A 72,089-nucleotide genomic window follows, 5' to 3' on the forward strand; every position below is an offset into this window, starting at 1 on the left:
GAATTCCCTGCGTGAATGTACGAAAGAAGTCAATTTTCCAAAATCACTCTCGTGGACCTCCTTGTTCATTGCGTAGCATAGAAGCAATCGAAAACATGCTACAAACTTTATAGGAACATCCATGCGCTGCTTAGAAGCAATCGGTAAGAAAAGTAGAAATGCTATGGATATTGAAGAGATCAAGATTAAGTCTATGGTCCTTGCAATTATGATGATTCTTGCACCCCATATTGGCAGTTCACAATCATCGGATGGTGGAGATACGCTTCTATTGGGGGCCTCGCTTACTGGAAATCAAACCATGATGTCAAAGAATGGTACGTTTTCACTTGGTATTTTCAGTCCCACGAGAACGAAGAATTGGTATATTGGCATCTGGTATGCAGGAAACACCCAGAAGATCATAGTTTGGGTGGCTAACAGAGAGAATCTGGTCACAAACATGCCCGACGTTCTAGAATTTTCAAGCGATGGGCATCTTAGATTGCTTGATAGAAATAGCCGGTCAGCTTGGTCGATGTCAGATATTGCCAGGAAAGGATTATTGAAAAATTAAAACTACAAAGAAACATGGTGACAGAAGATAACAAAATTATTTCATTGATCTGGCTGCACACAATGTGTAACAATTTCTCTCTATTTATAGAGACTTCCAACACCTATAGGTTTGTAGAGCTTCCCTGAATTCATGTTGAAAATAAACTAACTTCCTCATACATTATAGAGGATCTGGTATTATTTTGACAGCACTAACAGTCAATGGCTGGAAGTATGACAGACTGGCAGTTTTGTTGTAACTAACCAGCCACATGGGTTTGACTACTTCTAACATCCTCCCTTAATTTCTACCACTAAAGACTCTTTCAGTGGGAGAAATTACAATAAGAAATTTAAACATGATAGGTCTTGGCATTAAGCCTTTTGAGGTACCCATTTACAACATAGAAATTTTTAGTTTCCCCTATCACAATCACTATTTAAAATTCATTTTTCTTGTTAAGTGGTTTTAGCTTACCACAAACTCTTCGGAAAAAAATGCTTTAGGATCTTTCACCCAAACAAGTGGTTTTGGTTTACCACAAACCCTTCAAGACTTTTAAGTTTTTCACCTAAATAAGTGGTTTTGGCTTACCACAAACCGTTCAATAGATTTACTTAAACAAGTGGTTTTGGATTACCACAAACCCTTCAAACTTCACAAAACTATTGATCCAATGATAGGTAAACCAACTCTAAACTTTTCTCTAGCATACTAATATTGAGTCCATATGCAAAATAATCCATCTACCGAGTCACATGGGTACCCAGCCGCTGTGCTCGCTAGTTCTTTAAGAATATTTTTCAGATACATGGTTCATCAATATAGTAAAAACTTTTGAAGTGTCGGATACAACCGATAGTACACCTCTTGCTACAACCATCATTATTGTGATCTTCATATTGCAAACATTGACTTCAATGATCAGCCTTTCTTTTCATTTGACAACAACATATCTTCTCTAGCTTGCTCCAACTTGCATTTCCACAACTCCTTTTCTCTATCAGTTTGTTGAGGTTTCCCAATTTTTTTATTTACTAACTTCCATGAAGCCTTCTCTCTTAGAGCATTCTTGACTGCAATCTTCCAATCTACAAAACCACTTCCATCAAAGATAGGCAAAACTTCATTTGAAGAACCCATGTTAGCAAAAAAATCAGCCTTCAAACAAATCTAGCAATATCACTCCAAAAAAAAAAAATCCTAGTAACCAAATATCACTCCAAAAAAAAAAACAGCTCTGCAAACAAACCATTTCCAGCAATATATTTTCCTTCAACAAAACCCTTTAGCAATATTTCTAGCTGAACTTCTAAATGAATCTCCAGCTGAACCTGGCTAAACTAGGCTTTGATACCATATTGAAAAATTAAAACTACAAAGAAACATGGTGACAGCAGATAACAAAACACAATGTGTAACAATTTCTTTCTATTTATAGAAACTTCCAACACCTATAGGTTTGTAGAGCTTCCCTGAATTCATGTTGAAAATAAACTAACTTCCTCATACATTGCAGAGGATCTGGTATTATTTTGACAGCACTAACAGTCAATGGCTGGAAGTATGACAGACTGGCAGTTTTGTTGTAACTAACCAGCCACATGGGTTTGACTACTTCTAACAAGGATCACGAGCTGTGTTAATGGACTCTGGCAATTTCATCATGCTGGACGCCCTCAACGAGTCTGTGGTTGCCTGGCATGAAGATGTGGAAAGGAATGGAGCTAACATCGTGGAAGAGTTCTACGGATCCTTCAACTGGGTTCTTCTCTTACGGAATGGACACAGCTCCTGGAAAGACGCAGATGATGATGGTATATAACAACACTATTCCATATCGGTCCAGTGGAGAATGGACTTGGGACTATTTTGCTAAGGAGCCCGAAATGGAGCAAGGTTCGAAGAGACTTGAAACATCCTCTGTGACGCTTTCTCCCTCAAGAATCTACATCAAATTTGGTGTTAAACAGGAAGATCATATCCTCATGGGGCGGTTTCGGTTAGCTGAGACCGGCGAAGTACAAATCTACTTCTGGATGGACGATGGCACCTGGAGTCTGAGGTGGTCGACATACCGAGGTCAATGCAGTGACTTCGAAATCTGCGGGGCGAATGGACTCTACAATCCGAATGATGTGTGTAGTTGCGTTCAGGGCTTCACTCCCAACAACGGCTCTCAAGGTTGGTGGTCAAGCGGATGTGCTCGGCGAAGGCCCCTTCATTGCACGACCGACAGCTTCTTGGAAGCGAAGAAACAATACTTGTCTGAAAAAGAAGCTGTCTTGTACAACCCCGAGCAAACACAAGAAGGCTGCCAAACTGCTTGTGTCAATAATTGCTCCTGTACAGCCTTTGCTTTCTCAATTTCTGATCCAACCGTGTGCAGATTATGGTTTGGAGATCTATTCGGAAAGCACGTTTCATCGGAAGGCAGATCCATCTTCATCAGGTTGGCTGCTTCTGAGTTGCGGCGCTCGACATCGAACCAGAGAATCAAAGCCTCTGCACTTGCTATTTCGCTTTCTGGAACCGCATCGTTGTTTACAGTTTCAGGTCTCCTGTTGGCCTCTTTTATTCATTGGAAACGTCGAAGGCTATTGAAGAAGGACGCGGAAGAGGAGGTGCCAATGTCACTGAAAAAGTTCAGTTATAAAGAGCTGAGAACTGCTACAGAGAATTTCAAGCATAAGTTAGGTAGCGAAGCATTTGGCTCTGTGTTCAAGGGAACTCTGCCGGACAGCACGTTTGTTGCGGTTAAGAGATTAGAGGGTTCAAGGCAAGCTGAGAAATAATTCAGGGCGGAAATAATCACCACTGGCAGAATACAGCATGTGAATTTGGTCAGGCTGAGGGGATTCTGCGTAGAGAATTCGAAAAGGCTACTGGTGTACGCGTACATGCCCAACGGCTCCCTAAACTCCTTCCTCTTCTCTAAGTCAGAAAATTTAGAGAAATTGTTGGACTGGAAGACTCATTTTGAGATCGCACTAGGCACTGCACGAGGATTAGTTTATCTCCATGAGGAATGCAGAGACCGCATCATTCACTGTGATATTAAGCCTGAAAACATTCTCCTTGATAGTGACTTCAGCCCGAAGGTGGGAGATTTTGGGTTGGCGAAGCTGGTTGGTAGAGATTTCAGCCGCGTTCTGACGACGGCAAGAGGAACTCGTGGGTACGTGGCTCCCGAGTGGATCTCGGGCCTTCCAATCACTCCCTGTGAAAATTCAAACTATTGTAGTCACTAATTATTAATCTCCTATCATAAATGATTATCAAACTACTGAAAACAAATTCTCAGCTAATATTGAAAAATAACACAACTGCAATTTCACTTATAATACAGAAAAAAATGAACAACACAATGAACACAATATTTTCGGACAAATTGAAAGGGAATCTCTAAAATTAGTAAATAATAACCATTTACTAATTCTTGGAAAGTGGACAAACAGCTGTCCAAACCACCCATAAATACAACTGCTATTCATAGATAAGGACGAACAGCTGTCCAAGTTACCCATAAATACTACTGCTATTTTCGGGTCAGAAATAACAGCTGTTCAACTAACAATAATTAACACTCCCTCTTAGCGAGGAACTTGTTCTGCAAGACACCCATCTTATCTCTGAAGAAGATAAATTTGGCCTTTCCCGAAGCCTTCGTTAGAATGTCTGCTACCTGCTCATCTGTAGGTATGTATTGTAGTCAAACAACTCCCCTTTGTACACAATCTCTAATGAAATGATATCTAATATCTGTATGTTTAGACCTATCATGAAACAGTGGATTCTCAGACAACTTGATGCAACTCTGATTGTCACAATGTATCACAGTAGTCTCAACCTTCTGACCAAACAAGGCTACTAACAACTTCCGAAGCCATATAGCTTCACATGTCACCATGCTAGCTGCTAAGTATTCTGTTTCTACTGAACTTAGAGCCACAGACTTCTGCTTCTTGCTGAACCAAGATACAACTCCTGATCCCAAGCTAAAACAACACCCTGAAGTGCTCCTTTTGTCCATTGTACTTCCTGCCCAATCTGCATCAGTATAGCCTATCAACCTGATACCTTCACTTTGAACATATCTGATCCCATACTCGACTGTACCATGCAAGTAACGTAGCACATGCTTATCCGCTATCCAATGCATTCTCTTTGGTTCAACCATGAACTGACTAAGAGAGTTTACTACAAATGCTATATTTGGCCTAGTGTTAACCAAATACATAAGCGAACCAATCAACTATCTATATAAAGTGGGATCTACATCTTTCTCCTTAGATGTATCTACCTTCCTCCAATTCGTGATCATGGGTGTAGACATGGCTTTGCAATCCTCCATCCCAAGTTTCTTCAAGATTTCAATGCAATATTCCCTTGACCAAGAAAAATCTCCCCATCTGTCTGCCACACTTCCATGCCTAGAAAGTAGTGCATAAGTCCTAAATCCTTCATCTCGAACTCTTCTGCAAGGTACCTCTTGCAATCCACTATGAGCCCTAGTGAACTTGTAAGAAATAGGTCGTCCACATAAAGAACAATAATGAGAATCTCACCTCTAACCATCAAGTAGTAGAGATTAGCATCTACTTCACTCTTCACAAAGCCCATTTTCTACAAGTATGTATCAATGCGCTCATACCACGCTCTAAGAGCCTGCTTGACTCCGTACAATGCTTTTTTCAATCTGCATACGTGGGTCTCTTTGTTGTGTGCTACAAAGTCTTCTGGTTGTTCTATATATACCTCCTCCTTCAACTCACCATTGATGAATGTTGTCTTGACATTCATTTCATGGATTTGCCATGCCATCTGTGCTGCAAGTGAGATTGCAGCTCATATAGAAGTATACCTGGAAACTGGAGCAGATGTCTCCTCATAGTCTATTCCCTCCTTCTGAGAGAACCCCTTTGCCATGAACCTAGCCTTGTATTTCTCGATGCTACCATCTGCACCATGCTTTATCTTATAGATCCAGTGTGATCCAACTACAGCCCTATCTGTTGGTCTAGGTACTACCTCCCACACATCATTCTGCATTATTGAAGAATATTCCTCAACCATAGCATCTCGCCATACCTGAGGTTCTGTAGCTTCTTGATAGCTAGAAGGCTCACTATCTACCAACTGACTAACTAATGCCACATAGTCATTGAACTTGGCTGGTTGTCTTCGCTGTCTAGTACTCTTCCTAGGAGCTCCCACAAACTCTTGAGTATCCCTTTGTGTATTTGGAACTAGACGGTTCTTGCTGCCAACTATAGAGGATGAAATGTCAACCTCTAAGTCTTCTAGATGCATTTCCTGTTGCACCTATTGCTCCATACTCTGTGAATCTTCACTAACTGAGTCTACATTCATACTGGTAACTGTACTTGAGCTTTGCTCCCCTTGACTTGGTCTTGGAGCTTCTGTTGGCTGCTCACTCTGATCATCTGCTGGCAAATCTATGGATCTCCTGAATGCCTTTTCCTCCATGAACTTGACATCCCGTCTAACAATAATTCTTTTAGTCCCTGGAATGAAAATCATGTATGCCTTTGATGTCTCACTGTACCCAACAAAGTACCCCCTCTCTGCAGTCTGATCTAACTTCGTACGTGTATCTCCAGGAATACGACAATATGCCAAACTCTCGAATATCCTGAAGTGACTAACATCTGGCTTCTTCCCTGTGAAAGCCTCCTCTGGTGTCATCTTCCCTAGCACCTTGTGTGGAACTCTATTTTGAATGTAGACTGTTGTATTACACGTCTCTGCCCATAAGTAATGGGGCATGTCCTGGTCATGTAGCATAGCTCTTGCTACATCCGATATAGCACGGTTCTTCCTCTCAGCAACTCCATTATGCTGTGGATTGTAAGGAACAGTCCATTCTCTCTCGATTCCTTCTTTGGTGCAGAACTCCTGGAAGACATTTCCTTTGTACTCGCCTTCATTGTCTGACCGAAGAACCTTTATCTTCTTTCCTATCAAGTTCTCCATAAGAGCCTTGAACTCTTGGTATTGACTAAAAACCTCATCCTTAGTCTTCAAGAAGTATATCCAGGTCTTTCTAGAGAAATCATCAATAAAAGTAACATAGTACTCATATCCTCTGAGAGATTTCATCAACATTGGTCCACAAACATTTGAATGTACTAGATCAAGAACACCCTTAGATCTGGTGTCACTCCTTGGAAAAGATGCTTTCACAAACTTCTCCAACACACATCCCTTACATACATCATCATGCTCTGTGCTCACCTCTGGAACATCTGTCACGGTCTCACGAAGCAATCTAAGTGCTCCATGATGAATATGGCCCATCCTCCTATGCCATAGCTCTCCAAGATCTCTAGGATTATTGTTGCTCATAAGTGCCTTAGGAGTATCAAACTGCAATCTATAAAGGCGACCACTCCTAACTCCAATAGTTATGGGTGATTTCCAATCCTTGTGCTTAATCAACACATGTGTCCCTCTAAAGAGTACATTATACCCCCTATCCTGAAGAACAGATACAGAAATCAAATTCATACCTAAGCCTGGCACATATAACACATCATGAAGTGGAATTATCTTTCCATTCTCCCTCTGAAACTGAACAGTCCCTTTCCCAATAGGGTTGAGTTTGGACAAGTTTCCCATAGAAATCTAGATGTTGGTGTCCTCCTCCTTGTAACTGGAGAAGTACTCTCTAACTCCTGTCATATGAAATGACGCCCCACTATCTATATACCAAACACACTGTGAGGTTGAGCTAACCATACAAGCTATGAGTGCAAACTCATCTTCTATTCTACTGGAGAGTTCTTCTGCACTTGCTGAAGCTACCACCTGCTTCTTACCCTTCTTCCTCTTTGGGCAATCACTGACATAGTGGCCAAACTCGTGACATCCAAAGCACTTGACCTTAGAAAGGTCCTTCTTCTTTTCACTTTGTGAATTTGATCCTTTGCTAGATCCCTTCTTTTCTTTCCCTTTACCCACTAGGGCAACGTTCTCTTGTTCCACCTCATTTTTCTAACTCTTGTTGGCCCCATTGACAAGACTTAGTCTAAATTCCTCCTGAGTGAAATCCGTCCATAGTCGATCCCAACTCGGTAAAGTATCTCGTCCACTGACAAATTGAACAAAGACACTCCATTGTTTAGTAAACCCATTTAGGGCTATTCTCACTAGCTCATCATCATTAGGGCTATCTCCAACAGCTGCTAACTCATCCTTGACAAGTCTGAGCCTGGTGAGGTAACTTGTGACGTCTTCTCCCTGATTCATCCGGGTATTCTTTAGCTTCTCTCTGAGAATCAACTTCTTGTTGGTGGTAGCATTCTGGTACAAATTTAGAATGGCGTCCCACATCTTCTTCGCTATATCTAGCTTTAAGATATGTGGAACAATATGATCCTTGACACCATCAAGGATAATCCTCCTCTCTCTGGCATCATCCTTCCTATATGTTGCAAGTTGTGTTGCATCTGTTGATACATGTACACCACTGGTAGCATAATCCTTGATACCATTCTCTTCCAACAATAAAGAAATTCTAGCCTTCCAGACACCAAAATTTGAGGCACCATCCAATCTATCCTGATCTCTCAAACTAGCTGAAGCCATCTCACGGGTTTAAAGCAATAATAAATCTAAAGAGATGAAAATTTCTTTCCTAGGGAAAAACTCTTCTACCCTTAACAATGCTCTGATAGCATGTGAAAATTCAAACTATTGCAGTCATTAATTATTAATCTCCTATCATAAATGATTATGAAACTGCTGAAAACAAATTCCCAGCTAATATTGAAAAATAACACAACTGCAATAGTTTGAATTTTCACACTCCCAAGGCTGACGTATACAGCTATGGTATTACATTGTTGGAAATTATATCAGGACGAAGAAATATGGATTTAACAGTGGAGGAAAGTAGATTGTACTTTCCTATTTGGGCTTCAACTCAAATTCAGAGGGGAAACGTAGTAGATGTTGTGGATGCAAGGATAGCAAGTGAAGTGAATATTGATGAGGTGAGAAGAGCCGCTATGGGAGCAGGGATGTGCATTCAAGACAATGAGAGTGAGAGGCCGAGCACGAATGAAGTGGTGAAGATGTTGAAGGGCACAATGGACGTTACAGTGACACAAATTCCAAGGTCTCTACAGGTGCTAGTAGATCAATCAGACAACGACGACGGCAATGATAACTGTTGCAAACTTACTTCCATATCAAGTGGTTTATAGTAGATATCTACAACAGTGAGTTAATTCCATGTTTTTTGATTAGGCATATTTATGTAGGATTACCTTAGGGCTGATAAATATATGTGCACAAGTTTCTTCATTATTTATTGTACAACGTTTTGGAACATTTCTAATGATCTGTCATATAATACAAAAAAATATTATAAATTAGAACTTATATATATATGTTTATATGTGTGTGTGTGTGTGTGTGTGTGTGTGTGTGTATACATATGTATACATATATGTATATATATATACATATGTATATACATATATACATATATATACACATATATATAGATATATATATATATACATACATACATACATACATACATATATATATATATATATGTATGTACACATACATATATGTATATATCTATATATATGTATATATACATATGTATATACATATACATATTTGTATATATATATATATATATATATGTATATATATGTATATATGTATATACATATATATATATACATATATATATACATATGTGTGTGTGTGTGTGTGTGTGTGTGTGTGTGTGTGTGTGTGTATAGAGAGAGAGAGAGAGACGTACACACACACACACACATATAAGTTTGATATGAATAAAGAAATATAAGATTAGAAAGAGGGAGAGATGCATGGGTAGAATTTGTTAGTATCTAAGATCCATGAAAAGTATGGTAGTGTGCTTTTTAATTATTCAATATATTTCAAAATATCATATTATTCAAACTTAGGCTTTTGAATAAGATAGTGATTAATATATAAATTAGATGATAAAGAACCATTGAAAAAGGACTTAATCCCAACAAACGTAAAATATTTATATCTATGTTGAACTTTTAAATTAAGTTATTGGATGTCATCTTGTTGCACTGATTTGACATACTTACATGACAAAATAATTTCACCCTTTTTTCTTTACAAGAATTATTAAATACTTGAAAGAGGGAATAATTTAAAAATTCTCCAAGTAAAAAGTGTAGAGAAGATCAAAATGTGTAAATGAAATAACTAATAATGCTTATGTAACCAACTATACAATTATGATAGAACAACTTTATAGGTACTGTGATAACTCAAAAGTACAAGGAAAATGACAATACTAATATTTACAAATCCATTATTGTAATATGACTTAATAGGAATTAATAGATAATAAAGTAATCAAATCATAGTGTTTTTGTGTTAGTACGATTTAGTAATTCTTCCCATCAATGTTAATCTAATTCACTTTTTAAAAAAAACTAGAAAGTACTTGTTTGAAAGTAGTGGTGAAAGTTCTTCCTTTCTTAATGTGATCTAATAATTATATCAAATTATAAAAACTATTCAACAATATGAAGAAAAGTGTAATCTAGATTTAATTTTGAATTAATGAGTTTCTTATGTGAGATGGAGAGGGATATAAAGAGGACGGGAGAGAACTATTGAAAGGAGAGAGTGATGCATAGAAATATAATGTTTTAATTTGTCTCTTTAAGGCTTAGGTCCACTTCCTTGTTGAACCAATGAAAAAACAATGATGAAGGTTTCCTTAGTGTTGCACGCTTTTAGGACTACCCTTCAAAATTTAATTATGTAAAATTTGGTCATGGTTAGTTGGGCATCTTGAACCTTTGAAGTTGAATCTTAATGTTCAAGTTCAGTAATCAACTAGTCATATGTCGTAAGTAGTTGGTTGTCGATGTCTTTACATTCTTTAACTATAGTGTGTGTCTTCTAAGTTAAACCTTGAATCTCAAACCTGGTGGTTCAAAGTTCAAAATGTGTTACATCTTCATCTAGCTTTCACAATATGCCAAGGTATCTATTCCACACACTATAGGTATGTTCTCATCAAACCTTGAACTTGAAACTTAAAGAAATTTTGGTTCAAGCTTCAAAGCCCACACTTCATTGTGTTACCTGTGTGTCCTAGTCATATGTGGTCAGTCCCAGTTGTTACTGAACTTTGAACTTGAACTTTTACATTTCAAGTTTTGAGGTTTGAGCAAGTGATATGCCATATAAGAGTGACATGCACCAACCTCATGCAAAATCTTTTGATATAATGATTGAAAAGACAAGTGGCACACATATAGTTATAATGGTAATGCAATAATAAGGAAAGTACATATGAAATATTACTTTACATTCAATAAGGGTATGAGTGATATTTAATCTAGGCAAGTTTCAATAAATGATGGTACAACAACTGAAGTGAATAGCTTACACTTAAAACATTTATTTTTCATCAGTGTGCATGAGTTTTTAATTTCCATGAAGAAGACGAGTATTGAAAAAGATAAATTTGACTCTTTCAGAATTTAAGGGTCAAAGTAATGGTGAGTTTCCAGCAAACCCTCTTGGTATATTTCATTTTCAATACTTGACCATTCTGTAAATTAGATTTTTGGGTATATTACATTTTCCTTCTACTTTATCTTTGAAATCCCTGTATTTCGGTTGTGTCTTCATCTATATTGAAAACCCCCAAAGTAAATCATCCCTTGCTCATAACTAGTTGCCTCTTGGTTATGGGAGACACAATCTTCGTAGATGAAGATATTGAAGAATTAGTGAAAAGATTGAGTCAAGTAGAAGCAGGTGTCTGGATGCTATGATTGTTGAAAGTGGATGATTAGAGGCCATGGGGTTCCCAGAGGTAATACCATGGACCAAATTAGTGATGGAATGCCATAATAGTTATAATATAGAAAGTGGGTGCATTCTTACTTTCTTTGGTGATGTATTAGTGCATATTAATAGGCAGGTAGTAATGACAGCCTTAAGAATTCCTCACATAGAAACATTTTTGCGATTTTCAATCCAAGCGGTGGCATTTGAAGCATTATCCTCATTACAGCTATGACTGGCCTCGAAAGTTTGGGGATCAACTTCTAAATGAAGAACAAAATTTGGTATGGCTGAAATTATGAGAACATATACGAAAAGCCATGAGAGGTTGGTGTTTATATTTGGGCTTTCCATGATGAAACCTTGTTGTTAAACAATTCACTCTAGTTATCTTTAAATATAGGGAATTTTGTTTAAAAGACTTTGCAGTCTTCTGTGTTGAACGAAATTGAAGTCTAAAGTCTTCATGGTAGTGGGTAGATAGCAAACTAAAACATGATTGAAAATAAACCTCCTCTTAGAGTTGCCATGAATATTCGCCCTTCTATCGTGCTGTGAAGGTTAAATTACTGTTCACTGTCACCTCATGGATTGTTTTTCCAGCACGTTCTCACTAGTATTCTGAATTGAAACGTATTTGAATTTGATTTGTTCAATGGAGCTTAGCTTCAACGAACAGTTTGAAATAAACTTGAAAGCCCCTCTTACTATTCTCGAGTTTAAGATGGTTAAACATTACAATAAGTTCAAGTAAAATTACAGAATTGTCATTGGTCAAATGTAAAAACAACAGAGTTTTGGGGAGAATTAAATCGAGTGTCTTAATATGTAGGGAATATAGTAAGACAAAACTAGTTCACATCTTTCTAATACGGAGAAGATAGGTGAAGTTTACAGATAGAAAGGAAGAAGAGAATCTCTTCGTAGTCTACTATATGCCTCCAGACCAACTCGTGAAACTTTAGTGTAATTTCAATAAAATCGTTTTATTCGAGAGGTTGAAATCTGCAAAAATCCTTGTCGACGAATATTTTGAAAGTTCTTCCTTTCTTAATGTGATCTAAAAATTATATCAAATTATGCAAACTATTCAACAATATGAAGAAAAGTATAATCTAGACTTCATTTTAAATTAATGAGTTTCTTATGTGAGATGGAAAGGGATATAAAGAGAGGATGGGAGAGAAGTATTGAAAGGAGAGAGTGATGCATAGAAATATAATGTGTTAATTTGTCACTTTAAGGCTTAGGTCCATTTCCTTGCTGAACCAATGAAAAAACAATGATGAAAGTTTTCTTGGTGTTGCATGTTTTTAGGACTACCCTTCAAAAAATTACTTATGTAAAATTTGGTCATGGTCAAGTGGGCATCTTGAACCTTTGAAGTTGAATCTTAATGTTCAAAGTTCAATAATCAACTAGTCATATGTCCTAAGTAGTTGGTTGTTGGTGTCTTTACATTCTTTAAATGTAGTGTGTGTCTTCTAAGTTAAACCTTGAATCTCGAACCTGGTGGTTCAAAGTTCAAAATGTGTTACATCTTCATCTAGCTTTCACAATATGCCAAGGTTTCTATTCCACATGCTATAGGTATGTTCTAATCAAACCTTGAACTTGAAACTTATGGAAATTTTGGTTCAAGCTTCAAAGCCCACACTTCATCGTGTTACTAGTGGGTCCTAGTCATGTGTGGCCAGTCCAACTTTTACATTTCAAGTTTTGAGGTTTGAGTAAGCGATATGTCATACAAGAGTGACATGCACCAATGTCATGCAACACCTTTTGATATAATGATTGAAAAGACAAGTGGCACACACGTAGTTATGATGGTGATGCAATAATAAGGAAAGTACATGTGAAATGTTACTTTGCATTCAATAAGGGTACGAGTGATGTTTAATCTAGGCAAGTTTCCATAAATGATGGTACAACAACTAAAGTATTGCCAAAGGTAAATTTGACTCTTCTAGAAATTAGGGGTTAAAGTAATGGTGAGTTTCTAGCAAACCCTCTTGGTATTTTTCATTTTCAATGCTTAACCATTCTGCAAATTAGATTTTTGGGTATATTACATTTGTCTTCTACTTTATCTTTGAAATTCCTCTATTTCAGTTGTGTCTTCCTCTATATTGAAAACCCCCAGAGTAAACCATCCCTTTCACATAACTAGTTGCCTCCTAGTTATGGGAGATACAATCTTCGTAGATGAAGATATTGAAGAATTAGTGAAAAGATTTAGTGAAGTAGAAGTAGGGTGTATGGATGCTAAGATTGTTGAGAGTGGATGAATACCTAGAGATAATACCATGGATCGAATTAGCAATGGAATGCCATAATAGTTATGATATAGAAAGTGGGTGCATTCTTACCTTTATTGGTGATGTATTAGTGCATATTAATAGGCATGTAGTAATGACAACCTTAAGAATTCCTCACATAGAAACCTATGGAGATTGGACCTTTGTCGAGTCTTAGGCATAGTCTGATAAAATAGGAATGTTTTTAATAGTACCATAGCTAATAATTGGATATTGAAATCAAAGACTGGAAGTTCTTGACTTCCTAGGCTTTTCAAGAAAGACCACATAATCAAAGACTTGTAGGATATGGTCATCCTCTTGAATAGGGTAAAGGGAAACCCACATGATATTCTTGGGGAATATTGGATGTATACTTTTATTCAAATTATTCTTGATGGTGAAAAGTATGTGTACTAGGCCAAGATTATATATGGTAGACTACATGAAGAATTATCCTAGCTAGCTAAAGAATCCATATTTTATATGTCTTCATATCTCTTCTATGTTTTGGCTCATTTCATAGAGTGGAAAGGGTTACCCAATGAGCCATCGACCAAAGGCATGAATATTTGTGAAGATGTCCCCCTCCTTAGAAAGAAGTGGAAGGATATAATTGTTGTACAGAGTCCAACATGTATTTCTAGCTTAACTGGTTCTTGAATTGAGAGAAATACAAAATCAAAGAATGTCTAAAAAGGCCATTAACCTAATTAAATTCTATGGAACATTTTACATACAACTTCCTAGATTCACTTACATGAGAATAGGTGGATTTGATAGGGAACCTATGAAACTACCAAAGTATTACCTGGATAGATATATATAGATAGAGGTATGTAGGAAATTGAAGTTATAGACAAGAAATATAAGCCTAACAAAGGAGCAAAATGCATTTGATTATGATTAAGGTGGTCATATGTACACCTACTTCTTCTTCTTTTCTTTAATTTTTTCATACTTTTACATTTCAATTCCAAATTTTGATCAATTAAATTATTCTTTTATCATAAAAGGGCTAGTATTTTAGAAACTAAATTCAATTTACTATAGGTTCTATTCTTACAAGTTTTGGATATAAAGTTCATAACTAGTTCAAGATTTCACATCAAGTTGACTAACACTGGTGTCCTAATTTTTCATTGCCACTTAAGGCCATAGTTTGACCCGCCATGATCCTGCACATGCTCAATAGAAAAATAATCTTTGTAGGAGTAATGGATGGAACTCTTGCATAGACAGGAAATTTACCAGTGGAAAAAATCTTACGAAACTTGGCTCCAAGCTGGGGACAAGAATAAAAATTTATTTCATATGGATGCTAAAGTGAAAAATGCTTCTAATACTATCTTTTCTATACAATCTATGTGATTAGATTCTCTCCTCTCTAGTCAACAATATATTGAATAAGAAGAAATCAATTTCTTCTCTAGACTGCTTGGCCCTACGCCATCCCCACCCTCTATAGCCTCCTCATCCTCTAAAACCTTTCTACAATCCATCCCAAGGATGGTTTCAGTGGAAGATAATGATATTTTAATGAAGGAATTGTTATTGCAAGAAATTAAACATGTTGTCTTCTCCCCACCTTTGGATAAAGCACCTAGTCTTGATGGTTTTCAAACAACCCTTTTTCAAAATTTATTTTATTTAATTGTCTTTGATCTCTTGTTTGCTATGGAGGAATCAAGGGAAAATGGTGTCATGTTGCATCACTTTAATAGAACAGACATTGCATTGGTACCAAAAGTTGACCAGCCACATACAGTTATAGAGTTTAGACCTATTGCTTCAATGCACAACACAATATACAAGATCTTTACTAAGCAATCTACTTGAGATTGCAATGGCTAATTTAAAAACTCATCTCCCCTCAGTAGGGTGGCTTTGTTTCTAGAAGGGAGGCAACTGATGGGGCTATGGTTTCTCATGAGGCACTACATACTATCAAACAACACAAACTTCTAGCCCGTGTCATCAAACTCGATATGCAAAAATCTTACTTAAGGTCCAGTGGGAATTTCTCTTCTCTATCCTTAAAGCCTTTGGATTTTGTCATGAATGGTGTAAATCATTTATGGATTGCATTAAAGGAGCTATGGTTTCGATTATCATAATTGAGCATCTTGTTGGGTCATTCAGGAGAACACAGGGTGTTAGGAAAGGTGATCCTCTAACCTTGGCTCTCTCAATTTTAATCATTGAAGCATTAAGTAGATCCATATCTTTGACCCATGTTCATGGTGATTGCCATGGCATGTCCATCCCCAATACCACAATTGCCCTTACACATTCACTATTTGCAAATGACACTCTTATATTTGCTCAACCAAAAGTAAAGAAATTTGTCATATTCAAAAATACTAACTACGTATGAAGATGTGTTAGGTGAGTATTAATCACAAAAAAAAAAAAAATTCATCTTCCATACTAAATATTCTGCAAAGAGGTCAATCTTCTGCAAAGAGGTCAATCTTCTCCATCCTTAAATTCCAAGAAGTTGTGCTTCCCACCTCCTATCTAGGAGGTATCCTTTCTTTATGCGCACCACTAAACCATTGTATTGGCAATGCGTTCTTGACAGATTGAAAAAAAAAAATCATCCTAGAAGGCAAGATGGCTCACATTGGTGAGATGACTACTATTTGTGAGCAACTATTCCCAAGTACTTTAAATTGTTCAAGTCCATTCTTAAGGAAATGGAGAAAATAATTACTTCATTTGTTTGGAAAGATGATAGACAAGATAAATCCCCCTTAGGTGTCACTCAAAGGCATGTATCAGGAAAAAACTGATGGAGGCATTGGCCTCCATGACCTGCATCTCATAAATTTGGCATTTGGTGCTAAACTTGCCTCGAAAGTGTTCTCGAACTCTCACTCCCTACAAGTCCAAATTATGAGAGCAAAGTATTTGGACGATAATTTAGATACTTGCATCTTCACAATCTTGGATCCTCCATCTGGCTCTGCAATGTGGAATTTCATTTCTCAATCTCAAGAAGTCCTTGTCAACTATGTTACGTGGGAAGTAAATTATGGGGAAAGTGTTAACTTCTGGACAGATTCTTGGGCAGCGTTTCCTCCTCTAATTTCATTGGCTTGAATGAGGATTTTTGCTTCTATTATCTCTACAATCACCAGTGATAAATTATGTAACTATGTCTTGGCTATAGAAAGGATATCAAGACAGGCTATTTGGGTTGACTTCTTGACCTTTCCAATCCCTGTTGATCAGCAAAGAATCTTGAATATGCATCTATAGAAGAAGATAATATTTTTTTATCTAATACAAAAGACAAAGTTATTTGGGCCCCCTCTGCATCTAGTAAGTATTCTATTAGTGAAGGATATCATATCCCATTAACCCTTCATACTCATGGCGCCATATTAAAGCCCTTCAAGTTCTGTTGGAGCCCCTTCATTTCCTCCAAGGCTGGTTGTTTCACTTGGCTTGCTCCTAAAAAAGGAATCCTCACTAGTGACAGGCTGGTCAAACTTCATCTAGAGAACCCATTTCCCTGCCCCCTTTGCTAATCGCAGGATGAAAATGTGGATTATCTCTTTGTTCTTTTCCATTTGCATATGAATTTTGGATGTGGATTCTACAAAAAATGCACATATCATTCCATCTCCCAAACAATATGTGGAATCTTCTTTAGGCATGGCCACTACTATACAGAGGCTCACTCTTCTCTTCGTTGTGGGATGCCATCCCATCTTCTGTTATTTGGGTTTTATGGTAGAAATTAAATATGTGGATATTTAGACAAAAAAATCTTCCTTTCAGACTTTCATTCAAAGATTGGATGCCACTATCACTGAACTTGTCAATATCAATGTCCTCAAATTGATTTTGTTTGACAATTGGTTCACCTCATGGAATGATGTCATGAAGAAATCTTGGCCAAATCTTTGCATCCCAGTCCTAGGCAGCTCCTCCCCACTCTATAAGAAAAATAGAAGTGAAGTAAAATGACTTCCCCCTTTGTGAAATTAAACTTTAATAGCTCAACTCATATGCAGTCATGTAAATCTGGTGTGGGTTTTGTAATTAGAGATTCTTCTCTAAGCATTCATTCTATCAAGTCTAAGTTGGCTTCTAATTGGAAAATCAGATATATTATGCAACAAGTATGGGACTCTCTCCTACGCTTTCAGACTGTGACCATTGGCCACACACTCTAAGAGGGAAACAGGTGGCTGATGCTTTTGCTAATTTGGCATCGAATAATATTCACACCAGCTTAGAAGAATCATCCAATTATCTCCATGATTTCCCATAACTTTCTTGTATCGTAGCAATGGAGATGGTCTAATTCATACCCAAATTATCACTTGGTGTGATTTCCAATCCTATGTGGGTGGATATTTCTTGGGGTTTTTGTCAGTCTAGCTCATCATATGCTTGACATCGTAATAACCAAACCCTGCTTCCATAATTTATGATGCCACTATCATTCCTCTTTTAGTTTGGTGAATTCATTTGGTACACTAACCCGCACGGGCCAAATCCTGTACCATATCCCACCAAAGATCTTGAAATTCTCGTTTGAGTTATTGTATGCCAGCGTTTCTCCCTCTTTTACCTTCCGCATAGCTACATTTCCTTTCTCTTATGTGGGGTAGTATTAATCGCCTGACACACCATTAAATTTGGCATTCATTTCTTACTCAGAACTCCTCTCTCACACGCGCCTTTTATTCTCCTCTTTCCTCAACACTTTGTCTTATGACTATTCCCCGTAACTGATTTTCTGTGCAAGCTTGTGTCACCGTTTCTATATAACAATGAGCTCAGCTACGTCACTATTTGTGGAGCAAGACTTTTCTCTGTGCTTATGGTGTGTTGTTAAGAAGATGGAGAATGTTGATTATAATCATCATATTTCCATTCACCTGCGAATTCCTTGTCGTTCCTTCTCGGGTAATATCTTGGACGATGTACTCAGTGCATTCTTTCATATGGAGTGTAACCAGTGTGCATCAAACCTGCATGTCTTTCTTGGAGATGAGATCCAATCCCCAAATGTGTAGTGCCTGTTGTATCCACACAACCTGATTAATTCCAAGGTGAATGTGCTATTTACTCTCGTGGATCACTCCCATGATGACAGGGTTCCTACTCCTATCCACTGTGCCTATCATGTTCATTGTCCTGCACTTACTTCTGCATTCAGATCGCCACCTCATGGTCTGATGGATGTTCACAACTTGATGACATGCATGATTGAGGCCCATTTGGGAATAATGTTTTATCTCGGCATGTTTACTCTGGATATTGTTAATGTCTGCACAATAGGTACTTTTTGATTTTTTGTTATCCTCATCCAGCTAAATCATAGCCTTCAAGATAGGTCTAATGTAGTAGTTTCTTGGTCTCTAGTTCTATCCTTTTGATAATCCTCATTCCTTGTTCTCTATCTCTACTTACGGTCGAGGATTTTTTCATTTTTGGTGCCTCGCCATCTTCGATATGGTAAAAACTTTATACATATTATTAATAGATATAGACAGAATCACCATCTTTGATATAGTAAAATTTTTATACATCTGTCTTTTGTTTTTTTTTAAAAGAATCCATTTATTTTTTATTTTATTTTTGAAGTTCTTTTTAAGCTGCGAAAAATATAGGCTGTAGGACCTATAAAAAAAAGTCTATGCAAATTGTCTTTTTTTCTTTGATTTAAAAACATGTTATAGATGAAAAATATAGCTAGGGAAGAAAAAAAAGAAACATTAGTTTTTTATGTATATTTTCTTTGTTATATGTACTTGAGGTCGACCTTATTAGAAATCAATTTTTTTTCCTCCCATCAAAACTTCCCTATTAAAAAGGTATTCTTGAAGAGGACTCTATCCTCTAGGGATAAATATATATTTTAAATATGTTTTATATGATTTTCTTTTCTTTTCTTTTTCCCCTTTTTTTTGAAGTATCACCTTCTCAAGTGTTAAAAAATCTACTTATAGTATTTTGAAATTATAACATATTCTAAATAATTAAAAAACTATGAAATTTATATAATGATGATATTAGCTCTGAGATCTATAAAAAGATATTTATAGATTTTGAAAAACATTGAGTTTTGATAGAGGAATGAGATTTGACCAAAACATATTTAGAGGTCCTAAAATGTGACATAGATATATGCTATTACCCATTTTCTTTTTTCTTTGACTCATTCCATCAAGGCTTATAGAGAGAAACCAAATAAACCTATTCTGCACGAAGGGTTTATGGTCTTAATCTTTGGGTATATGGTGAAAAATGTGAAAGAGTCCTCCCCAAGGACTATGATTATAAAAAGGGAATATACCCCTAAGAGTCTGTGTAGAAAGAAAGGTACAAGGGAAAATGTATGAGTGTTGAACTAGGTGAAGTTAAGACTGAATCAATTAAAAGGGAGAAGCAAAATGTGAGTTACAAAGAAATGGAAAAGGACTCAGAAGGAGAGAATGAGGAAAAGAAGAGTTTGGAAATAATGGAAGAGGGGAAATGACTATTCAAGTGGCTCGGTGGAGAAAATGTAGAGGCCTCTTAGTAATTGTCTTTCTATTTTTTTGATTCACTCATAGGATAATAGAGTCCTTCCACAAAATGACAAGAAGGAGGAGGAGAAAGATGTAAATTTAAAGGATAATGTGGAGGAATTTGACAAATAGGCTCCCCATCTTGATGATTATGTTGAGATGATGGATCATGATGTGAATATCTCTCTCAATGTCTTGGTCCAAAAAGAGATAAATGAAAATTTTGACAGTTAGGAAAAAGAAAACAAAAAAGAGGCTTTTTCCTATGACCAACATGATAGACATTGATGAGGTACATGTTAAGCTTATTGAAGATGATCTTAAGGATTTAAGTGTGAAACCTCTTAGGTTTGTGTTGTGCAAATTGCAAAGGTCATTTCTCCCTATTCTTTTCACAAGTAAAAATAGCCCTCTAATGTTATCAAACTCTTGAACATCAACAATAGATACCTTAATGAAAAGAAGGAAGATATTTTGAAAAAACTACATGATCACTCCAAGAAAGACAAAATAAGTGATCCTAATGAAAAGGAAAATGTTATTCTAAATCTAACTGAGAGAATTGAGAAATTGGAAAAGACAATGAATTTAATGACCAAAATCTATCAGGGGATAATGGAGGCCATTGTTGAATGCCTAAACAAACTTGTGGGTAACATGGATCATAATGTTGATAAGACCCTAGTTCTTGAATTAGCAAACCATAAGTATGTAGAGGAATCCCCTGGGAATATGAAAAGAACCATAGTGAGCACAAGGAAGTTAAAGGCTAGGAGTATAGAGCCAAACAACGAGGATATCAAGGGGGCATCAACAAAATCAAGGAGATGGAGGAGTAACTAGTCATGGAGCCAATATAACAGTTGTTGTTTAGCTTCTTTATGTTTTATGGAGTCCTATATTTTTGTTCTATGCCTTGTATTTGTTACTATGTTTAGTTTTATTGAGGTGGTTGTTTCTTTTGTTAGTTGTTACTATTTTGGGGCTGCCCATCTATCACAACACTATGTCTTATTAGTTCTTTAATGACTTTTCTGTTGTATTAAATGTTGGGGTTTTTGGTCCCATGTAAAAAAATTGTATTAACCCCTAATAAAAAACATGGAGAATAATATGGGAAGTAAACAAATAGATATCTTAAATATCAATTAATATTTATTTATCATAGTAACTAATATGGATTTGATTGTTTAACAACCATTATGTTTTCCTTTTGAAGCTAGAAAGAACCTAGTTGTCATGAAAGATTTAAATTCCCCTTTTATAGTAATTTGAGTCTTTAAATTTCTTGGTTATATTAAGAGTTATGTATCAAGTTATTGAAATTTGAGTTAGATTCTTTCAGTAGAAGTAGGAGGTGAGAGGCAATATACAAGTATGTTTGGTTCTAAAGACCACATCAACTACTATGAGATACATATTGTCAAGCCTTCTAGAACCAATTAAAGGGAACCAAGGGAAGATATTTGAATAGTTATGCTAAAATAATCTTGTCATTTTATATTAATGGTCTGATGGTTAACAATTGAAAAATAATAAGAAAAAAGGTTTAGGTTTTATATTGTGCCTCACCATCCAAAGATGTGGGTATTTACTTAATTTTTATATAAAAGTCTATTAGAAGAGGTCTATAAGTCCAAGTCTCGTGTATACTTTAATATCTACCCTCATTTGTTACCTTTTGTATTTAACTCAATCCTTACTTAATTATCCTATCATCTTCCATTTAACTTAGAATTGGTAATTTTATAGCTCATTAATTCATGACATGACAACAAGTTGATATCACAATGTAAATATACAATAGAAAAATATCATTGGAAAACAAAATTGATTTTCATGATCTTGATATTGAAATAAGTTGGGTATTTGAAGAGTAGATTTTCAATAGTATAGTTCTTATAACTAACATTTTCCAAAGTTCACTATCTAAGTGCTTCAAGTTTTTGAGTCAAAGATGTCAAACTTGATGAAGAATGAGTTCCACTTTTATCCAAAAAGACTAGTCATCTTCTTATGGGGACCCCCTCATCCTTTTCTCACAACTTCCTTTCTTTGCGCTCTTTAATAAACTATGCTTTCTTGAAGGTTTCTAATTTTTTTACCAATCCATTTTATGTATATGTTGTAGTCTTTTTCATTCATTTAAGTGACATTTAATACTCAATCTCAATGTTCAAACAACCACTTTCCCACATTTCAAATCTGCCTTTAATCATTAATGCAGCTAGTAGTACGACTACAAATTGGTAGAAATCAATTAAATCTTTCTAAATTATTTTCCTTCCCTTTCTCAATCGCCTTTCTTTATTTTTCAAACCTTTAAGTTCCCTAAAAAAAATATCCCACTAGTCACTTACATTCAAAGGTTTATATAAATATGCCTCTAAATGTACCCAAAATAGTTTTTGAAGTGTTTTCCAACCAATATTATCTACATATGATGTTATCATTGGATATCAAGATAACATTATTCTTATACAAAAATTGTTAAGGAATTCATATGTAGAGATTGTGCTTCCACACTTTCCATACAACTCTGTGAAAATAACAAGTTCTTTCTTTTCCCTTTAAACCTTTTCTTTTATTTCTACTAAATAATCTTTATTTATTCAATACATTCACTTTTAATGCTAAAGACAACAATTCTAGCCCATGTTGTTTTATGTCCTCTAATTATAGTTCTACTCAATAAAGCTCTCTTCAATGAAGTGAAGGACAACCATAGACTTCATGTGGTGCCCACACCTAAGTAAATTATTTTTGGTCTTTTCTACATCCTTTCTTGTCAAAATGGACTTATATGTCTTCATTTTTATTGATTTATCTAATCATATGACACCTAACACTAGAAATTCTTCTAATGGGATGTGACATATGTTTTGGTTAAATATAATGCATCCCTAATGGTTGGCATACCCCTATGATTCATCCTTCTTAGCCCATTTAAACTTCTTATGGACAACTTGAATAAATTGTAGTAATTGTTAAGGGAAAACAACACAATGAGATATATGCATGGTTTCCAAAAATAGTTATGTTGAATATCGAATGTGCTTAATCATAGGTAAATGTCAAGTAATCTAGTTTGTGAGTCTTCTTTTGATATTTTGAGAAATCACATCTACATGTCATTCAAAGAAAGAAAAATATTGAATAAACAATTAAATAATTGGCAATGGAGCCACACATAATTAACTTATTTTTATACACTAAAAATTCCCATGGGGAAAGCAACACAAAAGAGCTCCAATATGGACAAACATATGGTTGTCAACAATGAAATGTGGGTTGAGAAAAAACACACACACACATAGGGATAGGAGTGTCTTGTAGATGCTAAAAGAGATTCTCATTAGAATTGATTGTAAATGTTCAATAATGAATTTTAGAAGGTAATTCAAATAATAGAAAGTCAATTAATGTCCTTCCTTCATTGAAATCTTTGAATGATAGTCAAATTTGATGAAAACTAAAGTATAAATCTGGCTAATTATACACACACACACACACACACACACACACACACACACACATATACATATATATACATATATATACATATATACATATACATATAGATATATACATATACATATATATACATATATATACATATACATATAGATATATACATATACATATATATACATATATATACATATATACACATATATACATATACATATATGTATATGTATATGTATATGTATATGTATATATATATATATATATATATACATATATATATATATGTATATATACATATATATATGTATATATACATATACATATATATATATATATATATGTATATGTATATATGTATATGTATATGTATATGTATATGCATATGTATATATGTATATGTATATGTATATATGTGTATATATGTATATATGTATATATGTATATGTATATGTATATATGTGTGTATATATAGATGTATAGATTTATATGTATATATACATATCTATATATTTACATATATGTATGTATAGATATGTACATATATGTATATGTGTTTGTGTGTAATTCTACTTGCTAAATGCCCTTATAAATAGTAGGGCCTTAGAATAGAATAGTAGGGGCCTCCCACAATAATGAATAAAGAGGGGCTGGGGAACTTTTCTTCAAAAGGGGTGTGTGTGTGTGTGTGTGTGTGTGTGTGTGTGTGTGTGTGTGTGTGTGTGTGTGTACGTATACATATGTATATATACCAATATATAATGCAATAATATACTTTTTTAAATGTAAGTTAACAAGAGACACAATGTGTCAAAGTTCTTGCTAATTGAGTGGGAAGGGAAGATCAGAAGAAATGAAGATAGAAGTAGAGTAGAAAATGGAATGTGATTGGAAGATAGCAGTAGATATGAAGACAATGGAATGAAGATGGGAGAATATGAAGAAAAAGGGAGAGGAACAGGATGAAGAAGATGACTCAAAAATAGACATGCTTTTAACTATGTCATATCCTAGGGAATGATATGCCCTTTACCAATAGCCGATGTTGTTATAAATAAACTTAAAATATGACTAAGAAATAGAAATCTATGATAATAATTTTATGATAAATATATATAAGATTAGTTTATTTATAAATATTTCTTCACATAATTTTTAAAGCATTATAATTCTTGAAGAATTATGTTATTTAAATTAATTATATACATTTACTATTATGTTAATTTTGAATGGAATATATCAAAAAAAAAAATTTATTTGTATAATAGTCAGATAATTATTTTGATATCTTTTTGTGAATGTAATCATTGTTATTTATCATAATAATTATCGTCAACAATAAAAAATAAAATATAAATATATATTTAACATTATTTATTAAAGTTTATGAAATTTATTTTGTAAAATGATTGAGGAAAAATGACTTTTAATTTATATTTGATTAATCTTATATTAATGGAAGTAAATTTTTTCTTATTTTTAAATCATGTATATATCTTTATTTAGTTGTGATAATAATTCTTTAAGCCATTAAAATATAATGTCATTAAATAACAATATTATAAAGTGACTTACTATATGATCCTTATTTCATATATGATTAAAAGTAAATTAGTTATATATTTTTATTTTTATAATATATGTTTTAAAATGACACAAGAAAGAAATATTAAAAATGATGAAAAGACTATAAATTATCATCAATTTTATAATAAATTTAAAATAAAAATTATTTGTACAAAATAGTGTTATGTCAAAATTCTATTATAAGATTTTAAAAATGTATATTTCCACCTTTTACACTGTATTATGCATCACATGATGGAGACTTGAGCAATTAATATAGGACTAAAAATATTGTACAAGAATTTAAGATTTTAATTAATGCACTTAGTCATCAATAATTTTGTGCTATTTATCTAATAGAAAAATTATTTTTCTCTCTTGCATTTTTTGGTGTTGGCCAATAAGAACATAGATAAATAGAAATTTTGACAATCATCAAAATAGAAAATTATATTAAACTATAGAAACTTTTTATAAAACTTTTAATTCTTGATTATGATTGGTTGAAATAATTGACAAAATTATTCGTAACGATTCCAATAGTTTCTTGCCTTTGACAAGAATTAATAATAAGCGATTATGAAAAAAAAAACAAAATCCATTCAACCATTTGATAAGGAGAACCATGTTATAAACTAGTGCCACCTCCAAGAATTTGTTCTTGGCAAATTCCAAAGTCCATTCAACCATTTGATAGGGAGAACCATGTTATAAACCAGTGCCACCTTCAAGAATCTTTTCTTAGCAAATCTTGATAAGCACAACATTCCAAAGTTCAATAGGTGAAGCCTAGAAAGCAAAATGAATGCCAAGAAAGCAGAAAATCTCCCCATACATAACCCATTTCCATTCGAACTGGCTAAGCCAAGCTGGAGCTGGCAAGAATGACTAGTAGAAATAGTTTGTTTTATGCCATTGAATGGCAAATCCAGAGGTTTGATAAAAGGTGTCCAGGCAACTTAAAGCATTGTTGATGTTTTCTTCATCCTCTAAAAGAGTGAGAAAGGAATCATCCACAAAGTGACCATTGACTAATTGGGAAGATGATTCAGGCAAGGAAATGCCACGAACCAATCTAGAAGACACAAAATGACCTAGCAAATAGCCAAAACCTTCAGCAACAAGGATATAAAGCACTGGAGCCAAAGGGCAACCTTGCCTGATTGAACAAAAAAGGCCAAAAGCCTCAATTGCAAATTATTGATGGTAATACAAGCATTAGCATCGCCAAAGAGCATCTCCATGGACTGTGAAAAATGGGGATCAAAACCCAGAGCCTAGAGCATAGCCAAAATAAAGGGTCATTCAATACAATCATAGGCTTTGGCAAAATCAATCTTTGGAAAGATAGCCTTCTGTTTGGACTTGTGAGCCCACTCCAGGCCTTCCCAAACAAAAATAATTTTGTCAAGTATATATCTGGACTTAATAAAGCCAATTTGCTCAAGGCACACAATTAAAGGAAACATGTGCCAAATTTTGAGAGAAAGTGCCTTGGCAATAATCTAATTAGACACATTCAAAAGTGTAATGGGCCTCCAATTGCAGATATCCTCTGGATCATCGACTTTAGGTATGAATTTGATATTTTCATTATTTATAATGGCTCCTAAGCTTTTAAAATGATAGGCTTCAAGATAAACTTTGTGCAAATTAGGACCTATATGCTCGTAGAGGTGTTTGTAAAATTCATAGGAAAACCCATCACACCCAAGGGATTTGTCATTAGCCATGGACTAGACTGCCTCTTTAAGGTCTCGGAGGGAAAGAAGTTGCTCACAAAAAGCACATTGCTTAGCTGCTAAACTTTTTGGAGTAACAGAGATACACTTTCTAAGAGCTTCCTCATGTGCAACCAAATTTCTCTACGAAGCAAAAACTTTCTCATAGTAATGAAAAAATGCTTATAGGATGTCAGGGAGACAGGAAAGAATAGCAATTCCTTGTTTGATCTTTTTAATCCCAACATTGGTATGATGGGCTCGAAGAGCCTGAAAGAACTCCTTCAAAGCTTTATCGTCAACCTCCAACCAATGGACACAGGCTTTGATTTGGGCTTCTTGAGTGGCATAGTTATCAGCAACTTGTTTGTCATGGCAAAGTTTGGCCAGCTAAATTTGTAAATCCACATCAAATGGATTAAGGGTGAGAGCCTCAGAGGCTTTTTTGAATGTAGATGTGTTGGCTTCATATGACCTCTTTCTAAAAAATGCCAACTGGTGCCCATAGATGCGCAGAAAATGAGCAGTTTTGAAAATGGCATCATTCCACCATTAAATCCATCCCTTCTAAGAATGTGGATGTGGCTCCAAATTCCAGACACATAGGATATGTGTGATGGTTGAAGCATGCATCAGCACAGACATGTTGAGGAAGAACTGAGACTTGGCAACTTTCAAGACAATTGTTTGCCATGAAATGATAAAATAAATGGGATAGTGGTAGGATAATGTCACATCTAGTAGGGGAATGACAAGTAAATCTTGATCTTCAGAAAAGGAAAAAATATTGCATTGTAATCATGGCATGATCGAGATGCTTTACAATATGGTCAAATCCAACTCAAAAGTTGGACCAAGTGTGCCAAACCCCACTATCTTGGCAGCATCTATTATTGGGATCAAAGAGGCCCAATTTATTGTGCATGTAGTACCAGGCTTCCCTGTCCCTAGCTGTATAGTGAAAGGGTAGAATTTCATTTTTGTCAGAGGCCACTTCAACCATATTGAAGTCAGCACACATGACCCAAGTAGCTAGAGACAAGTTGTTAACCAGCCAACCCCACAACTGTGATCTTTCCACAACATCATTGGAAGCATAAACATTAATGAATCCAAAAGAATGATTGTTAGTAGAAAGCAAAAGCCAAATAATTCTATGTGTGGGGTCAGAACCATGCAAACTAATAGAAAAATGAAGATGAGGTGACAAAAGAGTAACTACACCACCTCGGCCAGCTTCGTGTTGAGAGGAAAACATAACTCCATCTTGCCAAATGATGCAGCATGCAGAAGAGAGCATGAAACCAAAAATCTTAACTTCTTGCAAATAGAGAAAATCTAAATTATAAAGTCTATGACGAGTATCCTAGACATATTACTTTCTGAAGAGGTCTATAAGACCTCGAACATTCCATGATAAAAAATTCATGAAAATTCTTCCATATCATCCTCTTCCTCAAGAGAGGAGTAGCTATTTTGCAAGAAGGTAGAAACCTGGTTGAAGTCAGATGGAAAATCCTCTGAACTTACAGCCTATCATTTCACCTCTGGTATATCCACACATCCAGGAGGACTACGAGAATGTCACATCACTTGTGGTGCTATGGAAGAAGCAGCAAGAGAGGTATGAACCATAGCTAAGGCAAAAGCCCTAGCGGCTACCTTAATCCCCTGTGTACCAACAGAGTTTGAAACCTAGGAAACACTTGAAATAAGTATTGTGGAAATAGCTTGCATCCCTATGCTGGCTGAAATTGACGCTCCTGTGTGGCTAGGAGAAACCATAGTGATCGTCGCATAGGACTATTTAGGGGGCAAGGGATTCAAGGTAGCCTTGCCCTTGCACCCAACAGTAACCCATTCTTCTTTTTTCTCTTCATTTTTTCCTTTGGTTGGCTTGGTAGGCACTTCTTTAGGCGTGGGCTTAATCCTAGGCATGGCCAAAGGGCAATCCTTGATCTTGTGTTTTGCAAACTAGCACTATAACAAGTATTGGGGAGGTTCAAATAGAGCACCTTCTGAGAGAAGGTTTGAGCCCCAATCTAGATTTTCATAGAATCCTTAAGATCCTTAGAAAGATCAACCTTGATGCAAACATGTCTCTATGGGAAAGTATTAAAAAATGTATCAAGCTCTTTTGTGACAACTTTGCCAAGGGTTTTGGCAATGGACTCAATGAAAGGCTAGCATGGCAAGGGTAAACCTAGGAACTTGACCCACACAGGAACCCTAAGCTTTTTATCATCAGAGACTGTGAAGTCTTGCGACCATTTTTGAAAAACAAGCAGAGACGAACACATAGACCAAGGTCCATTGTTAAAGACCGTGTCTGCTTGTGACAGGTTAGCGAAGAAAAATAAAAAAAACCCTTGGTAAATTTTTGCACAGCTTCAAGGCAGATTCCATGAGGAGTCTAGCTTTTATTAACCTATTCTCAGAGCATAGCTTCAGGAGGAGTCCTACCCACAAAATATCCTATCAAGGTATGTTGTTCTAACCAATCACATGTAGCATCAAATTCTTGTAAAGGAAGGATAATATCAGGATTACCTGGTGAAAAGCCTTTGAGACAAACTCGTGAGGGCATTTTGTTCTACAGTGGTACCATGGCAATCCAAAATAAAAGCGTGAACACCAGTAACAACTGGTTCACTGCTGGCTGGGGCCATTATATCCTAGCCTAAAGGCTCCCATAGTAAATGTGATGTGACAAGTGGAGACTATAGAAGGAAAGCTCAGACAGAGAGCCGTACGTAAGAAAACTGCAAGATTACATAAAGCAAGAAACCCTAGCCCTCTTCTTTTACATTAAATATAACATTAAAGAAAGATTGAATACATGATTAGGAATTATTCTAATCCTTCCAATTATCATAGTACTTAAAGGGATAATATAATGCTAACCAATTATTCAATGATATATTGAAAGAAACGAACATACAAAGATTCCACACTCGACAGATTGAAGGGTAAGAAGCATGGGTTGTACGAGTTGCAAGTTTTTTCCCAGCAATCAATAGAAAAACTATTGAAGCAAAATGAAAGCACGTCCTTTCTTGCTCACTTTAGGATAACCTTTGATTAAAGTAGTGTAAAGAAAAAGCAAGCCAGGACATGGAAATCTGAATTCCTTTTAAAGTAAAATTGGGGAACTGTTGAGAAAAACGTGTCTCAACCTTGCAATCTTTTCTTGGAAAATTCCAGAATTAGTTTGTGGGAGTTTTCCACTTGTTTATGCATTGGAAAGTGGTTAGTGAGTTGTTAAATGAGTCTTGTCCTTAGTAGAATATAGGTAGGCTATTTTTAGAGCCTTGATGACTCATTTTGTGACTTTTATGGGGGTCTAGACTAAGAGACAAAATTGTGGACGGGATTACTATTTTTAACCTAGTTGTTTTTTCATATTGGAAATGTAAATGTCAAAAATGGGTAACATGTGGCATGGTAGTTTTTCTCATGGTTTTGTAAAATCATAAGTGGTTTCCAAGTTGTAAAATCACTATAAAAGGAGGGCTTGGGGAGGTTTTTGTGTAATTGAGTTTAGTTTGCAAGACTGGTGCTAGAAGGAGTCTCTCCAAGTTTGAGTTGTGGTGATGCGCTCCTGTAAGAACTTGCATTGCAAGTGTATTGTAATCATCTTGGTTTGATAATACATTGTGGGAGTTTTGGAGGGTGGGGTTTTTCTCCCGGAAGGGTTTCCCCATGGTAATCACTGTGTTGTGTGTTCTTTGTTATTTTGATTATGTTATTATGCATTTCTTGAGATCTTTGCAATAGTTACTTTGATTTGCATAATCGTCCTCTCAAAGATTAGCGTAGGAAGCGATTCCGCGCACCTTTGTTTCCTTACAAGTGGTATTAGAGCCTGGCCAGTTTTGGTTCTATTTGTTGGGTACAGGGTTTTTTGAGCTAATCAAGGTTTGAGTGGAAGCTTGTGCAAAGCATTTAATTTCTGTGTTGCAGGATTCAAAAGATGACAAGCATGTCAGGGAGAATTGATGTTGAAAAGTTTTCTGGCACAAACTTTGAGATGTGGAAGCTGAAGATGGAAGATCTGTTGACTGATCGGGATCTATGGGATGTGATTGATGAGAACAAGTTGAGGCCCACAGATCCGGCATTAGCTACACAATATGATGTGAATGATAGAAAAGCTAAAGGTCTCATAAGATTGTGTCTTACAAATTTGATTTTGATTAATGTCCATGAAGAACCTACTGCGAAGAAGCTTTGAAAAAAGCTTAGTGAGATCTATCAAGTGAAATCACTTGTGAATAAGATTTTCTTGAGGAAGAAGTTGTATTCCTTGAGAATGGAAGAAGGTGGACAAATTTCTGAGCATCTGGAAAGGTTTAATATGTTGGTGACTCAGTTGACCTCAGTAGGGGTGCCAATGGATGAAGAAGAAAGGTGTCAAATCTTGTTATGTTCGTTGCCAGACTCATGGGATAGTCTTGTGATGGCTATAGGGAGCACTTCAATTGTCTTGAAGATGGAGGATGTTGTTGGTTCTCTACTTTCTGAGGAGATGAGAAGGAAGGTCTCTCTGAATGCCAAAGAGGCTTTGAGTGTTTGTGGAAGACCAAAAGAAAGAGGCAAGAATGAAAAGCAGCATGACCATTCTAAGTGCAAAAATAAGGGGAGATCAAAATCCCCTAGTAAGCCCAAGGCAATCTGCTGAAATTGTGGCAAACCTGGACACTTCCGAAAGGACTGCAAAGAGGAGAAGAAAAAGAAGAAGAAGAAGAAGCAAGATTCTGATTCTGAGTCCAAGAAGGAAGATGGAGATGCTTTCATTGCAGCCTTGGCCACTCATGCAAGTGAAAATGAATGGTTAATAGATTTAGGTGCATCTTTCCACATGACTCCTAATAGGAACTGGTTTAGTAAGTATGAAAATTTTGATGGTGGTAAGGTGTATTTGGGTGATAATTTAGTACTTGATATTATTGGTTGTGGAAGTATTCGTGTCAAATTTTCTGATGGTAGAATTAGAAGATTTGATGGTGTCTTGCATATCCTTGGACTAGCAAGGAATTTGTTATCTATTAGTAAGCTAATAGATGCGGGTGTGCATGTACAATTTTTTGAAGTAGGTGTAAAAATGGTGAGAGGCGCTATGGTAATAGCAAGAGGAAGTAGATTGGGTACATTGTACCAACTTGATACACACACAGTCGAGTGCAATAGTACTTCTGATAAGATTGTGAAAAAGACTACTCAGTTGGAGAAGGAGAGAGTTTCTCTTTCAACAGATGGTCGTGGTTTTTGGGTACCCAAGGGTGCTCTGTCTACCGAATCAAAGTTGCCTGCAGAGAAGACTATGTTATGGCACCAGAGACTTGGCCACATAGGTGAGAAGGGCCTATGGACCTTGAAAAATAAGAACCTTGTTGATGGGTTGAATGACTGCAATCTTGAGTTTGATTTTTGTGAGCATTGTATCTATGGTAAACAAAACCGCATTCAGTTTTACTCGAGTTCTCATAAGTCTTCATGTATTTTGGATCTAATTCATTCGGATGTATTTGGTCTAGTTGATGTTCCTTCTATTGGTAGATCAGTTTATTATGTTTCTTTCATTTATGATTTTAGTAGAAGAACATGGGTTTATTTCCTTAGGAGTAAAGCTGAAGTTTTTAGTCATTTCAAAGAATTTAAAGCAATGGTTGAATTGCAAACTGGAAAGAAAATAAAATGCTTGAGAACTGATAATGGTGGTGAATTTTGCTCCAATATTTTTGACACATTTTGTAAAGATTGTGGTATTAAAAGAGAGAAGAAAACTCCATATTCTCCACAGCAAAATGGAGTTGCAGAAAGAATGAACAGGACCTTGATGGAGAAGGCTAGGAGTATGTTGAGTGGTGCTGGACTAGAACAAAAGTTTTGGGCTGAAGCTGTAGCCACTTCCTGCTACCTAATAAATAGGTCTCCTACATTAGCTCTTGTTGATAAGACACCAATGGAAGTGTGGTGGGGCCACAAGCCTTCACTTAGACATCTGAGAGTGTTTTGTTGTGAGGCATATGCTCATGTGCCAAAGGAGAATCGAACAAAATTGGACAACAAAGCTGTCAGATGTATCTTCATCAGATATAGTTATGGTGTAAAAGGATACAAGCTTTGGGATCCTGTTGCACAAAAGGTATTTTATTCCAAAAGTGTTATTTTTAGAGAAACTAAGCCTTCTTCTATTACAGTGCAGCCAGAACAAATTAAAGAAAAGAAAGATGTGATTCAACTTCCTGCTACACTTGAGAAAGTTGAATCAAGGCCCTTAGAAAGACAAGATGTTGAAGAGAGCTCTACGAGTTCTGAATCATCAGAGGAAGAGGGAGAACCTAATCATGAACTTGAACCTCATGAACTTGAACCAGATCTTATTCGAAGATCTACTAGACAAAGGAAACCGCTTGAAAGGTATGGGTATTCTCCTGATGATTGGAGATGCATATTTGCATTGAATGCTAACATTGATGAACCGAGATCTATAGAAGAGGCTCTTGGTATGAATGATTAAGAGTCTTGGAAAATAGCCATGGATAAAGAAATGGTAGCTCTTAAGAGGAATCGAACGTGGGACCTTGTACCATTGCCTGAAGGACGGAAGCCTGTTGGTTGTAAATGGGTGTTCAAAAAGAAGATGGGTTCAGATGGAAGCATTGAGAAGTATAAAGAATGTTTGGTTGCAAAAGGTTACTCTCAAGTTGAGGGAGTAGATTATGGTGAGATTTTTTCTCCAGTAACCAAAATGACATCCATTAGATTTTTTCTTTCTATTGTAGCAGCTTATAACCTAGAGATCAAGAAAATGGATGTGAAAACTACTTTCCTTCATGGAGATTTGGAGGAAGAAATTTACGTGTCACAGCCAGAGCACTATGTGGTGAAAGGTAAAAGTCATTTGGTTTGTAAATTGAAGAAATCCTTGTATGGTTTAAAACAGAGTCCTAGGATGTGGTACCAGAAGTTTGATACATATGTGTTGAGTTTGGGATTTGTGCGATCTAAATCTGATCACTGTATATATTTCAAATCTGATGGTGATGGTTTCCTGGTTATTGCCTTGTATGTTGATGACATGTTGTTTATTGGAAAAGGAAAAGGTTTGATTGCATAGTTAAAATCTCAACTCTCAATAAAGTTTGAAATGAAAGATCTTGGTGCAGCTAGGCACATTCTGGGAATGGAGATTATAAGAGATAGACGAAACAAAAAGCTTTGGCTAGGCCAAAGTAAGTATGTTGGTACTATTTTGAAAAGATTCAATATGCAGGATTCAAGACCATTGAGTGTTTCGGTTACTATGGGAACAAAGCTTTCTAGCTCACAGTATCCTACATCCCCATTGGAGATGGAAGAGATGAGTCGAGTACCATATCAGAGTGCTATTGGAAGTTTGACGTATGCTATGGTTTGTACAAGACTAGACATTTCCCAAGCAGTGGGAGTACTTTCCCATTATATGTCTAATCCAGGAAGAGCACATTGGGATGCAGTAAAAAGAGTTTTCAGATACTTGCGGGGTACCTCAGAGTACTCAATATGTTTTCATAGAATAGGAAGTGAGCATTCCTTGGATATTCGAGGCTATGTGGATTCATACTGGGCTAGTGATGTTGATAGAAGAAGATCCACCAGTGCATATGTGTTTACATTATTTGGTGGTGTAATCAGTTGGATGAGTAAGCGACAGGCTATGGTCGCTTTGTCCACTACTGAGGCAGAGTATATGGCAGCTACTCATGCCTCCAAAGAAGCCATCTGGCTAAAGAGATTGTGTTCAGATATAGAGTTCAAACAAGGTGCAGTGACAATTTATAGTGATAGCCAGAGTGCAATTTTCCTAGCAAAGAACCCGACTTTTCATGCGAGGACCAAGCACATTGATGTACAATATCATTTTGTGTGATATATGGTCGAGGATGGCAAGGTGAAGCTGGAAAAGGTAGAGACTTTGGTGAATGTTGCTGATGCATTAACTAAGCTCGTGAGCATAGAGAAATTTAGATGGTGTTTAGAGTCTATGGGCCTCTCGGCCCCTAGCAATTAAATCCATGATATTTCGAGTCCCCTGACTCTTGCAAGGTGTTCGCCAAGTGGGAGAATGTTGAGAAACATGTGTCTCAACCTTGCAATCTTTTCTTGAAAAATTCCAGAATTAGTTTGTGGGAGTTTTCCACTTGTTTATGCATTGGAAAGTGGTTAGTGAGTTGTTAAATGAGTCTTGTCCTTAGTAGAATATAGGTAGGCTATTTTTAGAGCCTTGATGACTCATTTTGTGACTTTTATGGGGGTCTAGACTAAGAGACAAAATCGTGGACGGGATTACTATTTTTAACCTGGTTGTTTTTCCATATTGGAAATGTAAATGTCAAAAATGGGTGACATGTGGCATGGTAGTTTTGCTCATGGTTTTGTAAAATCATAAGTGGTTTCCAAGTTGTAAAATCACTATAAAAGGAGGGCTTGGGGAGGTGTTTGTATAATTGAGTTTAGTTTGCAAGACTGGTGCTAGAAGGAGTCTCTTCAAGTCCGAGTTGTGGTGATGCGCTCCTGTAAGAACTTGCATTGCAAGTGTATTGTAATCATCTTGGTTTGATAATACATTGTGCGAGTTTTGGGGGGTAGGGTTTTTCTCCTGGAAGGGTTTCCCCATGGTAATCACTGTGTTGTGTGTTCTTTATTATTTTGATTATGTTATTATGCATTTCTTGAGATCTTTGCAATAGTTACTTTGATTTGCATAATCGTCCTCTCAAAGATTAGCGTAGGAAGCGATTCCGCGCACCTTTGCTTCCTTACAGGAACCTCAAGAGAATAAAGAGAATGCATGATGTGTAATTCGGCTCCAGACTTAAGAAATTGGAATGCAGGTGTGTGTACTGCCAATCAGTTTGGTGTTTGCCTTCGCAGTCCGCTCAAAGTTGAGGCGCCTGAGTTAGAATATGGTACGATTGATTTTCATTATTTAATTATTATATTATTAACATTCTATGCCCTCCTCCCTTTTATTATGCCGATAGGCATCTTCTCCTTGAGAAACAATGGCCGGATTGTTCGGATAATCCGCCTTGTCTTAGGTCGGAAATAATGGAAACTGTGCTGAAAAGGGAGCGTGGGATCTCTGATGGCAGTGGACACGTAGCGGTGAGAAAAGTGAGCAGCGCTGGAAAATAATAGGACATTGGTAAATTCACTGCTTGTGTAGAGTGTTCTGTATATTCAGACCAGAGAATATGATCTTATCTCTGAAAGCAAACAAAAATCCATATTCATATTAAAAGGAAATATGGAAAAGATATAACTGTATTGTAGTTGCCATCTGAAAGACACAAATATATATATATATAGCGAATCACGATAGATTGGTTGGTAGACGTCATCTGGAATCCACTAATCAGGTCTATAGATGTCGTTTGAGTTTCGGTAGCTTGAAAAAGGAGTCTATGCAGCTACATTCACCAAATATAGAGAGTAGACCAGATACATTGACAAGCTTGAGCAATGGAAACAAGCCCTTCACAATGCCTCATTCATCACTGGGTAAGTCTCACTTTACTAAAATTGTTTTCTAGATCTGTATGTTTACGTTTGTTGTCTTTCTCTCAATATCACCATTGGGGGATTTTTAAATAGGAATTGGGGAAATATTTGCCAAAATATTGTGGAATCTTTATTTTGATACCATAAAAGAGGCTAGATGTAAGCTGCAGCTAGAAGTCGCAGAGCATCCAGTTGGGCTTGAGTAGAGTATTCAAGAGCTTGATGCCAAACTCTCAACGATAGGAGAAAATAGGAACGAAAACGGCAGGTTTTGGCAATTGTAGGAATATCTAGAGTGGGAAAAACAACCTTAGCCAAAGAACTCTACAACAGCAAGCATTCCATGTTTTTGAGATCAAGCTTTCTACTTGATATAGGGGAAGCACACATAAATAAGAAAATGGAGGACATGAGACACAAACTGATGTGTGATCCGAATAGGCCTCTGTCACTTTCCTCGGCCAGTTTTCAACCAATCAACTCAAAGAAAGAGTTCAGTGTTGAGAGGCTCAGATCTCAGCTTGAACATTGGTATTCCAAGCCATAGACTATTATAGATGGAGTTAACCGAGCTGATCAATTGGATGCACTGGCTATGGATGAATCTTTCCAAGGGGACATGGTACTTGTTATGTGTCGTGATGCAAGTGTTTTGTAGTCACTAAATGATGAAATAGTGAAAACTTGTGAAATGAGAGGACTGGATCCTAAGTATGGCAGACAACTATTTTTTGGCATGTGCTCCGTCGATCACATCCACCCAATGGATGTGAGAAATTAGTTGAAATCATTCTCAATGTTTAAGGGGGGTTGCTATTATACCTCAACGAGATTTACTCTATGCAAAATGACATAGATTTTGAAGTATAGGTCAAGTTGCTTGACTTCTTTTTTCCCATTCGCTCTTCAACCACAAATAGCATAATACTCTGAAGTATAAGTCAAGTATTTTGACATGTGTTTTTTTCTTGTCGTTCTCTCTTCATTCACAAACAACATCATAATATGCAAAAAGAGGGGTAAAAATTTATTAAGACAGAAAGGAATACAACAAGGAGAGCTCAACAAGGAGCTCGATCCTAAGCAACAAGATCATCAAATTCTTGCACCATCTCAAAGGACAGTTGCCCCCTATCCCTAATATTCCAACCCGGATTATGACTAGAAGCCCATTTGGCTAAACAATCAGCAGGTCTATTCCATTCTCGCGGAATATACTTGAACCTAATGAACTGAAAAGAGGAAGAGAAGAAAAGAATCTGCTTAACAACAGTGGCCAGCTGCCAACTAACATCCTCAAGCTCTTGCGAAGAAAGCATGTTCACCACCACTTGGGAATCAGACTCACAAATAATCTTACTCCATCCCCACAAGCAACACTGTTCCACAGCATATAAAATAGCCCGAGCTTCCATGAGATTGTTAGTATAATCACCCTTATGAATTGAGAATAAAAATTTAACATTCCCAGAACTACAATGAGCCACTCCGCCAATACCAGCCGGACCAGGATTCCCACGAGAAGAACCATCAGTGTTAATTTTCAGAACTCCACAAGGAGGAGGAGTCCGGTGCCCATCCCGGTTAACCCAACCCTTCCTCTGATGGTGCAGCTGCCTGGACATAGAAGGAAACCTATGAGCCGCAACCCCATCCTGCAAATGAAAATTGAGGCGATTACAGATAGAAAGATCAACCGGATCCATACCCCCATCAAGCTCACACTTCACAAGAATAGTTTCTTGGAGAGAATGTGATAGTTTCCACCAAAGATGCAAAACACCAAGCCGAACATCTTGGAATATGCAATGATTCCTCTCCAACCAGATATGCCAAAGCATGAAAGATGTGCCAGCAATCCTAGCAGCATGGAGAGAAGAAGACTTGGAGGGAGCACTACCCAAGCGAGCCTAGAACTCAGGCAAAGAGGAAGCATGCCGACAAGAGCAACCCCAAGCGCTCCACCAAAGGTGCCATATCTGAGTAGAATAAGAGCAATGGAAGAACAGATGGGAGACAGACTCCTCTCCATTACCACACAAAACACAATAAGAGGGGCCCTGAAATCCATGTTTACAAAGATTATCCCAGGTAAGACAATGGTTGTGAGCCACTAGCCACATGAAAAAATTGCACTTGGACCAAGAAACTTTATTCCAGACTTGCTTCCACCAAGGGACCTCAGCATCCCCAAATAATTGTCTAGTTATCTCTTGATACCCAGCAGAGACATGATATTTACCAGACAAGGTACCGCCCCAAGCCAATACATCTGGACCAAGCAAAGAGGAACACTCTCTAGAGGCCAGAATTTGAGAAAGCTCCTGACGATCCATGTCTGTACCTCTAGGAGGCCAATCAGAGGAATGCTTCCATCTATAACCAACAACAGGTCCCAATTGATAAGGAGTCTTGTAATGAGCCACTTTATCCCATCCAGCGGCAAGAAAAGAGTCACAAAGAGGCTGAAGATGAGGGTATATGGATAAAATGGTAGGGAATCCATCCCAAGCATCAGACCAAAACAAAGCCTAAGAACCTCCTTTACATATCCAGAACAGACCCCTCTTCACCAACATTGCACCTGTCTTCAAAGTATGCCAAACCATTGAGCCACGACCTTCAAGAGGAAGTGTAGAAATAGAGCAAGGATCAGCACCATGAAAATATTTATGAGTGATAATACGAGCCCAAAGTTGATGCTGTCCAGAGTACCATCGCCAATAAAGTTTAGCAGCCAAAGCTTGTCTACTCAATAGAGCAGAATGAAGACCAAGACCACCCTCCTTTTTAGGCCTACAAACAGTTGCCCAATTAACCAAGCTCCATTTAGTACTACGCAAATTACCATTCCAAAGGAATTGTCGAGAAAGAGCATCAAACTCCTTGAGAAAGTAAATAGGTGCAGCATGAACCATGCTTCTATAAGTAGGAAGAGCTTGGATAATAGCTTGAAGAAGAGTAACCCGGGCAGCAGTAGAAAGCCATCTATGAGTCCAATTATTTACCTTATCCTGAAGCTTGGTAATCAAATTTTGCCAGAAGAGACGTGGCTGCCTGGAAACAGCAATAGGAATTCCAAGATAAGTCAAAGGAAGTGAACCTATCTGAAACCGTAGGATACCAACAATCCTGTGCTGAATAGAATCAGGAGTGTTAAAAAAGTAAATGAAAGATTTGTGCTCATTAACTTTCTGGCCTGAAGCTGCCAAATAAACGTCCAAAGCATGTCGAAAGGCTTCAGCTTCCTTGATCCTAGCAAGACCAGCAAGAGCAGAATCATCAACAAATTGAATATGGGAAAGAGAAGGTAAGCCATTACCCCACCGCCAGCCTTGAATAGAATTCTGGGACACTTGATGCTTAATGAATCTACCCAAGCCTTCAGCCATGATGATGAATAGATATGGGGAGAGAGGGTCACCTTGGCGGAGGCCTCTAGAAGCACCAAATAGTTGTGAAGGTTGACCATTAATAAGAATAGAAAAAGAGGCAGAAGTAACGCAACTCATAATCCAACTCACCTAGTCAGAGCTAAATCCAAAAGAAAGAAGAATACTCCTTAGGAAGCTCCATTTAACTCTATCGTAGGCCTTACCCATATCCAGCTTAACAAACATGGCTCTCTCTCTCTCAGTAGCCATAGAGTGAATAGCCTCAGTAGCAATAACCACCCCATCCAAAATTTGTCTTCCAGCAACAAAACCACCTTGTTCTTCTGAGATAATAATGGGAAGCCACCTTTTCAGTCTCTTAGCAATTAGCTTAGTAATAACTTTGTAGACCACATTACATAAGGCAATTGGTCTAAAAAACTCCAATTGATTAGCACCCTCTCTCTTAGGAATAAGAGTCAAGAATGTAGAGTTCAAAGCTCGAAGCATCTGCTTGCTAGCATAGGATTCTTTAACCACCTCCAACAAATCATGATTAATGATGTCCCAAAATTCCTGAAAGAATTCAACTGGAAAACCATCAGGACCAGGAGCCTTCCCCTTAGGCATGCCAAAGACCACCGCCTCTAGCTCTTCCAAAGAGATATGACGCATGAGATAATCATTCATTTCTCGAGTGATAAGGGAAGGAATACAGGAAAAAATAATATTTTCTTCATTATCAGTAGGAGGAGAGTCTTCAAAGAAGAGGGTAGAGAAGTACGAAATAGCCTCCTGGAACAAAGCTGGCAAGGAATTCAGTTGGATACCTTGAGAATTAACCAAAGAAGAGATAGTGCTCTGATTCCGGCGAGATTGCACTGTTTTATGGAAAAAGGCAGTGTTTCGATCACCTTCCTGGAGCCAATCAACTCGAGCCTTTTGCTTCCAAAAAATTTCCTCTCGAAGTTCCCATTCTTCTAGAGCTCTAGAAGCAAGGGATTCAGCCTGGCCAAGATCCTCCGAGAAACCTCGATCTCTAATCTCCCTTGTGATGACATCAAGATTTTCTTGAGCAAGCCTCTTCATAAAGTGAAGATTCCCAAAGCATTCCCTATTCCATATCTTGAGCTGCCTTTTAACATATTGAAGCCTTTTAGAAAATGAGAACATTGTAGTACCATATGCAGGGGCACCATCTTTCCACCAACAAAAAACAAAATCATGAAGAGAGGAGTCATGAAGCCACATCAACTAGAACTTAAAAGGAGGATGCTTCGGAACATAAGCCCCTATAGCGGAAAATTTGATTGGCCAATGATCTGAACCCCTCCAATCAAGGATTTTTGAAGAGATAGTAAAGGTGCCACTAAGCCAGAACCAAGAAACAAGAAATCTATCCAGGCGTTCTGAGATAGCAGCAACACCAGTCCTACGATTATTCTAGGTATAGAGGCCATTAGAAGGCTTAACATCAGAGAGATGCAAAAGAGATATGTGTTGCCGAAGAAGAGCAGAAGAAGGCCCCAATCTAGCCAAACCACCATGCTTCTCTTCCAGACTTAAAACTGAATTGAAGTCCCCTGCTAACACCCAAGGATGATAAGGATGACAATTTCTAACATATTAAATATGTTCCCAAAGTTCCTCCTTTCCCACAAGATCAACAGGTACATACACATTAGTAACCATGATTACCTCTCCTGTCTCTAGAGCAGAAGCTACCATAGAGAGAGCTGAGCGAGAAGACATCCAGCCAAGAGGAGAAATTTTTTGAGGATCCCAAAATATAGCTAAACCACCAGCACTACCTGTTGCCCCAACACACTGGCATTGGCCACGAGACCAAATACTAGAGGCATGTTGGACCATAGACTCCACAGAAAGCTTAGTCTCTTGGATACAAAAAACATCAGGACTATGATCAACCACCAAGTTATGAATAGCCTTTTGTCTAGGGATGCTATTCAACCCCCTTACATTCCATGAGAGAATAATCATCATTGGGTAGATTTTGGAAAATGAGAATCCAAAGTTTCACTGAACCAGACTCAATCAATATATCTCCTGTGAGTTTAATCTTCTCTTGGTCTGTTTTGCGCCCACTCCTTAGAGGGGGAGAAGAAGAAGCCCGCTTAAAGGGTCGAGGCAGCAACCCCAAGGGGAGAGGAGATCCATTGCCCTTACCTGATGGTAGCACATCCTTAACCAAGTCAGCCAAAACAACATCATCATCTTCCAACACTACAGGAGTCACCAGAGCCGTTGTCACAGGAGCTACAAGAACCTCACAATTCTGATATACTACAACTTGAGATGCCCCACAAGCATCATTAGGAACAGATCTCTCATCTGGGCAAGCTGGATCAAAAGAGATAGAAGGAGGAATACCCTCCTCTAGAACCATACTATCCAGCTTCTTAAAACGGTTAAAACCTGAGTCAGATAATCTATCTTTCAAAGGCCTCTTTTGACCACGTCCCTTAGCTCGAGGACGAACAGGGGTAAATCCATCCTTATCCTGCATTGGAGCCTTACCCTTACCTGTAGCATCTTGTGGATTCATCCCCTTGGTAGTATTAACCATTTGAGATTGTCCTTTCCCTATAGTATCTGCCAAATCACCAGCATTTCCAGCTATAGACCGATCCACTCCTTTGAAACTCGAGTTACGGGGGCACTGCCGCAGTAAATGACCATACTCATGACAAATCCAGCAACAGAAAGGGAGGGATTCATAATCTAACTACTGCACCCAAGAAGAATCCCCCAGACAAATTTCCAAAGAATCTGGTAATGGGTTATTCAAATTAATTTCAACACAAATTCTAGCAAAAGAAATAACCTTTTTATCGAGGGTTTGATGTGCGATCGCAGCTGGCTTCCCCAACAAAGCAACAATTTGTTGAAGGATGTCTTCACGCCAAAATTCCAAGGGAAGACAAGGCAAGCGAACCCAAACTGGCACTGTTGAAGGGAGATCCTCAACAGAATTAAAACTTGAATGCCAAGGTTTGACAAATAACCCCACATTGTTGTAGAAATAAGGGCCTCCTTCAAAAACACGATCACAATCAGACATGCAAGAGAATACAACAAAAAAATAACTATTCCCTGCCAACATAATCTCCATATCGCCTTCCACCTGCCAAGAGCGGCAGATCCATGCCTCAAGAGTGGATAGGGAAATCCATATTCGAAGAAATTTACATATCAAAGCATGCTTGGTCCAATAATCAATGTCATCCACTACAGCCGTTGGAGGAATAACCAAAACAGGGCGATCATGGCTACGTGGAAGAAACCCATTAAATTTTTCAGCTTGGAGCTCTCCCCTGAATAAAACAATTCAGATCGCATTGCATGCATAGTTGGAGAAGAACCATCTGTTCTCACCAATGGAGAAGAAATCCCAGGCCCTGCCATGCAAACAATAAAACCCCCAATCCAAAATTGACTGCAGAAGATCTCCAAAAACACCGATGCAAATTATGTCCAGTAGCTAACAATCCAAACAGAACAGAAAAATAGTAAAGATCAAACACCAAGAACAGGCTAGGGGAAAAACCCTAGCCCAGCTGGCAGCCAACGCTTCTCAGAGACTCCATCCTTGTGCATTAAAACTTGAAAAGACCTATGATAACAATATCATTCCTTGCCACTTTACCCTAACAACATCATAATATGAAAATTCTGTCAAATTTTAATAATATCGAGATATTCCATGTCTGTAATATTTTTATTATTTATAGTTCAAAATCTTCTTTGGAAATTCACCCTCACAAAAAGTAAAGTCTTCTTGGCCTGCTTGATAGAACTTGGGTTTGATGTCAGTCATGTGATTGCACTACATTTATAGTAGTTCAAACTATAATGTTTTGATTCATTTTATTGTTGTTAATTCTAACTCAGCACATTTACATGTGGAAGGTGTTTTTCTTTTGATGAGGTTTACATTAATTAGGAGAATTATATATTTTAAATTGAACATGGTTGTGGGGTGGATGTATGTCTGTGTGTGTGTGTGTGTGTGTGTGTGTGTGTGTGAGAGAGAGAGAGAGAGAGAGAGAGAGAGAGAGAGAGAGAGAGAGAGAGAGAGAGAGAGAGAGAGAGAGAGAGAGAGATGCAGAAAAGAGAGCCTGCAAACTGCTGAGGAGGAGGTGTTCAAAAGACTCCGTCCACTCCCAATATACCTTTTGATGGTCCTCACAGTTTCTCAAGAAATGTAAACAAAATAATCATGGATCTATTCCATCTGTTGGATCATATGTCCATACCACATTATCAATAATTCAAACTGAATATGTTTTGTTGAGCCAATAATAGATATAGCTTACATAATAGAGTTTTATTTGTGTAATTAATATGAATAGGAATACATATTTCTATTTTGTCTCTAAAATGAACTTATACCCATTCCAAAAAATAGTTGTTATTAGAATAGTCATTCATGTTCCCAATATTGCATTCCTATTCTGCATTCCTATGCCTCTAACCAAACGGGCCCCAAATGAAGGTGCAAACTTCTTAATGTAAAAGAAAGCTTTTCTTTTTTGGTAAGACGTTAAATATTCGCTTTAGAATGTATAATAAAAATTTAAATAAAGTGGTTTATTTTTTTTGTGTTTGTATAATTGTGTAGTTAATGAGATCAATTGACATATCATTTAGCTAATAGTGCTTGTGTACAAAAAACATCTCAATTAAAAAATCATGTATCTACAAATCACTCATGAGATGCAATGAATGCTACATGTTCCATTCATTCATGAGAGATGGGTTCTTGTGAACAACCACTCATTAAACATGGATAAATAAGTTTGACTCAAATTACTATACTATTGAATCTTGATAGAAATAGCACCATTTGAGTTTCTCTAGAAAATATCTCATACTTATCAATTGATGAGCCTCAGAAGCTTTCTAATGAGTGCTTTATAAGACACAACACCTACTAAAGGGTGATCATAATCCATGGGGTCACTAATTGAAGATTAATCAATAATTTTTCTATTAGCAAACACATTGCTTTGGGAACAACAATTGGATAGGGGAATGGATAGAAAAGTGAAAAAGTGTTTAGTTTGTCCAAATAAAGACAATAAATAATGAAAATGTATTTTTAGAGGTGTTGAAAGATTAGATTGAGAGTGTGGATGTTATAGATTGAAGAATGTTTTGGTATAACATCTGAATTTGAAGAAAATAGAGCAAGTAGTCTATGTGAAACACATGATAGAGATTTATATTTATTTTTAATAAGTGAATTGCAAGTATTTTCTTTTGATATGAACGATTTTTTAATACATTTTCTAAAGTGGGGCAAGTCAAAATGGGCTTCTTAAAGCATATTTAGGGGGAAAATTTGAGAGTAAAAGGATTGGAAAGTGGAGAAAAATATATGTTTACATAAATATATAATAAAGGGTAAAGGAGAAATGATTGTGCCTTATTAAAAGATAAAACATGTCTTTCTTATTATCTGGTAATCATCTAATAATTTCACAATGCAAATTTAGTTTTTTGGTCAAATGTGGACCACCAATGAAGAAAATTGTTTTCACTTAAAGGTGTGATTGGATGTCATCTAAAATATTTTTTTAGAGGGGATGAAAATATTCTTCTTATACATAGGTTAAAAAAGTTAGCAAAATTGACAATAAGTTAAGGAAGAAATAGTAAAAAGAGTGTTTAGATGTTTTAAGTTTTATTTGATAATTATTTTTTTAGAAAACTTATTAGAATTTGTCTTTTTGTAATTATGGGAGAAAAGGATTTTAATTAAAGAATGAGTACACACCAACCACCAGGTTATGCATAACAAGAGGAATGGTAATAACATTTCTAAAAAGTCATGCTATAAATATTGGGTAACTCCCCACCATGGACAAATGACTTAGTTGTAGAGAAATATACATCACAGTGAGTTAAAGAAGAAACCAATGTCTTGTATTTTGTTAATTAAAATATTATATCCTACAAATTTTGTGTTTAGTTAGTTTTCTTTAGCATAATTAAATTGTAGATTTTGATTTAATAGATTTAGTTTTTCAATTAGATTTTTTAATAATTTATGGAAAATTAGATTGGTCATTTCAGATTGAAAATAATAGTAATAGTGATAGAGGGATAAAATGATATATTAAATTTTTTTAGTTAAATATATGTATACATTACTAAGATGATTTATAATTTTTAAAGAAAATGTAACAATTTAAATATATGAAAAAAAATTAAAATTTTGATGAAATCAGAAAACTAATAATAATTTAATTGTGTGCAAAATAAATACACTTGGGAAAGTACGCAGCATCCTTTTTTTAAATTTTATTGCAAACTTTATATACTCTTTAATTCAAATATTTTAATCTAAATTTTGTAACTTTTTGGAACCATATTTTTTCCTTTTGTATACTCTAGAGAATACCATGCCCATGATAATACATTTGTCCAACAAGCGCTCACATTCTTACATCACTTGACCATGCTTCTTTGGAGGTATCTTGAAACCAACGTTTGTGTGAAGTGTGATTGCATACTTTAAAGGTACCCTTCTTTTTCATCTTCCTTATACATCCTTAGTGCTAACACTCTCATATGCAACAACCTTAAACCAACTCAAAATTTATACTTCATAGCTTGGTGTTTTAATTTTAACTGGTTTTGTTTGATGGGCTCTCAAAATTCAGAGCTTAGGGATCTAGAGTTAATATGATTATTTTAGCAATGATGCAATGAAAATAAAGATGAGATGATTGGAGGTCCTGTACAGTTTTTTCAAGTATTTCATAAAACAACTATGGATGGTGATGTTGGAATATAATATTTAAAAAAATCATAAAATAAACTTATCTAGAACTTATTCCTCCAATTCATAATTAATAAAAAATAGAGAGTGAATTGTTTCAAATGTGAATGGTTCAAATTCTCAAAGTAGAACTACCCTACAATAATTCCTATGATAATTTGTCTGTTTCCTACTACTTTAAGGGCTAGGTGAAGATGTATCATTGGGTTGGATAGATTGTATTAAAATATAAATATTAAATTTATACAGTATTTTTTTATTGTTATTTCATTCAATTGAAAAATAAATAATTATTATTTATTTATGTTAATTATATTTAAAATTAATAAATTTAATTATCTATAGCTAATTTTGAACAAAAAATGAAACTAATACTTTTACAATTTAGCAACTTTAATGATGTGATATCTACTTCTAATTAAAGTTTTGATATAAGTTCATAAAAAATTAAGTTTTTGATTAAGAAAAGAAGCAAGAGGGTGTTGATCCATGGTACACCAGTAGATAATAGGTAGTATTAAACAACAATAACAACACCTAGTACTAGACATCCATAAACCCAATCATCAAAGAGTTGCATCTAGACCTACCTCTGTCAAAGACAAAGGTCTTAAAGTGACTAAAACCAATGTCAATATTGACAAAGGTCAACTTGGGACAAGCACATTTAAAGGTTGTGCACATTAACCAAAAACAATAACAAAGGACCTAGGTGAGTCCTTAAAACTTCCAACATACACCCTATTGCAGGAAAACAAAAACCGAAAAGATAGTTTCATCACCATAAGATTTGATAACCAAACTTAAGAAACAAACTACCTGTGCATTCTTCTCTATTAGAAACAAAGATCCATAACCATCTAGACCCCTTGTTCAGGTCAACACTCTCAAAAATGTTCCAACCCACTATAGTCTCATTTCCCACCTCATTAGTTAAAGGGTCCACCTCAATAGAAATAGGGGGAAGAAAGATCAAAGTATCAAGGTTGAGGTAATGATGCCACCATTCCCCATCCTCTCCATAGGTGGTAGCCCTAAAAATCTCTCTCCTCAATAGGAGTCTCCTCCACTTCCAAAATCTTGCACCTAATCTTCACCTCGATAGGAGATAGCTTCACCTCCATAAAAGTCATGCAAGAAGAAGTAAACAAAAAAATCCACGTTCACTTGTATAACTACATATTTCTCATAACCAAAGAACTGAGGAAAGCCCTCCCAACAAGGAACCAACCACCCATTAAATAGGGAAACCAATCTTGTGCAACAGGTACAGAGGCACAAGAATATCTAATACCCAAACACAACAAAATGTTGTGAAACTTTACATGTACCTGGAGAAAGGCTTGAATGAGAAACCCAATAAATAAGATCGCCAATCAAAGATTTTCCCCACCAAATCTACAAGGGAAACAAGAAAAACCCTAAAATTATGTGCTTGTAGAACACATGGCCACCATGCAGCATCTGCTTCCACAACCAAGGTTATCCCAAGGACAATAGCCCAATAAAACATCCAGCATAGGGAGGGGGAGTGAGAACCCCTACGAAATCATTGCTCATAGAAAACTATAAAAAACCTAGAAAATAAAAAAACTCACAACAAGAGGAGAGGAAAATATAAGACCCTTCATACTTAATAAAAAAGCCAAGAAAAGACCAAGTGAACCAAGTAGACAAAGATCCATTGGTCAAGCACATGAAAATGCCAATAATCTCTCCATTTCCCATTTTGTAAGTGAAAATGGTGACAACTGGGAGAAACCCATCAAAAATATCACCATAAGACTGACCAAAAGAGGAAATGGGACTCTATCCATTGCAACTCCCTCCTCTATTATATTGTCCACAACCAACATAGCATCCATACAAATGGGAAAACCCCACACTAAGTTGCACCTCACCATCTCATGAAAATGCAACCATAAGACCCATGTATCTAGTTCAGAAAACATAGAGCAAGGGGACACAAAGACCACCAGATCCAAAGGAGATAAGGGTCCCAAGCTCCCCACAAAGAGTCCAAGTACCTTAGCCAGAGAAATCTGATCAAAGTCCAAGCAGGACAAAGCCAAATATGGGCAAGAGAGAACCCATAAACTAGAAGAAAAACCTCCCCTACAGTCAATTGCATCCTCATCATCATCTTCTTCATTATCCTCTTTCTTACCAAGTTGAGGCATCCTTGCAATGCCCCTGGTGTTGCAAGAAACCCTAGGTTTCAAATAGGAATAATCGCTCCCTTTCTTGCTCACACATGAATACATTTGATAATTTAGACAAAGGTTGAGACCATTACAAAATAGTTGAACATCGCATTATTCTTTTTTGAAAGAAAATTCTTAAGACTTATATGTAAGGTCAAATTATACATTTCATTATCTATTGAATTATATGTTAAAGAAATATTTAACTAGAACTACCTCTTTTTCTATCAGACATTCACACCAAAAAAGAAGACAAATAATCTCAATTAAGCGTCGTGTTGGATGTAGACAATGAGGAGGAGAGCCAAGAAGAAACTGGAGCATCTTGGGTGTAAGAGCAATCTTGCATCACCCAAAAATATTTTTATTTCAGTCTTTTCTATTTTAATAAGGACTAGTAGACATGGGGGTTGCTATTTCTAGGAGCTTACTATTTTTAGTAAGTTTGTCATACGAGCTCGAAATGTTCTCATTTTTTATAAGAATGTTCATTTTAGAGTTATAAGCCTACCATTAAAATCCCATTGCTCTAGCTTAAGTATCAAAGACGTTATTGCTTAATTTTGGTGGGAAAAATTGCAAAAAAATCTCCAAGCTCACCATTGGAGGTCTTAGAGTGCCCAGATGAGGTCTAAACACTCGATAGAATGGTACTTGCATGATTTTGAACTTGTAGATCAAGAGTTGGAATTTTTGAAAAGTGGTTATAATAGCCAATTAGAGCAATGGTTCAAGAGTTATGGCCTTTTGAAGTTGAGCTACCCAAAATTTCTAAAATAATTGTGAAAGATGTATTTGGCCAAATCTATATGTATTGCTAGGGTCTGTTAGCCCTAGGTATTAAGTTTCAATGTCTATAACGTTCCTAGGAAACAAAAAATTGTCTATTTAAGAAAGGCCCAAACATTGTCTAGGATAATTCTGGGTGTAGTTTGCAGCATTGTCTTGTAGATTACTGTAATGAAGGCACCCATGTGGGTTAGCATATTTTACTTGTGAATTTGATAATTCTACATTTGCGGTGATAATAAGAAGTCCATATTTTGTTCTTACATTTGCTATTGTTTATTTATCTCTGTTATGGGTTTATTGTATTATAGGGACCACTCTTCATCAAGTGGTATTAGAGCTAGAGTTCTTGAGTGTGTGAACAAATTGTTGATTGTGAGGTAGTTTGCACCAGGACCATGATTTGGGCTAAGCATGTAGACAGATCACCAATTGTGAGGTAGTTTGCACTAGGGTTTCAATGAAAGCACAAAAATGTCTCCACAAAGAGAGTGTGGTAGAAGAGTTGTAGGTGTTACACCTGAGGGTTTTAGAGCTCTCCAAAGACAAATGCAAGCATTAGAAGAACAAATGTGTAGAGGAATAAATCTTCATGTATGAGATGAAAGTGAGGATGACGAAGAAGAAGAAGAAAATGTCAAACCAAAGGCATTTCTAAACCTAGAGGAAGGGAGGCTTTTTAGGGCCATCTCCAAGATTGGAAAAATACATAAGTTTGATGTTCCCACATTTTCAAGAAATCTTAACCCAGAGGAGCTGATCGATTGGATCAATGAATTAGAGGATTACTTTGAGTATGAAGATATTGAGAATCATAATAGGGTCAAGTTTGTGGAGGTGAAACTGAAGGGACATGCAAAGATCTTGTGGCAAGAGGTTCAGTTGGAGCAAAATAGAAAGGGAAAAGATAAAATCACCAGATGGGATTAGATGATAGCTAAACTGAAGAGACAATTCATTCCCATGGATTATGAGCTTGATTAGTTGAAGCAAATGCAAGGGTTGAAGCAAGCGGGAAAACCTGTTCAAGATTATACCCAAGAGTTCTACTAAGTTATCAATAGAAACAACCATGCAAAAGCTGATTAGGAGAAAGTGGCCTGTTATCTTAATGGGTTAAGACCAAGTATTAAAGATGAGTTGAGTCTAGTTTGAATGAACAGTATTGAGAAGGCATACCAATTTTTCCTAAGAGTTGAGGAGAAACTAAGCAAGAATTTTGACAACAAGAATAGTGGAAGAGGTCACGGTGGAAGATCTGATGGACAATCTTATGGAGGTTGTAATGATGATCAGAAGAACAAGGATGAGGTTGGAAGTAGTAGTCAGAAAGAAAGGGGAAACAATTCCAATAATTTCCATGATAAAAAAAATAGAGATCAAAGAGGAAGAGGTAGAGGACAAGGATCTGGAAGAGAAGGCTTCCATGGGAAATGTTTTCACTATGGAGAAGAAGGGCATAGAGCATCTAAATATTCCCAGCACCAAGGAAGGACAAATCAAGGAACAAAATACTAGGCTCAAGTTTCACATGTTGATGAAGATGTTAGATCCTCACATTCTGAAGATGCTAAAAGACGAGAAGTCCTAGTTAACAAAAGAGTCCTATTTAGTGGTGAGAATGAATCTGATCAAAGAAGGAGCTTGTTTCACACAAGGTGCACATGTGAAGATAAGTTTTGTGATGTGATCATTGATGGTGGAAGTACTGACAATCTAGTGTTAGAACCAATGGTTACAAAGCTAAAGCTGAAGAGACAAAACCACTTGCGCCCATACCGTATTGCTTGGGTGCAAGATGACCATAAGGTCATGGTCAATGAGCAATGCTCAGTGAAGTTCAAGATTGGAAGCTACCAAGATAAGATACTTTGTGATGTCATACCTATGGACATATGTCATATGTTGTTGGGTAGGCTATGGCGATTTGAGAGGCATGTTGTACATGATGGGAAAGAAAATACCTACACTCTAACCAAGGATGGAGTGAAACATAAGCTGAAGCCATTAAAGGATAAAACCATAGCTTTGGTTGCTGAGAATTATTACTAGTCATAGTTGCATCATGATGTGAGGAAATTTGTACAGAGTTATAGAGTATGTTAGATGGTGAAAGGAGTGAAGCAGAATATAGGGTTTTATCAACCATTACCTATATTAGAGAAGTCGTGGGAGGATGTCAGCATGAATTTTGTTCTTGGATTACTGAGGACTTAGCATGGGTATAATTCTATTTTTGTGGTGGTTGATAGGTTTTCAAAAATGGCACATTTTATTCCTTGTAGGAAGATTAGTGATGATGTTCATGTGGCAGAGTTGTTTATTAGAGAAGCAGTGAGACTAAATGGTCTACCAAAGAGTATGGTTTCAGATCGAAATACCAAATTTGTTGGGTATTTCTAGCATACATTGTGGATGAAGTTTAAGATGTATTTGAAGCTTAATTCATCGCATCATCCACAGACTAATGGACAAATAGAAGTTGTGAATTGCAGTTTGGGAAACTTGCTGAGATGCTTGGTTGGAAATAAGCCAAAAGGATGGGATATAATTTTATCATAGGCAAAATTTTCATATAATAATTATGTCAATAGGAGTACTAGTAAATCACCATTCCATATTGTATATGGGAGTAGTCCTAGATATGCTTCTGAACTAAGGCAGTTGGATAAAGGATAGATAAGTAGTGCTGAAGCAGAATAATTTGCTGAACATTTGAAGAACATCCATGAGGAGGTGAGGAAGCACATCATAAAGATGAATACATAGTATAAGGCTAAGTCAAATGTGAAAAGGAGGTATGAGGAATTTCATATTGGAGATGAAGTCATGGTTCATTTGAGAAAGGAATCTTTTCTAGTGGGTACATATAATAAGTTGAAGATAAAGAAGTTTGGACCATGCAAGATAGTGATAAGGCATGATTTTGGAAATGCTTATGAAGTGGAGTTTCCTGCTGAATTGAATATTTTACCAATATTTCATATTTCATATTTGAAAAAGTATTATGAAGGAGGTGATGGAGATGAAGTTGCAAAAGCATAGTGGAGTATTCCAACAGCTAGTTCGGCTACAAAGGAAATTGAAGAGATATTGGACAGTTGTGTTGGCAAAAGTACAAGGAACAAAACTTATGAGGAATATTTGGTCAAATGGAAAGGGAGGCCAGTAGAGGACTCATCATGGCTAGCAAGAAAAGAGGTTAACCATTTTGGTTTTTCTCTGAACACCTAAGATGTGACAGAGTCACCTATTAAATTACCCTAGGTGCCTGATGCAGAAGCACCTTGGGTGTAAATGCAATCTTGCATCATCCAAAAATATTTTTATTTTAGTATTTTCTATTTTAATAAGGACTAGTAGACAAAGGGTTGCTATTTCTGGGAGCTTTCCATTTTTAGTAATTTTATCATATAAGCTCAAAATGTACTCATTTTCTAAAAAAATATTCATTTTAGAGTTATAAGCCTACCATAAAAATCTCATTGCTCTAACTTAAGTATCAGAGAAGTAATTGCAGAATTTTGGTGGAAAAATTTGCAAAAAAATCTTTAGGCTCACCGTTGGAGGCCTTAGAGTGCCCGGATGAGGTCCGAAAACATTACGAAATGGCGCTTGTCTATTTTGAGCCTATAGATCAAGAGTTGGCATTTTCAAAAAGTGGTTATAATAGTCAATCAGGGCAACGGTTTAAGAGTTCTGGCCTTCCAAAATTAGGCTACCCAAAATTTCAAAAATAATTGTCAAAGATGTATTTGGTTGACTCTATATGTATTATTAAGGTCTATCGGCCCTAGGTATTAAGTTTCAATGTCTAGAACCTTCTCGAATAGCATAAAATTGCCTATTTAAGAAAGGCCTTATCATTGTCTAAGATAGCTCTAGGTGTAGTTCACATCATTGTCTTGTAGATTACTGTAATGAAGGCACCCATGTGGGTTAGCATATTGTACTTGTTAATTCCATAATTTTGCATTTTCGGTGATAATGAGAAGTCCATATTTTGTTCTTGCATTTGTTGTTATTTCTTTTTTTTTGTTATGGGTTTATGGTATTAAGGGAAGCACCCTTCATTAGAAATAAAGGCTCAACATAATGGATTTGAGATAAGAGTGGTGCAAATGTTACCAGATGGAAATTGTTTTTTCAGAGTCCCAGCAGATCAACTTGAAGGTGACCAAGAGCAACACTCAAAGTATCATAGTGTGGCAGTGGAGTACATTGTGGAGAATCGTTCAAACTTTGAGCCTTTATTTTTATAAAAAAATGACATAAATTTTGAAGAATACTATAAAAAAAAATGGTTGAAGATGGAACTTGGGTAGACCATTGTGAGATATATGCATCCTCCATGGTGACTTGAACTAACATTCATGTGCACGATTAGAATGGCCAAGTGTCCTAAATCTACAATATTGATAGCTCATTAATACCCACACTTCATGTCTCATATCATGATGGAAACCACTACAATAGTTTGTACTTCATTAATAACAATATCAATGCTCATGTAGGACCTATGCGTTTGGATGAAGATAATTGAAGTACAGGCCATAATGACCAAGATCCTATAAAGTTCATTATAGATGAAAAAGGGTGCAAAGATACTGACAAAAGTTGCATAGAAGATCAATTATTGAAAATACATGACAAACCTCAACGAAAGAAATGTTTAACAATTTCTATTCCATGGTTAGCAATGAAGACAAAATAATAAAGATTTTAAAATTATATTTTCAATGTTCTACTATTTAAAGAATATATTGTTAGAAAACTTTCTATGTCAACATTCAATGACATTATTTGATATATATAAAACTATTAGTGTAACCCTTGCACCTTCAAAGGTGCAAGTGCTAGTATTATTTATAAGTACTTTCAAACTTATAAATACTTACTATGGATTTGAAAGTTTTCTAATGCAATAGGAAGTTGTATAGTTATCATGAGAAAAAATGAAATCAAGAAACTAATAATATGTTTTAAAGATAGAAGATGTAGGTTTTTTAAATGATATATTACTAACCGTGAAACCTTCGGCAACCATTCCTTGCCTTCTGTAAATTGATAAATATTACACAATAGTTCGCAATCTTTTATTTATGAATCTTGCATAAGTTTTTTTTAGGATAATATAAATTTCAAAGTCATTTCAAATTTTTAGAATATTTTACCAAGTGGTTATTTTATGATTATTGTTTGAGTCATTTTCCAGTAAATGTGAATTCATACAAAATAGAAAGATTTTGAGAGCCCTCAACTCACTAATACAAATTTGCATAGATATGACAAAAATTCAGTAAGAACAAATAAAATTTAAAAAAAGACAACATTAAGACTGTAATCACAGCAATCTATCAACTTAAAAGGTGGGTCAAAACCAATAGATACAAGATGAAGCATCAAATGGTAATAAATATATACCAGTCAAGTCAGGGTAGTTTGATGTTACAACATCTCAAAAAGTCTTTCTCAATCCTTTTAATGCACTTACTTTCTTACATCGACCAAAATCAAACTTGAATTCGAAGGAAATAAGGGGAATGATAGGTGTTTTTCTTAGAAGGAAATCTCTTATTAAGCTATAAGCTGGAAACAACCTTAATCAACTCATTGCAAACCTTTGCCAAACAACTAATGTTGGGTTGAGCCATGAGCAAATTCCACCTGAAATAAGCTGTATAGAAGGCAAGGGATCCTCCTTGCAAAATGTTTGATTATAAAGAGATAAAAAATTTGCTTCTTTTCATTAATCTTGCGAGCCACATACTCACGACCCATTTCATTGGGTTTGATGGGTTTGAGACATTAATCCAAAGATTCTTTCAAGTCAATTGTTATAGGAAGGGTTATTCTCCCTTATAAAAGGTACTTAACGAACAAAAAATTACTGTAATTTTATAGATCTAAAAAAAACATATTTATCTTTTTTCTGTCTAATATTTTTTTCTTGGGAGATTAGCCAGTGCCATTGTTATAACCTCTGTTGAAAATTACTTGATGTAAGGGAAAGCAAAGGAAATTGAAATAGCAAAGGACTCCAGTGCCATTGTTATAACCTCTGTTGAAAATTACTTGATGTAAGGGAAAGCAAAGGAAATTACATTTCAATGAAATAGAATTAAATTACATGGTGCTTGACTTAATTTAGTTGATATGACGAAAAACAAGGGAAATGACATTTGAATGAAATAGTATTAGATTTAATGGTGTTTGACTTTAGGAAAATCTCGGTTTCTTCGTTATTATTTTTATTTATGTTTTATTAAGGAAATAGAGGAAATGAAATTTCAGAGAAATAGTATTAGATTTAATGGTGCTTGGCTAATGAAAATCATGACTTTTGTTGCTACTCCTGTGAAGTCAGAGAGGAAATCCAAGGCAGTGAAGAAGAATTCCTTTGACGGAATGAAAGCAAGACGATGATTGACAAAGGAAAGTGAATCATTATGGGCGGAGGAAGTAAGGCACAGGTTTAATGAGGGAGCCTGGACTCGGGCAACAAGAAAAGAAACCCCAAGAACAATTTCCACTCACAAAATTCCAACATTTCTGAAAGATTTGAATGGCAAAGTATACATACCACGGGTTGTGTCGTTGTGCCTTTTTCATCATTAGCCCACTAGAGCATTGTCTGCAATGGACCAGCACAAAGTGGACGCTGTTCTGAGAATGTAGCAGAGGCTGCAGACACAAAAGCAAGCATCTTTAGTCAGCCTGTTCAAGGAATCATTCTCTGATATAACAAGTAGCTACGAAGGTGAAATGGATGCGGGGGACGAAACTATTGCTTGGACTTGCCTTCTCGATGGCTACTTTGTTCTTGAGATTCTCGGAGTTCTCACCAGGCAGGAAGAGAAGAACAATCATCCTGATAATCTTTCTTCCACCGCACAGTAGACGTGAATTCTGATCCCATCTATAAAAAGAATAGGGTCAAAACCTGCCAGTTCGACATTCTGGGTGTTTTTTTCATGATGGAAAATCAACTGCCTATTAGGGTTTTGCTGAATCTAGTGCAATTGGAGATGGATTCGGCTCAAAATGCTCAGAAAGAATTATACATAATGATTTGTAAAATCATTTCAATAATTCATCCTTTCCTTCCAAGAGGATTCCCCACCGAGGGAAAACCAGATTTGTTTGAACAGATTAGGGATCTGGAGAAATATAAACACATTCTGGGACTATTCCATTCCTTTGTGACAGAAGAATACTTATCTCGGTGAGAGCAGAGAAAACCCCAACAAGAAGTGAAAAAAAAACATTCTTCTGATGTTTTCTTTCCCATTAAAAACTGTTTAAGCAGACATCAAGAATAGGGGTGATCGAAAAAATAGAGTGACAAGAGCAAAGAGGATGAAATCAGGGATCAAGAACTAAAGCAATTGAGACATCAGACTGGCAAAGAGACCAAAGATGAGCAGGATCTCAATACATTTATAAAGGGCTCTGCCTCAGAGCTTGTCAATTCTGGTGTGAAGTTCAAGCCTTATTATGGAGTCCCATCAAAGAAGAAGATATGTTTCAAGCAGAAAACCCTTTCTCTACCCACAGTTTTTATCATAGATACCTCAGAGATGATCTTCAGGAATCTGATGTCCATGTAGGTGTGCCGACCAAAAAGTATGAAGCATGTCTCATATTATGTATTGCTGATGAATACCTTGATTGAGGGAGAAAAAGACGTGGCAGTGCTAAGGAGGGAAGGGATCATTCAGAGTTCCATGGGAATCGATGATGAAGTCACCGACTTGTTCAACGACTTGTGCAAGGGACTCAATTTGTAGGATTTTTGGGAAGACCCGTTTACCAAGGTAAAACAGGATCTGAATATGTGGTATAATAATCGATGATTGGTAGGATTGAAACAATTTTTGATCAAGCATCCGAGGCTTCTCAGAAACTTTTATATGTTTTGGGCAATCGTACTTGTTCTGCGAGCTGCTGTACCCACCCTTTTGCCTATAGTCAAGAAATTTTTAGAGAATCAGAACAACTCTTGATCGAAACCCACCTTGCTCTATTTAATTCAGTTTGCTTTCCTTTACTTCTGTTTGGATTGTGTGTGCCTGGGTGTTAAATTGTGTGATTCCGTAAATAGCTCACAAAGGAGATATGAGATACTCTGTGTTATTGCATAGGGAATACCAAATCGCCTTGGAGATCATTGAAGCCCTGTAACGAATGACAACTCCCAATTGCGTTCAGAAATCCCAGGGAGTGGTATATGGCTTTCAGAAATCCCAGGGAGTGGTATATGGCTTTCTGTAAATTAATCAGATTAGTGTTTGGATTTGATGGTCAAGCATGGCTGTCAAGTAAAATTTTAAGGTGTGAATATAATTGTATGGTTGACAATACTTTTTTCTTAAAATGGAGGAGGCACTGCTTAATTTCCTTGTGTTTGGAATAGAGAATATGATGTTTGGTGATCACAAAATATAAACTATAAATACATATAACTTTAATTCAACTTTAGTCTAAGGTACATTTAACTTAGTATTGAACTTAATTATATTTTCTAATATAACATAATTTCAAAAATACAATATTAGAAGAAAAGTATAAGAATATAGAATAAAAGTTCATATATGAATTTTTGTTAAAGATACTTTTGAATGAAGATAATTAGGTACACTTGTTCAAGGTGAAGAAAATGCAAAATACAAATATTGAATCATAATACAACATTTCATCTAAAAATGAGTACTACAATATCGAGCTGAAAACATTATATTTATAACCCAAATGTATAATAAATTTATAGAATACTCTAGATTAATGTTTGGTGATTTTTTAATGAACTGAGTTGGCATGGGTGGCTCGAGGCAGCTGCACATGTTGTTTATGAGATTCCATACATTTCTTGGTCTGTGTGGACCATGGTGGCTAGCATAATAATTAATTTCTTTCAACATGCCCCCTAAATTAATTGTATTAACTAATCTATATATGCTATTAAATATCTAAATGTCCCCACATAATATAGAAATGATGGGTCGCAGCCTAAAACCTTGTAACGTACCCATTTACAATAATTTATTTACTGAATATTATGGTTACAATTCATTAGAATCCCCCTTGAATGACAACCATGAGACACACTTATGTGACTACTCATAATCCTAAAAGATGTCTATGAGATGCAAATTCAGGTTCACAACATTATCTTGGTGAAGATATTAGCAATTTCTTCCTCCATCATGTAATATTGTACTCAGACCACCTTTTGTTGGATGAGATATATGATATAATGATGGTATACCTCAATGTGTTTTGTGCAAGCATCAAAGACTGTATTCTTGGACAACGAGATGATACTTTGATCTTCACAATGAAGCACAGAAGGCCCTGTCCTTTTGACTACAATTTGGGAGTTATATGGAGATATTGGTCTTCAACCTTTCTAATATTACTATTTAAATAAGCATGTAGTTTCTTAAGAGTTCCTTATTGTTCTCCAAAGATAGTTATTTTATCTTCACTTTTCTTGATATTTTATCACAATTCTTGGAAACTAAATTATTTTTCTTGATCAACTAGACCATTATTTCATTTAAAATTGTATATGAGGATGCTCTTTTAGCTTTTCTAATTTATGATTTGAGGATAGCTTTATTTTAAGAGTTCCTAACTTTGTGGCATTTTACTTATTTAGAGGACACACTTGATGAGTGATCTCTCCTCTTTATGGAACTCTTATGTGTGTGTGTGTGTATACATACATATGTGTACATGTACACATACATGTATCTATATATATGTATGTATGCATGTATGTATGTATGTAGGTATCCACATAGTTTAAGTTAGTCAGCTTTTTCTTTTGTTGGGCATGTTCTTGATTAGATGGTTACATCATTATCTCACTTGGCTATGAAGATATATGAATGATTTTTAAAGAAACCTTCCCTCTTTATACTTCCATTATCTATTGGAAACTTGTTTAGTGCTTCCCTTGGGATTTTTGACAAGGGCTTAACCACCTCCTATGTACTATAAGTTGAGTGGTTGTATTGGGCATTGATAGATCCATCTTTTGGTGCAACAAAAACCCCACTCTAACAAGTGGTATCAGAGCTTGGTCACAAATTTGAATTCTCAAACCCTCGAGTAGCACTGAGGGGGAGATTGTTGAAAAAAAATTAAGTGCTCCCCTCGAGATTTCTGACAAGAGTTTAACTATCTCTTGTGTACTATAAGTTGAGGGTGTGTGCACCAAGTTGTGGTGCCAAAAACATGACACCCCAATTTTTTTTTTAGTTTTTAAAAGTGCATACGCACTATAGCATGCAAGTGCTATGGCTTGGGCTGCCCAAGCCATAGTGCATGCGCACTTTTAAAAACTAAAAAAAATTATAAATGGGTTGCAAATGTGTAGCCCATTTCATTTCCATTTCATTTTGCAAGGATTTCATCCTCACAACGTGTACATGAGTTGAAGGAATGGAAGACTTTCACCACCTGCCTCCTCAAAATGCCTCTTCATCACCGAAGTTCGAGATCGAGATCACGTCGTATGTTTTCTACTCTTGTTTTTGCATTGTTTTATATGTTTTTGTATTGTTTTTTAGGTTTATGTCAATTTAGCTTTAAATTTGTTTATTTATTTAGATTGCAATTGGTTTCTTATCAAGAAATGTGGATAATGTACTACCAAATCCCCAACAAGATCAAAACCAAAACCCTCCACAAGATCCAAATGAAAACCCTCCACAATAAGAGCAAGAAATTCCACAACCTACATCGATCAGAAGACCTCCTCTTGGCACATAAGACAACATAATAAATGAAATAAAAAGAGGGAAAATGAATTAGAAGCACTCACTAGTAGGTTGAAAGCTTGTGGACAAACCAATCCAATGAGAGCACAATTGACATCCTCCCTTGAGTCTATTAAGACCCATGTAGCTTTTGTTAGTGGTCAGTTGGATATTTGACATGTTAAGAGGGATGAAAAAAGAAGATATTATGCAAACTAATTATCATATCAAGATGTCAAAAAAAAAAAAAAATAGCAAAAGATAGCATTTGTGCATTGTTTAAAAATCTTGGTGAACAAAATACTGTTAGAGAGACAACTAAAAGGTTCCCCATCCATTGGTGCATACATGATGGTATTAGAAATAATTTTTGGGATAGATGGTGGATGGTCTTTGATGTCCCTCCCTGCAATAATCACAAGGTTCCAATATATTTATTTAAAAAATTGTATTGTGAATTTGTCCTTGGGGAGATTCCCAATTATTTTAATATATTAGAATCTTAGGGTAAAGGTGGGGGGCCATCATTTGAGAGTTTAGGGGCATATTGTGACCCTAATGTAGTTAGGGCACCTATTGTCAAGCCACAAGGTGAGCATGTGATTATTCCTTTAGTTGTGAAGTAGAGGCCAACACTCTAGGGACTATTAATGCTTTGACGCAAACCCTCATTCATTGCATGAGTCCATTAGTTAAGGAGGAGCCTTATGTGTGTTGTGGTCACATGTGCACATCATGTGGATCCTTATGCACATTTGGCAGTCATGTTGGAGATGGTATGGATGATGGGCTAGTCACTTATCAATTCCTGAATGAGACATTTGACATTGACACTTAGGTAAACTGCAATTATAATAAACTAATTTGATCACATTTCGTATATATCGAGTGAATGACTAATTAATTAGCATGTATTGACATTGTTCAAAATTCAGGGTAAGAGTGTTGGTAGCCCTAGTAAAGATCCCACGGCCCCATTTTTTCCCCATCGACGAGTCCAGAGGTATGTATCAATTTAATCATTTAAATTAATACATATATTTATTAAGTAGGGTAAAAGCACAAACCAATGTCACCCTTTTGTAAAGGAAAAGGCTAACAAAAGTATAACTATTCAACTTCAATGACATAAAATTGGTATTATTATTTTGAATTTGAAAATTAAGTAAACTAATGAAATGTGTAGAAATTGATGAAGTTTAGGATTATAATTTTTAATAATTATTCGGAATAAGAATTGACATATTTTTCTAATTTCTATAGATAATTTTTTACCTGTTGAAAAATGTTGAAATTAGGGGTCTAGTTCACACCACAAAACTAGATGGAAACAAACTAATTTCCCTTTGATATTAGACTATGTTATAGATAACATATATTGCTAGAACAATCAAAAATAAAAATTAGCTTTAGACCTATATTTTCTCTTTTATAGTGATTCAAATTTCAACTAACCTAAAATCGATAGTTTTCATCTCCCACCACATTTTTAAAAATAAATATATTCTAACCATGAGAAAAATTATAGATTCTAAAAGAGGATTCTCTCCTCTAGAATATCATATTATCTTTAATTTATTTTTATATAATTTAATATTTTTTTTTTCTCAAATTTGACATCTTTTCAAGTGTTAAAATATGTTCTTGTAGAATTTTTTAATTACAATATACTATATCTAATTAAAATACTATAAAATATATATGAGAATATTCTTGACTCTAAGCTCTATAAAATGGTATTTATATGTTATTAAAAAATTATCGTGAAAAATAGTAAGAGTTATTGAAACACCAGTTTTCTAAAATAATTGTATTTCTTTAGTAATTGGATGCAAACTAGTATAAAATATGCATTTAATAGACATTTCCAATTCGAAAAGTGTGAGACCATATATAACTTAGCTCAAATTAATTTATCTAGATCATATGTTTGGACAAAATTTATTTTTAAATAGAAATACTCAAATTCAGTCATTTTGATAAGTCAACCTGAAAGGTGACACACCTTTGTACTTTTACCCAGTAATCATATGAAATATTTTTAAAATTTTTTTATAAATGTGCATGAGTTCTCTAATGGACCATCAACATTCACTAGGGACTCTGAGTCTAGGAGTGATATGAGCTTCATAGAAGTACATTTGTTTCATATTAATTTAATTCGTTTGATTATATTCATTTCATATTTCATGTTACATGTAACTTCTACTATATGACATGCAGTTCTTGACATCTGAGACTCCTTATCTTCAGTAGTCCATCAATCATGGAGTTGCTACAACGATGGCCAGTTCAAAGCCATTGACTGAGGTATGAAAGAATTTTCTTGGTTTTAGTTGTTGTTTATAATAGTTAGTATCAAAATTTATAATGTTATTTATAAGTGATTATATTGATTGAATTGTCATAGGGCCTTGTTACACTCGATCATCTGCGAGCCTTTGAGGTGGATGTACAAAGTGACTATTTGATGGTGGCAGGAAAATAATTAATTTTTTCTGTATATATATTTGATTTCAATGAATAATAATTATTGATTCGTATCTACTTTGTTCATATCAACTCAAGTTAGAGAAGAGCTTAAACAGGAGGACGAGTGAGCGTGTGAGGAAGACCCCATCATCTCCCTCCACATGATGACTAAAGACCTCTAGGGATTTTTTTCCTTCCCCTCATGGGAAGGAGAAGATATAGTTGATAGACACACATGTATAGGCATCAATGGACATATATGTTGGATTTTATGTCAGTGGACATATTCGATATACATTTGATGTATATATGACATTTTATATTTGATGTATGAAATATATTTGATGCATGACATTATTAGACTTATGAAATTATTGGTTAATATATGTTATGTTTGTTCATGTATGACATTATTGGTTATCATAGTATATTATGTGTTTGTTCATGTATGACATTAGTGGTTATCATTTTATATTATATGTTTGTTCATGTATGCCATTATTGGTTATCATAATATATTATATGTTCATTCATGTATGACATTATTGGTTATCATAATATATTATATGTTTGTTCATGTATGACATTATTGGTTGTCATAATATATTATATGTTCGTTCATGTATGACATTATCAATTTCATAATATATTATTAAGGTTGCATGGGTACTTGTACCCACATCCCTGATACTCATACCCACGTACCCAAGTACTGGGTACATGTATCCCAAGTACTGGATACTCGATAAAGAGCACCATAGCTAAGGACCTTGATTGAGATTTCTAATTATTATTATTTTTGGTTTTTCTTTTGTGTATCAGCTCATTTTTTATCAAGCTTAATTCAATACCTAATTAGTTCAAAACTTTGATAGAATATTGATTATCAATAAACTTTATCATTGTTCAAGCATAAGTTTATCATTTCCAATATGTCATTGTCATATGATTTATGATCTTGTTCATGTTTAAAGTTTTCCTTCTCTATTATCTGTTTATCAAGCTTAATTCAATACCAAATCAGTTTGAAACTTTGATACAATATTAATCAACAATAAACTTTATCAGTGTTAAAGCCAAAAATTTATCATTTGCAATATGTCATTGTCATATGATTTATAATCTTTGTGTTCATATTTAAAGTCTTCCTTCTATGCTATGCATCTAAACATTTATCATAAATTATTATTACAAACATATAACAAATCTGAAATTGAAAATAATACATTACATTTGCAAACTTTATCACTGTTCTTGATTTGAAAAATCATTGTCATGACTCATAAATTCAAGCTTTCTATAAATATAAAAGTATAATTAAAAATAAAGTTTGACTTACCTAAGTATCCTCGTCCCCTATTATAAAAAATAGTTGTACCTGTACCCTAAGTACCCCAAGTACCCTTGTCCCCGTGCAACCTTGTATATTATATGCTTTTTCATGTATGACATTATTGGTTATCATAATATATATCTTATTTTTATTGTTTATATTTTAAGTACATTTGATGTATTTTATTTTAATGTAAATTGCATCCAAAATGATGCAGAGTGCTTACACCAAAAGCTAGTGGATTCCCAGCAAGAACACTTTTAAGGAAAATTTCCTTTCCCACCTTCATGTCTTCAAAGACTCTTTCCAACTTGGTTACAATATTGAAAAAAATTCTACCCAACATCACAACACTACTTGATCACTTTCTCTATTCAAGACTTGGGAAACACTAAGGGAAGAATAAGAAAATTTGAGAAATGGATCATAATCAACTTCTTGCTTCAAACTAACATCTTAGCCACTTCAAGGAATACCTAATAACTATCTCACAAACTTTAGTCTATCATCTATTACATCCTTCTTAGAGATTCTTCAACATCCTATGAGTGAAAATAATCTTCCAACATTCTATGACTATATTTTCTTTGTAACAACATGTAATTTTTTGATTTTCAGACAACTCTTCGCAAAGGGAAGTGGTTATGTTTCAAACTGATGAAATGACTATTAAGACAACCAAAAAGATCATTAACATCTTCCACTAACTCCATTCAGTGATAACATGTGGTTATATAAGGTGTAATGACTCTCAAAACACTTATTGAGTCAACTTATTAACAAAAATAACAAAAAAAGGAAAATCATTAGGACAAAGGCAATTTGGGTTTATAGGTGACCTTAAGTTCCTTAACCTTATAAATAAGGGTTATCTTATTACCATAAAAAAATAACATGTTCAAAATGATGTGTATGATCACCCCTTTACCTTCTATCATGAGTCTCCATCATTGGATGAGATGACATATCCAGTTGCCATAGTAAAAGATAGTTGCCCTATGGCATTTAGTGACTCTTAGGGACGATTTGGTTCAGTGTGCCCAATAATGTTCAAGCGCTCAATATGATGGGAGGACCTTGGAGCTAGTGTTTACCTAGCCACCCAAAGCTAACAGAATAGATAGTTTGATCCCATGACGAAAGGTGAGAGAGATTTGACAATTGGCAACTTTGTATTGGCCAATGCTACAAGTTTCAGAATCACCCGAGATGGTAATGCAAAATAAAAATAGAGTAAGATAACTAAAAAGTGAGAGATTTTATTGTAGCTCTCTACAACACAGTCCTAGAGCACCTAAGATCGCATCCATAACTCGCACGAGCTCTGAGATATGCTCCATCAAAGATCATTGCCCTATGGCATTTAGTGACTCTTAGGGACAATTTGGTTCAGTGTGCTCGAGAATGTTTGAGCACTCAACGGGATGGAAGGAGATTGGGACTAGTGTTTACCCAGGCACTTGGAGCTAACATAATAGATATTTTGTTTTTACGATGAACAGTGAGGGAGATTTGGTAGTTGGCAACTTTGTACTAGCCAACACTACAAGTTTCAGCATCACCCAAGATGGCATCGCAAAATCAAAATAGAGTAAGATCTCTAGAAAGAGAGAGGTTATTGTAGGTCTCTACAACACAGTCCTATAGCACCTAGAATCACATCCATAGCTCACATGAGCTTCAAGATATGCCCTATCAAAGATTGCTGCCCTATGGCATTTAGTGACTCTTAGGGACGTTTCAGTTTGGCATGCCCGAGAACATTCAAGCACTCAAGAGGATAGGATGAGCTTGGGGTTAGGGTTTACTTGGCCACCTAGAGCTAATAGAACAGACAATTTGATCCCACAAATAATGGTGAGGGAGATTTGGCAATTGGCAACTTTGTACTAGCTAACACTATGAGTTTTAGCATCACCCGAGATGGCATTGCAAAATCAAAAAAGAGTAAGATCTCCAAAAAGAGAGAGAGGTTATTTTAGGTCTCCAAAACATGGTCTTATAGCACTTAAAATCACATCCATAGCTCACACAAGGTCCGAGATATGCCCCATCAAAGATCTCTTCCCTATGGCATTCAGTGACTCTTAGGGATGTTCCAAGAACATTTGAACACTCAACAAGATGGGGTAAGCTTGGAGCTAGAGTTTACCTGTCCATCCAAAGATAGCAAAATAGAAAGTTTGATCCCATGATGAATGGTTAGGGAGATTTGGCATTTGGCAACTTTGTACTAGCCAACACTGTGAGTTTTAACATCACCCAAGATGGCATCGCAAAATCAAAACAGAGTAAGATCTCAAAAAAGTGAGAGAGGTTATTGTAGGTCTTTGCAACATGGTCCTATAGCACCCAAAATTACATCCATACCTCACATGAGCTTTGAGATATGCTCTGTCATAGATTGTTTCCCTATGACATTTAGTGACTCTTAGGGATGTTTCGGTTCGATGTGCCTGAGAATGTTCAAATGCTCAACAAGATTAGACAAGCTTGCAACTAGGATTTACCTAGCCACTTAGAGCTAATGGAACAAATATTTTGATCCCACGATGAATGGTGAGGGAGATTTGGTAGTTGGCAAATTTTTACTGGCCAACACTACGAGTTTCAACATCACCAGAGATGGCATTGCAAAATCAAAATAAATTAAGATCTTCAAAAAGTGAGAGAAATTATTGTAGGTCTTTGAAACATGGTTCTATGGTGCCCTCAATCACATCCATACCTCGTTGGAGATCCGAGATATGCCCCATCAATGATCGGTGCCCTATAACATTTACTGACTCTCAAGGACATTTCAGTTCAACATGCCTAAGAAAATTCAACCACTCAATGAGATGGGACAAGCTTGGGGCTAGGGTTTACCTAGCCACTCAGAGCTAACATAATAGACAATTTGATCCCACAACAAACAATGAGGGAGATTTGGCTATCGACAACTTTGTACTGTCCAACACTACAAGTTTTAGCATCACCTGAGATGGTGTCACAAAATCAAAATGGAGTAAGATCTCTAGAGAGAGAGAGAGAGAGAGAGAGGTTATTTTAGGTCTCTACAACACAGTTCTATAGCATCTAGAATCACATCCATAGCTTGCAGAAGCTTTGAGATATGTCCCATCAAAGATCGTTTCCCTATGACATTTAGTGACTCTTAGGGGCATTTCAATTTGGTATGCTTGAGAATGTTCAAGTGCTCAACGGGATGGGACAAGCTTGGGGCTAGGGTTTACTTAGCCACCTAGAGCTAACAAAATAGATAATTTGATCCCATGATGAATGGTGAGGGAGATTTGGCAATTGGCAACTTTGTACTAGCCAACACTACAAGTTTCAGCATCACCGGAGATGGCGTCACAAAATTAAAATAGTGTAAGATCTCCAAAGAGAGAGAGAGGTTATTATAGGTCTCCGCAACATGGTCCTATAGCACCTAGAATAACATCCATAGCTTGCACGAGCTCTGAGATATGCCCTGTCAAAGATCATTGCTCTATAGCATTTAGTGACTCTTAGGGACGTTTTGGTTCAGCGTACCCAAGAATGTTTGAGCACTCAACGGGATGGGACAAGCTTAGGGTGAGGGTTTACCTAGCCACCCAGAGCTAATAAAATAGATAGTTTGATCCCACAATGAACGGTGAGGGAGATTTGGCAATTGGAAACTTTGTACTAGCCAACACTACAGGTTTCAGCAACACCCGAGATGGTCTCAAAAAATCAAAATGGAGTAAGATCTCTAGAGAGAGAGAGAGAGAGAGAGAGAGAGAGAGAGAGAGAGAGAGAGAGAGAGAGAGGTTATTGTAGGTCTTTACAACACAGTCATATAGCACCTAAAATTGTATCCATACCTTGCACGAGCTCTGAGATATGCCCCATCAAAGATCGATGCCCTATGACATTTAGTGTCTCTTAGGGACGTTTTGGTTCGGTGTGCTCAAAAACATTCAAGTGCTTAATGAGATGGAAGGAGCTATGGGCTAGTGTTTACCCAACCACCCAAAGCTAACAGAAGAGACCATTTGATCCCATGACAAATGGTGAGGGAGATTTGGTAGTTGACAACTTTGTACTAGCCAACACTATGAGTTTTAGCATCACCCGAGATGGCATCGCAAAATCAAAATGGAGTAAAATCTCCAAAACTTGAAAGAGGTTATTGTAGGTCTCTGCAACAATCTCCTATAGCACCTAGAATTGCATTCATACCTTACATGAGCTCTGAGATATGCACCATCAAACATCATTGCACTATAATGTTTAGTGACTCTTAGGAAATTTCGATTCAGCGTGCCCAAGAACGTTCGAGTGCTCAACGGGATGGGAAGAGTTTACCCAACCACCCAAAGCTTAAAAAATAGATAGGTTGATCCCATGATGAATAGTGAGGGAGATTTGGGGTGACCGCAAGAAGTTGGGTCATAATTCCACGGAAGTCAGATCTGCGAAATTGTACTTCTCAAAAACAGGTACCCAATTTTTTAAAAATCGGGTACCTATTTCTAAAATCAGGCATCAGGCTCCCAAGCCAAATTTTAAAAATTAGGTACCTGATATTGAAAACTGGATCGGATGCTCGAGCTGCTCAAATATCGAGCGCTCGCCTTTTACAAATTGGGTACCCGATTTTTAAAAAATCAGGTACCTGATTTGTAAAATTTTATTTAACCGCTTTTTTGGCATTTTTGAGGTCATTTTCATGACCTCAAAAATGTGAGCCCGATTAGAGACGCATACAGGAGCTCGATTTTCAGCCCTACTGAATACCCCCTTGCTACTAGTTTTCAATACACCAGGTATTTTTATATGGTTTATACTATTTTACTTTATTTTTTTCAATTTTCAATTTAATATGTATGTTAATTTATTGTTTTTTCACTTTTAATATGTACGTAAAATTGTAAAATTACATTGTTAGTGAACTTAGATGTTTAAATTTTTGTATTTGTTAATTAAAATATAGTTTTGTAAATGTTTATTTAAAAAATTATTATTACAGATGTTTTGAAATGTATTTAATTTATTTATTTATTACAATTTTGAATGATTAGATTAGATGTAAATTCATTGTTTAAACATGTAATTTTACAAATAAATATAACCTCGACCTAAAACCATATAATCTCAACCTTGTTTTAACTATAACCTCGACCTAAATTCATTGTTTAAACTATAATCTCGACCTAACCATATAAATAAAACCCTAAACATATATAAAGTACTTAATCACATAACAGCCCGCTAAGGGATCCAAACAAAAAACTTATAGTATTTAAAATGAATTTACTTAAATTGTATTGTACTTTTTTTCATGGATCGAAAATGGATGATATGAACTATTTTATAAATGTATATTCTTTCAGCCTTTCATACCTGTGACATGTACAGTGGATGATTGTGCATTCTGAATTAATTTGTGAACTGGCATTCGGAACAACTGTATATAAATTATTTAAATGGATTGAACTGAAGTAGTTAATATTCTTTCATGTGGATGTGTTATTTATTTTACTTTTAGCAGTTTATAATTATTTAAAAATGAAATGTAAATATGCTCATTAAGGAATGAAATCTCTTACGTTTTTTATAAATGTAAATTATTTTATGTATGTTATTGCTTGCTTAGTAAAACTTTTGATTAGTTCTTTGGATCCCTTAGTTGGGCGTCATTTAGGATTATACTATAATGAAAATTTGGATTGAATTTAACTCTAATCATAACCCTTGCTATCATCTTAACCTTAATCTTAATTTGCTAAAACCTACACCAGGTAATATATATAAATAATTAAATAACTTTCCTATCTTACCTTGAGTACTAATTTTATAAATGTCAAACCCTAAGATTGAAAGGTAACCCTGACCCTTAACTAATTAATATTATACTTATAAACCAAATTGAATTAAACCATGATCATAAACCTAATAATATATCCCAACTTAACAGTAGAAACCTTGAATTTAACCTTAAAAAATCCTTTCCCCAACCATTAACCAAATTGAACCATTACCCTAGAAGATTGAACCAAGTTAAATGCTGACCTTAAGACTAAACCAAATCACCCTAAACTAGAACTCAATAATATATTGAACACTTTAAAAAAAAATTCAAACCTAACTTTTTTGAATTAATGTTGGTTTTTAATCTAAAAGCTCTAACTATAATTATATATCTAAAACCAAATTTAGCACTTTAAAACTTAATTCAATTTATTAACTCTTGTCCTAATTGAAACCTAAGAATGTAAACCTAATCAAACAGTACAAACCAAATTGAACCCTAATCCTAAAACTAATTAAACATTGATATCAAGGTCTCAAAATGATACATCATAAAAAAATTAGAATAGACTTGAATGAATCTGGCATCTAATTAAGTAACCCTCCCTGACCATCAAGAGGTGGAGGTGTCCACATCAGTGCAAGTAGGAGCCCGAACTAGACCCTTGGTTGCCTAAGAATATATCTAAAGAAGTGAATAACTTGTGTTTCCACTGGATGCCTAAACCTTTATATCCTAAGTGATTATTCATCATGTAATATCTAATTAGGACGGTATTGAAGCACTCTAACACCCCAATCCCTAACTAGATAATTATGTTAGGGTGGACTTATTTCTATTTATCTTGGGTTGGAAGTGCCTAAATTTTTTTTTGGAGACTGGAGATTCCCCTATTTGTTTCCTATTTTCTTGTATAGGTAGCCTAAATGTTTATTACCTTTGCAGAATGGAAGGCCACATAACAAGATATTGCCTTATTCTATAAAAAGAAATACCCACCCCCTAGTGATATATATAGTAAGATCTTTTTCCTAATTTTACTATCATTTCTTTTGTTTAGAAGATGATGATAGTTCAAAATGATTTAGAAGATAGGGATAAAATGAGAACCATCATTCCTAGAATGAAGATGCATTATTCCAAGTGATAAACCCATTTCTATCATAAATCAACTCCTCCATCCAAAAAATTAGTAATGAGAAATTTCTATGTTAAGTAATCAATGAAGGGCTCATAAAATTGATCAAGTGATCTACAGAGGGCTCATAAAATCCCTAAGTCAAGTAATCAATTGATGCCCAAGGGGAGATAAGAATCTCATTAAAAATTAGAGACATGACACTCCTAAATAAATATCATACAAAAAAATTATTGCCAAGGTCTTAGCCTCTAGACTAGAAGATATCCTACCCAAGATCATTAACCCTACACAAAAGTGTTTTGTTAAGGATATTTATGCATATTGGAGAACTTGATAACCTATTGGAAGACTTTGGATTGAGAAACATTTCTAGGATAGAGTGTAGGCATGCTCAAGTAAATGATTATGAAAATGTCTACAAAAAGGTGGAATGGAGTTTCACTTTGGTGATGTTGCAAGCCCTCCATCAAATATTAAATTTCAAATGGTATCCTCTCTTATGATTGGTGTCAAGGTTTTAGTAAAGAAATTAATGGGGTTATATCATAATTTTTAGGACTCTCTAGATCAAATATGAAAGGGTGTCCTCTTGCATCCTCTTTATTTTTTATTGTTGAACATTGACTCATTACATTATTTCCTTAGAGATAACCAGTTGTCTCTAAAAGTTAGAGGATCTACTCTCCAAATAATTAATAAGTATCTAATGTACATAGTTTGTTGATAATATATTTGTATTCTTTTTAAGCTAGAAGAGTGCAACACGAGTCATTTAATGATCAAATTGGACCTCTTTTCTTTGTATCAGGTAGTAAGATTTATGTCTCTACATCTATCTTATTTGGGGCTAAATATTGAGTCCCCTACCTTGTGTAGTAAATATGGTATTGG

General features: G+C 35.7%; 2 pseudogenes; both read left to right on the forward strand.

Annotated features, from left to right (window-relative positions):
* The first annotated feature begins 2,319 nt into the window (after window positions 1-2,319).
* LOC149536564 (G-type lectin S-receptor-like serine/threonine-protein kinase At2g19130 pseudogene) lies at window positions 2,320-8,769 on the forward strand (annotated as a pseudogene).
* Window positions 8,770-36,073: 27,304 nt separating this feature from the next.
* On the forward strand, window positions 36,074-57,707 carry LOC149536565 (putative UPF0481 protein At3g02645; annotated as a pseudogene).
* Window positions 57,708-72,089: the final 14,382 nt, after the last annotated feature.

Source organism: Cupressus sempervirens, chromosome 10 (assembly GCF_028749045.1).
Source record: "Cupressus sempervirens isolate cs-2001-9-10 chromosome 10, ASM2874904v1, whole genome shotgun sequence".
Taxonomy (NCBI): domain Eukaryota; kingdom Viridiplantae; phylum Streptophyta; class Pinopsida; order Cupressales; family Cupressaceae; genus Cupressus; species Cupressus sempervirens.